Below are 72,089 nucleotides of genomic sequence, written 5' to 3' on the forward strand. Positions count from 1 at the left end.
ATAACAGAATCATGGACTGACCTCCTCCTCGGAAACACAGTCCCAAATATACTTGTCTAAGGAGATTTTAGCCTTCCACACCTTAAATGGAGGCAGGCGGGAAATACGTAACAACACAGCTCAAAATGCTGATACTGAAAGCAGCTCGGGAAGAACAGCTAAAAGAAAAAGAGCTATCCAGGCTATGTGGAAAGCTCTCTCTCAACCAACAACTAAAAGATACTAACAAGAAGAAATAATGTGGATTTGATAAGTGACATTATCATCTCAAGCACCCTATCTCTGATCACAACCTAAGTGATGTAAGAACAAGTCTGGATGCTAAACCGCCTCGTCAGAACACATGTAACAATCGAGGTGTTCACAGATACTTCAGTTTCAACAACAAACGGATACACTGGAAGGATGTGATCTGTTAGATGACTGCGACGCAATGGGGAACCTGTCGAGTACCAAAACACGAGGAGAAGTGTGCAGCTGACATGACCACTTTAGTACTCCAAACATGTAACACATACACCAGCGAGAAGAACACACCAAAGTCTAGGTTACAACGAGGAAGACGATCATTACAGGAGAATTGCAGACTAACTAAAGAAGCCTCAGCTCACCCAGCAAAGAAAGAACACCTATCATGTGAAGTGTCAGACACAGAACTTGAAAATGTCAAATGAAATAGGAAAAAGATGAAGAAAATGTCAATGATGAAATAAGAAATGAACAAACACGCTTAATCATATGCACAACGCAAACCCAGGACCACAACCCTCACTGACCCAATGAAAACAGAGTAATTTTACGGACGACTTAATGAGTGAGCTTCTGGAAAGGCAATATGTATCGGTATTCAGTAAACAACAAAAAACAAAACACAATATAGATATGCGACCCAAAAGACTTCTTCTTTAACAGTAATCCCCCAAGTATACACATACAGATATCACCAACACAAGATTTTGAAAGAACCATCGAGAGCATGATCATGCAATCAACCCTCAGCCCGGACTCATGGAACTCAGTCCTCATAAATGCAAAACTCCTCAAGCACGAGCACTGAACACCCTCTGGAGAAGAAGTCTAGATTCTGACACCATTCTCTTGTGTCTGAAACTGACTCACACCGACCCACTCCACAAAGATGGAGGCAAAGCAGTCCCAAAATACTATCGTCCCATAGCAATAACAACGCAAGGCATTACAATCTTCCAAACTGTCCTAAGAGACAAACAATGAATCTATGAAGTGAACCACATGAACCAGGACAGCACTGGTTTCAAAGCAGGAAGATCCTGCCTCTCTCATTTGCTTGACCATTATGATAGGATCATTGAAGATCTGGAAAACAAAAATGCTGACGTGTAGAATCTAACACAGATTTTGCGAAAACATTTGACCAGTGTGACCATAGTGTCGTAGAACATACAGTGCGAAACATGGGAATAATCGAAGGAAATGCGAGATGGATACAAGACTTTTCAACAAATAAACCACAAAACGTAGTTGTAAACCATGACATCTCCAGCGCCTTTACGGTTTAACGCTCAGTCCCCCGGGTAGCTATACTTACACCTCTCCTGTTCCTTATTCGCATATCTGACACTGACGCAAACACAAGCCACAGTTTCCTATCATCTTTTGCAGATGACACAAAGATAAGAATAAAAACCACATCAAAAGAAGACACCAGAAGGCTACAAAGAGATATAAACAAAATCTTTAGCTGGGTAACCGAGAATAACATGATTTTTAAAGACGAGTTTGAACTTCGGTTCTGGGAAAATGAAAACGAAAACGATAAAGAATATCGGAAAAACAATGCCGCTGTCATAAACCAAAAAGGTGAAAGACGGAAGATGGCAGGCTGGATTCAGTGTACCTTTAAAAACATAAGAAAAACCATTAAATATATTATTCAAAGCGGTAACTCTTTCACAAAATCAATATTGCTGCGTTCTCACATCACCCTACACGGCAGGAGACATTACGAAATTAGAAAGTGTCGAGAGATCTTTTACTTCCCTTAACAGTATAGTAATGGAAGTAAATTAACAAGAGCGGCTGAAATCTCTGTGGCTATCTGTACTCCCTGGAGCGCAGACGGTAGAGGTATATCCACATCTATACTTGGAAAATCCTGGAAGGTATGGTTCCCAAAGTCCATTCAGAAATAATATCTTACTGGCACGACAAGACATTCGAAGGTTTTGCAAAATACTACCTCTGAAGTCCAAAGGTGCGATATGCAAGAAAAGAGAAGTTTAAGAGTGCACTGGACAAGTACCTACAAAGTGTACCAGACCAGCCAGGCTGTGGGGGTTGTGTGGGTCTGGGGGCTGCGGCTTCCTCCAGCTTGGTCGACCAAGCGAAAAAATTGAAAATCTATTGTTTCCTGGAACACAGGTTAACCTGAGTTTGTAAGTTGAGACAGGTGAGGACGTCGAAGGTGACCTGTGCCCTAATCCCTTCACCTGCTTCTTAATTCATTTGCCAGCCCTTCCCAGTGGCGGCTGGTGTAGTATTATATTCTGGTTTTCTTTATCTGAACTCCGTCCTGACGATGTGATTATACGAAAGCGTTTGACACTTCGTACTTTCCATTTCCTTGCGGTCTTAACTGTACACACACACACAAACACACAAATATATATATATATATATATATATATATATATATATATATATATATATATATATATATATATATATTTTTTTTTTTTTTTTTTTTCTTTTTTCCTCCTTTTTTTCATACATATTCGCCATTTCCTGCGTTAGCGAGGTAGCATTAAGAACAGAGGACTGAGCCTAAGAGAGAAAATCCTCACTGGGCCCCTTTTCTATTCATTCTTTTGGAAAAGTAAAAAGTGGAGGGGAGGATTTCCAGCCCCCCGCTCCCTCACCTTTTAGTCGCCTTTTACGACACGCAGGTAATGCTTGGGAAGTATACTTTCTCCCCTGTCCCCAGGGATTATATGTATATATATCATGATAAAAATAACTCATTCGGCGAGAGCAAATACACCACCTTTAAGATGTTTTTACCAAACTGATTTATCAGAAAAAAATATTTCTCGTCCAAACGAGTCCGTCTTTCAACTGAAAGGTTTTTACTCACGGATTTGTTGCACTCGTCCGTAAAATTCCTTTCTTAATATCTATCGGAACGAGAATTTTTCGGGCTATCCTCCCTGCAGACGATGGCCTTCGAGAAAGTTATCAATGATAACGATTTTTTTTCTTTTATTTTCATAATTCTCTCTTAACAACCACAGTTATTTACGAGGAGTACAGACGAGATCGTGCGGTGAAGAGAATCCTGATAGGAAACGTCAGTAGGGTAGAGCGAATTGGTTCGAATATTGGGTTGCGGCAGTCGATCCACAGTCAATCTAGCTGTTCATCCTCCCTGTAGGATTAGTCAATGAAATGGGTACTTGGAGTAGGATAGCTATCTATCTATCTATCTATTAATTATCATTATTATTATTATAATTAATATTATTATTATTATCATTATTGTTATCATTATCATTATTATTATTATCATTATTATTATTACTATTATTATCATCATTATATATTATCGCTGTTTCCTGCGTCAGGAAGGTAGCGCTGGAAAACAGACGATGAATGGCCCATCCACTCATACACAAATATATATACATAAATGACCATGCATGCACATACATGTCAACATATACATACATATACATACACATAAGAATACATACATATGTACACATTCATACTTGCTTGCCTTCATCTACTCCGGTGGCTACCTTGTCACGCAGGAAATAGCTTCAGCGAGGTAGCGCCAGGAAAACAGACAAAAAAGGCCACATTCGTTCACACTCAGTCGCTAGTTGTCATGTGTAATGCACTGAAATCACATCTCCCTATCCACATCCAGGCCCCACAAACACCACATCGTTCCAATTTACTCTATTCCTTGCACGCCTATTACCCTCCTGTATGTTTAGGCCAAGATCGCTCGAAAGGTTTTACACTCCATCCTTCCACCTCCAATTTGGTCTCCAGCTTCTCCTTGTTCCCTTCACCTCTGACTAATATATCCTTTGTCAATCTTTCCTGACTCATTCCCTCCATATGTCCAAACCATTTCAACACACCCTCTTCCGCTCTCTCAACTACACTCTTTTTATTTCAACACATCTCTCATACCCTTTCATTACTTACTCGATCAAACCACCTCACACCACATACTGTTCTCAAACATTTCATTTCCAACAAATCCACCCTCCTCCGCACAACCCTATCTATAGCCCATGCCTTGCAACCATATAACATTGTTGGAACTACTATTCCTTCAAACATAACCATTTTTGCTCTCCGAGATAACGCTCTCTCCATCCACACATTCTTCAACGCTCCCAGAACCTTTGCCCCCTCCCCCACCCTGTGACTCGCATCTGCTGTTAAATCCTCTCCCAGATATCTGAAACACTTGATTGAGAGGATGAAGGCATGTACAGAGCATCAGACTGGGGAAGAGCAGTGTAGTGTCGGAAGTGGTAGAGGATGTGTGGATCAGGTGTTTACTTTGAAGAATGTATGTGAGAAATACAAAAACAAATGGATTTGTATGTAGCATTTATGGATCTGAAGAAGGCATATGACAGGATTGACAGATATGCTTTGTGGAAACTTAAGAGTATACGGTGTGGGAGGTAAGTTGCTAGAGGCAGTGAAAAGCTTTTACCAAGGATGTAAGGCATGCGAACGAGTAGGAAGAGAGGAGAGTGATTGGTTCTCAGTGAATGTCGGTTTGCGGCAGGGCTGTGTGATATCCCCTTGGTTGTTTAATTTGTTTATGGATGGGGTGGTTAGGCAGATGAATGTAAGAGTTTTGGAGGAAGGGCGAGTTTTTCAGTTTGTTGTGGATGAGAGGGGCTGGGAAGTGAGTCAGCTGTTGTTCGCAGATGACATAGCTTTAGTGGCTGATTCGGGTGAGAAACTGCAAGGGTTGGTGACTGAGTTTGGAAAAGTGTGTTTAAAGGAGAAGGAGCGTTCATGAGGTGGCTTTGATTAGGGCATTCAGTCCGAAAAAAGAACCATCTCCGTCGATCAAAAATATGCATCATGAAGAAAAGCTCAAACAAATGACCTAAAATTATCTTTACATAATTGCAAACTCTGGGAAGATCTAACAAATGTTCAAATCATTAAACAATTTCAACATGATATCTTTTTCCCCAGTAGGCGAGTATCCAACAACGATAAATGATGACATAAAATCAAAAGGAGGAAGATGTAAGAGCAACGTGGCATTTGCAAGTGGAGATGCTGTCATGGACAAGATTATCAATACCTTTAACTTACAGCCAAACAAATACTTCAATGATATCTGTTATCGGTAAATACGCGTTTGAACCGAAAGAATCAGATTAAGATTTTACCTACTTTTAATTGCACATCTGATGCTCCTACCATTACGGGTTAGTTCAACAGCAGTCTCTGCTGTGCATCACCCCCGCTTCTATATCACACACCCGCGATGCCACTGGTCTTTGCCCTGACGCTTATTGGCCTGCTCAAAGGCCATCTTCACTACATGCTTACTTCACTACACCTTTACGTTCCCTTCATCATTACAGGTTTTGGTCCGTGGTCACCCGCCAAGACTCACATGGCTGAACTGTTATCATAATTAGCTTCTGTGGCAGTATGATGATGAAGGGAATAGCGGCCGAAAACTGCAGTGTGTGTGTGCAAGATGATCCCAGGACCATATGGAGTCCTGAGGGTAACACTTATCGCACACAGACACGCAGGTAACGCTATCAAACACTAGCAGATTACCAGAGAAAATCTATCAGGTCTCTTGGCGAGAGGCAGACCTAGACATGGATAACACAAGTATGATAATGTTTACCTATTTTCAACGGCAAAAAGATTATATAACTCAGACACACGCTTAACCACAAGAGGGGGGGCGGGGGAAGTAACCTCACGTATGTCTCCATGTCAGGAGTGGCGAGACGCCGCCCAACCAGGGAATGTCCACACAGACGGGCCATCACTGCAGCACACCAGCAACACGAACACTGCCAATAATGCCACGGATGCAGGAAACGAACATACCGTCAGCGGCAGGATGTTACACGAACGGGGGGAAGAAAAAAATCCCATGCAACTGTATTGGAAGTAAACAAAATAAATCGCGAGTGCAGTTATCCAGTTAATGCTTCACCGGTACACGAGCCATCTGGCTACAGTGTCAGGGGGTATAAGAATGTCATGATCAAAACGCTGGTAGCCACTCACCACACTCTTGGAACAGTTCAGAGTTCTCAAGTATCTCGCAAATATGACCATTGTGTGTGGAAAATGGATTACAAAGCACATGGTCACTGTTATGTCTATATGTTTACTGTAGTTTGCAAGCAGCTGCTAACTCATATTTGTTAACATCGCGATAAAAGTAGTTAAAAGATCGTTGAATACCTTAAAAGGCTCTTAATGCTGTTGAGAATACAAGAACCTACTTAATAAAAAATAGAATGCACAATAAGAACAATTAATCACTATAGGTACGATAATTATCAGCAAGAATTCTCATTAGAATAATTATGTTCGATGGATGTCTTAGAATCTAATGATAACAGGCAATTCTAAAGACGACAAGAGTAGATAAAGCACAAAATAGTCATCATACTATAATATTTGAACTACTCGCATGGGATGATTATTCCAAGTCAGCCAAATCCCGATAGGATACTTCTCTCTCGTTAATGATACTGGATGTTGCTTTTCAAGGTCTTGTGAACCTTGTGGTTGCTCTGAAGGTTTCATTATGTGCGATTATATCTTTGATCACACTCATCCGGCAACCTGTGATCATGACAGCACTTAAACGTCGCCACAGTTCACATTTTAAGGTCAAAATTCATAAATTCAACGAAAAACTGAATACACCATCGTTAAATGTCTACTGCATCGGGAAAGCAACAGTCTGGCGTTTCTTTTTTTTCATACATATGGCCCAAGTAAGGTTTTAACTCCAAGTACGTCCCAGTTTCGTTTTATTTAGTCATTGTTTTTCCTGGAAATAACGATCTTTAAAAAATGGGAATAAATTAACTGAACAAAAAGTCACACAGCAAAAATTAACTTCATAGATCTTATACACAAGTTCAACTCCTCCAAGTATACAAGTTTCAAAACCGAAAGAAACACCTTTTCTTTCATAAACCACTGAACATAACACCTCAGCTGTACAACAGCGTTCAGTTTTGCTAACAGGCTCAAAATGTTGCTCAGACTTCAATTCATTGCTGGGATTTCTCACACTTGCAGCTTCAGTTAACATCCATCGTGCCTGAAATGCCTGCACTAATATGAAGGAAGGCTGAAGTACATCATAGGTTCCGGGAACGGTAGACGAATACTGGCGAAGGTACCCGGGCACGGTTGATGAATAACGGTGAAGGCAGCCAGTCGGGCACGGTAGATGAATGCTGGCGAAGGAAGCCGGGCACGGTAGGTCGAGTGCTGGTGAAGGCAGCCGGCGAAGGTAGTTGTGTGCTGTTGATGGCAGCCGGGCACGGTAGATGAATGCTGGTGAAGGCAGCCGGATCCAGATGAAGCCAATCCAGCTATAACATGGGACAGGAGCACGGTGTACATACGTATTCACAGATCAGGTGATAGGCACCGGTGCCTGAACCTATCAATTCAAAGAGTTCAAATTACGGTGGCTGATGGGTAGATGATGACATGCATTGGTCATGTACATCCTAATAGGACATGAGCATGACTTTCTACAATAAAGATTAAGTACCGAAGTTTGACCTATAATGAATAAAGTTACCCTACGTTTTAACCCACATGCTCACGGACATTCTCTAGTTCAAGCTAAACAATAGTCACAAGTGCGTGGGACAACTCCAGAAGCTGATAATTAGGGATAAGTAAAGAAAAAAACAGAATATTTACCTTTTCTAGTAAATCCTATGGAATAAATCTCCCGCCCTTTGTTGTCAGGTGAGCGCCAGAACAGAGCGAGCCACCACATTTATGGGTTGAACCCAGTGTTGACATTTGACGGAATTTCGTTCATTAGAACGGAAAAAGATATGAAAGTCGGTGATATATTCGGAATAACGTGACTTCCGTTCTCTCTACAGTCAGAGATTTTCCGGAATTCTTGATAAACATTTTTTTTTTCAAATCAAATCCACAATAAAAATGAAAGGAAATAACATAGCATATGTTTGATTTATTTCCTTGATTTTATGACATATTTGAGCAATAGTGTTTCATGAAGACACGTAATAAACATATGAATTATACTACGATACAAAACACAAATTTAGTCCGTTCTGTTCCATGTCTGAGCTCAGAATATCCGGACCACCTTCTCCCCGGTGCTTCTGTTTGCAGCAAGCTGTTATACACCGACCTTTGGTAAGTTCTCATTTGTAGTTTTGTTGTTATAACCAACATTTTGTACAGTCATGTCATCAGGATAATTGTATACGCTTTCTACGAATTGAGGACAAGGGATGATTATTGATTTATGATTTCTTTTCGAGTCGTAAGTTTGAAATCGATTTAACACTGTTTTTATGGTTCTCAATGTAGTTCTAAGGAAATTGATGAGCCATGCACGTCATACTGTACGTATAATATTCTTCCCAGGTCATATTTCATAAATACAAACACTCATGTAGATTGATCAATTAGTGCTTCGCCATAAGACATATTCAGTATGTGTAGAGTCAGTTACTGAGGTATATATATCTCGCACTATGATTTTTTTTTCTTAAAAATAACACACAATTACAGGTCAGCATGACTTCCAAGGCGAGCTTCTATGATACCTGGTGATAAAACAAGAATTTCAGCCCTGGTTCGCATTCTACAAGGCCTGCAGGGTGGGAATCTGTACCGAAATCACGTCCATTAAAGAGGCACAAGGTTTTCAAAGATGATCATCATCAATGAGGGCGAGGCTGATGAGTAGCCTTACCATGCTAGTCCACCACCACGACATCTCTCAGTGGTGTTACTCATGCAACAATACTGTTCCTATGCCTCATCGTCAAACACAAGTGCCTCCCTCACAGTTGCTGATCCTCTCGTAGTTCTTAATATACGGACATTCACAAACTCAGACTATATCAATGAAAAGAACCAAACGCACCGAGTCCAAAATAAAAGAAATATATGATTATAGATGAAACTGCAGATTCAGATATAATGCAATCGTGTACAATAATTGTTTGATATTTCAATCCGAAAGCCCAAACCATCCAGTACTGGAATGCTGAATCTCTTTGACGTTTATGACAGCAGCGATACTACAGGTTCAACTGGTGCAAACTGGTTATCCATGCTTTTCCAATGCTTACCCCGGCACAATATCCCCCCAGTGGAAAACTTAAAAGGTTTCGCAGCTGACGGAGCATCTGATATCATGGGTGAGCAGAGGTCTCTATGTAGCAGGTTGGAGGTTGGTATGTCTCGTGCTAAAAATTTTTAAGTGCTTTTTTGCCACTCAATTCATTTGCGTGCTTATGAAGCTGCCAAAGCTCTGCCAAGACACTGTCAAGACCTAAATCCTAATATATACTATATTTTCTTCCCTATGTGCTGATAAGGAAAAAAATGAATTTAAGGAGTTTCTGGAATTTGTGGTACGAAGCAGCACATATTTTTCCATGCTCGTCAAACTCGTTGGTTACGCCTCCAACAGGCTGTTGCAAGAGTAACTGAACAATGGCGGCCTCTGACACTGACACATATTGATTCTAAAGAAACAGAGGAGAAACTTGTTTCAGTCCAACACTTAAATGATAAGCTTAAAGATCCTTCTGTCCTCTGCTGCTATTACTTTTTAATCATATTTTGCCTAAATTTAAAGAAGTTAAATTACTTTTCCAGCGACAGACTCCAACAAGATCACCAATCGCATGACATCATCACAGATGTGAAGAGAACTTTATAAATTTATTTTCGTAGACCTGAGGTACTGGAGAAGACAACACTGGAGAAGAAAGCACTGGAGAAGAAAGCACTGGAGAAGATCGACCCTTATGACAATGTCATTTATCTAACAATGCATCATATACACTTTGGGTCATCTTTACATGCTTCATGCACAGGAAAGATATCAGTGAACATCGAGGGAATGATAATGGACATAGGGCTAAGGTGCAGGACACTTTTGAAATAATGCTTGGAAATGATAAACTGTGGAAGTCGGTTGCTCGCTTAAATCCATCGATGGTTCTGGACGCCAATGCAAGAGCTGAACTGCCATCACTGTATGAATTTGTGGAAGATGTGTCTAGCTTTCACCAAGGTGATGTCCAACAAATTGATGATGAATGTCATACATTATTTGAAGATTCAAAAAGTCCAAATAGTAATCTTTTATTTTTCAAGAAAATAATGTGGGTAGAGGATAAAGACAGAAATACGAAATTGAATATAAAAAAAAGATAACTCAGTTTTTATCTTTACCAACATCAACCGCTGACGCAGACAGATTAATTTCTCACCTAGATTTTATAACGACCAAAAGTCGTAATTCCTCGCAACTGCTGTCCATCAGTGCACCGACTGCCTTGCCTGACTGTGTGAGAGCTTAGGTAGGTAGCCAATATGTTAAGCCCACACTGGCGACGTTGGACTGCATCAATTTACTTAACATTTTTCAAAACTATTTTGTCTTTTGTTTTTGTATGTCTATAATTTTTCCTATATTCTCCAAATACATTCAACACTGGAGGATACGTTATCATTGTTTCCCTATTTACTAATGCTGTAATGCTAAGTGCTTAAGCTTCACTATGATTTCGTATAATATTGCAAGAGATTAATTGACCATAAGACATGATCATCTTAATCAACTAAAATAATCTTTTCATAAAGCAAGTATGAAATACAGTATCACATACAAAATTACAGCACATTTACTATATGTTTTTATCTTGTTCTCGTATATAACTGGTCGTCGTTAGGCGGAATACAATTAAACCAAAGTAACTCCTAAACTATCACTTCATTTTCTGTAATTCTCAATCACCAGAAGATAAGAAAACGGCATTTACAATTGTGACGTCACAACCCTTGCTTGAACCAGGGTATGTGAAGCAGTCCGGGAAAACCACAGAACGGTCTGTGGGACTTGCTTGTGGATAGCGGGATCTGGTTCGTCTGCTCTTAGTGCTTCCTTGCTAGCGCGGGGAAACTGCGAACAAGCATGAAAACAGTTACACTCAACATTTTGCCAACTCACACTTAAAACCTGGTGTCACATGCAAACAAATCGTCTCGAAACTCTACCTGTTCATGCAACACTCACAGTCACTGGGGTCACATACCGTGGCATAATAGCCCTTCACAAACATTCCTGGGGCTGTTCTGGCAGCTGTAAATAGAGTTAACAACCCTGGGCTGAGGAACAGAGTTCTGACGTTCTGTATGTCGGGACTTTATCAGTTTCTACTGTATCTCCTTCTCTGGCGTTAACTCCCGCCGCGAGGGGATGCCGACACTGATGCGTCAGCAGAGCAAAGGGCGTTGCCCTTAAGGTTGAGCTGTCCTGCTGCCAAGGACAACAATGATGCGTATCTGTTGACGTCGTCTTGCAGCAGTGGCCGAACTCCTGAGTTAGTTTAACAGCAGCAGCAGCAGCAGCAGCAGCAGGCTTGTACATAACAGCCTGTTGTGTCAGAGATGCGGTGCTCCTTCAGCTTTGTCACCCGCAAAGAGCTAGTGCGTCGGTGACGTTCACGGTGCAGTACCAGCTACGTCCCTCACTAGTGTAGTAGGAGGAGAAGCAGAGCTGCAGTTTGGACTGAAGCAGTCTTACAGAACCTCGCCTCCGTCACCCTGTTTGCTGCAGCGGTAGAGGAAGGGTCGAGATGTGCTATTGAGGCAAGTGCTTAGGAAGCAAGAACACAGTACCTCGTGGAGTAGCTCTGGATGTGACAAACTGGTGACTCAAATATGGCCATGGGTGTGGCGGTGTGACACGATGTCGCCCAGTACTTGAGGTTGTAGTCAAATGTTGGCGGGGTCATACTGCTGAGTCTCTCCGATACGAATGTCGATGGCTGCAGACAAATTTTAAGGATCTGTCGCCTGGAAAAGATGTGTATGGCAAGCTATTATTGTTGTACAGCTACAGATGTAGCACAGTCAGGTCAATGTGAATGTCGTAGCTTGGCCGGCTGATTGTGTGCAAGGCGGTGTGTCTTATGGTAGCAGATGTGAACGGTCGACCGTTGATAAAGAAATATCATTTCCCGTAGTGTTATCGTACTCCGCCTGCTTCATGTCGCATCGTGAGGGGAAAATATCCTTTGGCCAGGCTGCATCATCGTCAGAATACGGTCTCGCCAAACAATTTCTTGCTTCAAGTGAGTCCATCCTGACCCTGCTATTAAGTGTAGCGCAGCCTTGAAGATGCACGAGACCCTGGATAAGGAGTCCTGGGGTTATCACACAAGGACCGTCTTGTGGACGGTATGATAATACTGTTACAAGAAACTCTCGTAGAAACTGGAGCAGAGACACGCGGGAGCTTATTAGTCCAGCCTGACCCCGAGTCGGCAACACTAGTACTACGTGACCGGAGGGAAGGTGTGTGGAGCACCAACCTGCAGTCATGTTCCTAAGAGTAATGAATGAAACATTGTTTGTTGGGGTGAACTGAGGGGAACGAGGCCTGCAGTCTAGAACAAGGAGCGAAAGGAACGGTGGACAGGTGTACCTGGGGCACTCTTGATGAGCACTGGTGAAGGTGTGCCAGGTTGATAGCGGTGTTGTCTGCCTGACATCGTAGATAAGTGCTGGAGAAGGTGGAGCCAGCCGGGTGTTGGGGATATATCCTGACGCCCAGGTAGGACATCGATGAACCAGAACGACGCTAAGTCATGAACGCCGTTGGACGAGTGTGGCAGAGCACAGAGGCAACGCCAATGAAGCCAAACCAAACTCATAACAGTATGCGAGTGCTACTCAACCCTGCAAGGTAGTGCCGACAGAGGTAAACCATGGTATGGATGATGTAGGTTAACAGTGCTTGGTTAATTAATTGCGCCTTAAGCTCATCAACTGCCTGGGTCATGAATGCCGTTAACTTCGCTATAACAACCAATCGACAGAACCAGATCATCATCTTCAGGTGTTCAAATAATTACGAAGACCAAACACAGTCAGTGCATACATGGTACCCCAAAACGTTGCTGGGAAAACATGTCATATCTATTCAACAGTATTTGATGGATATCTCGACTTAAGCGAAAGGTGGCTGGTTAGTAGATGCCGACATGCACGAGTCACGTAGCACACTCTACAGACACACCAGCATTCCTCTCCACAATATATATTACGTACCACTGTATGGGTAACGAAATATGATTGCACAATGGTTTTGCAAACTGTTCACTCCCGTGCACTTGCACAATGGTTTTGCAAACCGTTCACTCCCGTGCACTAAGATGAACAATAGCTACAGATGCACGTTAAATCTGGAAAGCCGGCACTAAGGAAAGAATGAAAACATAATTTACGTAGACAGGCAAACACTAAGGTCAAAAACCTCTTCACTCAATATGTAACTTTACTACCGTAGCCACTTCGTTACTGGATCTAGCGACATATCTCAGAGAAGAAAACGTTGCCATCATCAAGATCCTGACGAAGTGTGTTCTGATGTGCAAGAACTTGAGTCCCAAATGATGATAAGTTTGACGAAATCTAGCAGTGGTCGCCTAAGATCTTCCGCGCGCCTTTTTGTATATTGTTTGGATGACTTTGAGTTGTCTTTTTTAATCTGTCTCTGTTCGTCATACTTGACATTCTTTTTCTTTGATATTCTCGTAGACTTTTGCGATGATGTTTTGTCTTTAGATGATATCAAAGCATAAACTAATTAATTGATGTTGGGAGAAACTACCTTTTGCGCATGCGGAGACGAAAGTTTTGTCTTTTGCGCATGCTCAGTCTGAAGAGACTCTAGCGCAGTTTCAGCGCTTCTGTCGTTATCTTTGATCAAGAACGGTAATTGGAATCTATTACGATAGTGAAGCACGCTGTGCGGTGCGCTACACATGTTCAACGTACGTTAGTGTGAGTAAGGCATTAGGGAAACTTCATATTCAGACATGCGTTGTTTGGCTGAGTCATACTTCAGCAAGAAATTTGCCAACGCTTCCACAGCACATACAGGTGGGAGGAGGCCTGCGAGGCCAAACGCAGCTCTGTAGCTGGGGATTTCGGTAAACTTGTTTGGTTTGACTTTACTCAATTCTTTTTGCTGCACTTCAAACAATTTTTCCCTTCATTTGTGGATTAATTGACAAACACAGAAGCCATGTTGTCATAGTTATGGCGATTCCTACATAGATATCCTCTGGTGTGCATGAAAATGAATAATAATTTTCACTTGAACAATGAAATCAGATTTTCAAACACTAACCCATCAGTTTTTGAAGGAACCAAAATGAATGCAACAACTTCCCTTCGAATGGAATAACTCACTGTTAAAGCCCCGAACTTAACCACGACTCTTTGAGACCAGATCAAAGGCCATATCCTCAATACCCACAACTTCGCCCTACCCTGGACACCACGAGGCTCTGATCAAAGGCTCTGGTTTAGTGAAGCTGTGTACGACGTGTCTCTTATAGGTCAAGCCCAGCGCACCTTCACTACGTATCAGGTTAGAAAAATGACCGATACAATAAAAGACAATAACAGAAACGGAGCGAAAACATTATGTTTTCTTCCTACGGAGGGAGACGTAACTAGCCGGCGATGATGCACTACCATATTTCCTACAAATGCAAGATACAGAATATGACTGACAGGTCATCAGGTGGTGTTACCAGGCGATGCCTTGTGCAGGTGCGTTACTTGCCTGACGCAGGACGTGTGTCATGGCTGAGAGGAACTGGCTCAAATGGAAGGTACACAACGTTCAAACACCCACCCTGGGGACACCATCGATATACACGTCCCATGATGATAAATCATCCTCGTGTTTCAATTCTTCGATATCTGATTTGAGGCAACCGAAATTCCACATACGTTGGCGCCAGAAACTCCATTATATCCCCAGCAAGTCAAGTGACACTTGTTAAGAAATCTGGCCATTTTTGATATCAAAACGCAAGAGATCATGCTTGGTACAGGTACCGTTGTGTTGTTTATGCATTCTCTCTCTCTCTCTCTCTCTCTCTCTCTCTCTCTCTCTCTCTCTCTCTCTCTCTCTCTCTCTCAAAAGGAAAAAACTACAACAATTCTGACATATTTTGTAATGACCAATGTTATTTACTGACAGCGTAAATTCACTGACGAGCGACTTAAATTACGTGCCATATCTAAGTGCGAGTATCGGGCTGGCATCACATCAGATAAAACTGAGAGGTCGAAGTGAAGTCTGATCAGTGATATACAGGAGACCCCACATCTCTATCCATGATGGTGGCTAAACACACCACGCCACTGTTGCCTTAGCCAATGAAACCTGTACTCGTCTTGCGTTTACTACCATGTCATTCAACCTCAGATATCAGGTGTATCTTAAAGGACCCTAAAGCCTAAACATGATCCACGTTCATTCACCTATTCACCTCCCACGTACAAGAACAAAAACGGATGTGTGATGTTCCCTTCGTCCACAGTCGACTGCTGCACAGCTGACAGCAGATGCCAGAGGGCTAGCGACCATCTGTCAGCTGGAGAAGCCTCTAAGGGAGCAGCAGCCAGGTCCATTATTCTCAGCCCAGTTACTCCTCCCCTACGGAGGCCAGGTCTCTTACCCAAAGGTTATGGTTCTAGAATGAAATTCTCTTCTGCGCCTTCAGTCGCAGAGCCTCTGACCGCCTCCCACCAGCACCGTCAGCTACTCATCACTGTAAGTCTTCCTGATCCTTCCCTCTTCTGGTCCTCTTCGCGATTCCCACTTTCCTTGACCTTTTTTCGATCATTTCCCACATTCTATCACTCTCCTTATCCCCCCCCCCCCATTCTTTGTTCCGTTTTCCATTACTAATTTCTTTCTCTCACTTCCTTTACACAAGCCCCTTTCCGTCCTCCTGCGACCTGTCTGGTACCTTCCTCCTGCGTCCCCTTTCTTCCCCTCTCTTGCTCCCCCTCTCTGCCTCTTCCTGTCCTCGCCTCCTGCTGCTTTCCCCAGCCGTCCTGCATCATTCCAGTCCCTCCGCGTCCTCCAGCCTCCGTCAGATTGCACACTGAGCTCACGATGCTTAACTGCTGTCAACAAAGTTGAATATTCCTTGTATGCAATTCAATCAAATCACGGCCTTCAGACGAACAAGCTTATCACAAAACTATTTCATATAAGACGCTTAAGAAGCAAAAACTGACTGTAGTTTCCCAACCTGCAATATGTAATGTATTATATCATATATATATATATATATATATATATATATATATATATATATATATATATATATATATATATATATATATATATATAAATATATATATATATGCACATGTACATACATACACATATCCACATACATACATATACATTCGCTACATAGACATATACATATATACACATGTTCATATTCATGCTTGCTTACCTTCATCCATTCCTGGCGCTACCCCACAAGACAAAAAAAAGGCCACGTTCGTTCAGTATAGCTCCCTGTCCACATCCAGGCCCCACAGACCTTTTTATGGTTTACGCCAAACGTTTCACATGCCCTGCTTCAGTCCACTGACAGCACGTCGACCCCAGTATACCACATCTTTCCAATTCACTCTATTTCTTGCACGCCATTCACCTTCCTGTATGCTCAGGCCCCGATCGCTCAAAATCTTTTCCATCCTCCCACCTCCAATCTGGTCTCCAGCTTTTCCTTGTTTCCTCCACCTCTGTCACATATATCCTCTTTATCAACCTTTCCTCACTCATTCTCTCCATGTGTCCAAATTATTTCAACATACACTCTTCTCTCTCAACCACATTCTCTATTTCCACATATCTCTCTTACCCTTTCATTACTTACTCGATCAAACCACCTCACATCACATATTGTTCTTAAACATTTCACTTCCAACACATCCACTCTCCTCCGCACAATCCTATCTATATACGAAAACAAAAGACACTTTCTGAAAGATGTAATGAAAATATCGACTCATAAAACGTGAGGACATATAGGCACTAAATATCGTTCCTTACGCCTAAAGTGAAAAATGAAATACTTCATAATCATCCTCGGCTAGTCCCTGCATTTTGTGATAGTGATGAACTTTATTCAGTACAACGTGATATGCAAGAAGGCAGATTTTAAACTTAGTTGTACGCGGAGCATCTTGTATATTGGGCGCCTTGATTCAAGTTCAATAATGGGCACATTTAGCCTTGATACCTTCTGTACGACAAGAAACATCCAATACATGATACACAAGATACAAAGCAATTCAATAGACCAATGGGTCTTCTCGAGGCTGTTTGTGAAACAGACAGATATCAAGAAACTCAAGAGATTAGCAAGGCAAGAATAAAGAAAAAGTATGGATTACTTAAAGAAAATTATCTTTGAGATTTGTAGGTTATCCGGGATTACTAGAAGCAAGGCTTTTTTTTTTTCCTCATTTGCCTTTTCGTAGCTCTACGTAGAATTCATCTATTGTTCTTTCTAAAAATGTATTTACTGAAATTTCATTCTATTTGGCATTTGTGAGGCAAGTCCATCAGTGTGTTAATGTCGGTTTGAAGCAGTAGACGTTCGATTTCTGCTATAGATGTTTCTCCTTGCTTTGCATTGCTGTCAAATTATGAAGTCATACAATGCAGCCCATTACAAGGGTCATTATCATGTATTACAAAGAGAACCGGTTCCAAGACTGATCCCTGTGGCACACCATTTTGTTACGTTTTACAACGGCCAGTCAATCCAGATTCTACTGCACCTGTCAGCAGACTTGGTCACAACGTTACTGGCTATCATACGGTATCACGTTAGTAAATGGCAAAGTAAATGTTTCCCTTCGACTCGCATCAGCGTTCATCTAAGATTGAGCAGTTATTGGCCAATACTTACTGTTGCTGGAAGCGACTTCGACCAATGGTAGTTTTACTTTAGAAGCCATTTTTTTTTTTTTTTCGTTTGGAAAGTAAATTCCAATTATGTTTAGGGATTAATGGTGACATCTGCTATAGGTCTGGCTCGTCGCGCTCAACATCATTCTCACCTGAAACATTCACAAGCTGAATCTCATACGAGGAAACACTCTCGGCGGCTTTTCGCTACTCCCTACAGACGGGGGTTCAGGAGTTGGAGCCAAGCACGTAGGGTCCTGCTGCACCATTCCCACGGCCGGCTAGGGAATTATAGGCTTTACATGATGTTAACATGAAGTGCCAGGTTACTGTGTGTGTGTGTGTGTGTGTGTGTGTGTGTGTGTGTTATATCAATCGTTTAGTGGGTGATGCATTTCTTTTTCCAGATCAGTCAGTGTCTCTGGTCTACCTCCTGTCCAAAGTCCCTACGTGTTTCAGGTGCCCTCACGAACATACTTCAGCCAAGGCAGGATAAGCTCACTTGAGGCGGCATAACTGCTGACCAAGACGCTGGTTGAAAATGTGAAATGCGATTAAAGAATGACAAGTGTTGCTCTGGGAGAGGAAAAATCTTGTAAGTCTTGAAAGAATAATAATAGTTTAAGTTTAGCGGCTCTAGAGCCTAGGGGATCTCGAGCCTAAGGCTTCAAAGGCCTAAGGCATCTAGATCCTGTAATTGTAGCATTCTGTTCATAGTTCGTACGCTGGTGCTTCTGTCGACCGCAAGGGGGTTAGGTTAATCATAATTCCAGTCTTTCATTCGCTCGAAGAGCATAGATTACTCAGCTGATCACAAGTCTTAGTTCATGAAAAACACAGTCAATTAGCTAATCATAAAACCAACACATCCGGCCCTCAGCGCGACCAAATTACTCATTCCGAAGTTCCAAAGTCATTCATTTTCAACCCCCCAGTTCCTAGGATTAATCTCTGTCGTATCTTGTCTTATCAGCTGTAGAAATTCTAAGGTTATCAACTACGTTATAAGTGAACAGGCATTCAGCCAGGCAGAAGGCGAAAGATTTTTGATCAGTCAGAAGTCGATACTGATTGGTCAGTCACACATTGAAGGTTATTAGACCAATCACATAACAGAGGTCCTAACACTGATTATTATTATTCGAATGCTTAATCACCCGAAGGAGACTGATCTCCCGGATACACTATACTCACGTACAGTCTCACCCTTGCGACGAACGCAAACGTAAAGGAGCCACGTCAATAATCGAACAACCACTCATCGTCTGGGTCACGCGCGTGGAAAAACTGTACCGCAAAGTAGTGTGGGTGTATGCTCGAAACCAGCTGACGACCCAGGCAAACTCACTGCTATTATATTCACTGATGACTGAACACAGTCATAGAAATAGTGGAATACGAGCACCATATCCGTGTGAACGTAAGGTAAAGATGTGCGATTTGATTCAATCTTCGAACCTGAGCTGAGGTCAGAATAACATGATAAAAATGTGAAATAATTCAGCAAGTTAGATGGTGAGAAACATCAGTCTGAGACATACGTTAGTACGACAGTACAGTTGACTAGTTCTCCCTTCATACTGGAGGGCAGGATGAGGAACGACACGAAATGAGAAATCTCACCAAGTCTGATGACAATCCTACGTGATCCAGTAAAACTATGTGCGCCCGACTCTGCCTCACTTTCGAATAGTTGAAAGTTAGAGTCATTGAAATAAATAACAAGACCAAGTGTCGTCAAATAAAATCAGCGTTCACGATGTGAAGATGAGGGGTAAGGTGGACGGTAAATATGGCTCCACCAACCTAACCTAAGCTGAACAACCTCATCTCATGTAATCAGATCCACGATTATTAACTGTAATGATGAGAAACTTATTTCGGTGAAATTCATAAGGATACACATTTTCAGACATGTGATCTAACTCTTTTTGAAAATGAGCTGAGCAGCGACAGAATGAGAACCTCTGTCTACTTTGATGGGAATCTAAAGGATCAAGCAATGTTATCATCTGAAGAGTAACTCTGCGGCTGAACGTATGGTCAGGTTTAATGATCAAATCCGAGACGAGGGGTCGATCAAACGAGCAGCTTCATGAAGCTGCCTCAAACTTCAGCGTGAGAGGTCAGCGGTGGTGATGGGAAACTAATATCAAAACAGACAGAGCGCATGAGAGTATAGCATATACGTGCCAGACACGTCGAGAAGTACGACACATAATCGTTTCCCCATGAAAACGCACGGGGGAATAAGTAATACCATCACCGGCACCGGAGCATTATGTGAACCCCGGATCTGAGATGACTAAGCCGCTCGCAAGTCCACAGATCACGAGCTGGGCGGCCCAGTGGGTAAATCATGCAGACCAACAAGACCTCAGCACTTGTAATCTAGTCTGGGACATGAACGCCGGCGGGGCATGTTGAAAGAGGATCTAGCTTGAGCTAAACCCAACAGTTGTTCTGCTGCAGAATAAAATCACACTAGGACTCCCAGTCTTGGCAAAACATGGATGCAGCAACCATATCAATGACTCAGTTCTGACCCTTCTATTTGGTGCCCGTTAGAGCTACGTGGTATCTCAAAGTTAGCGGTCGCTCGATGGAAGTAATCTCTGTGGCAGGTTAAAAGATAAACGTGGTTGGTCTTTATAGTGAGACAGACAATGGGGAGAGACAGTACCTACAGAAACAAGACTGTTGCATTCTTCTATAGACAAACAGCCACTTTAAGAAGAGAAACGTTAAGCTGAAGCAAAGCTGGACGCCCAAGTCGAAATTCTACATTTCAATTTATCACCAAAACAGACGAAATCAGGGAGGAGGAGATAGGTTTTGTTAGTCTCAGAGAAAATGGAATTGGCCTTAGGGAGAAAAAGGGAGCTTATTAGTCCGGGAAAGAAGGAGGATTTGTCATTTCAGGAGAATTGGAGACTTTTGTAATCCGGAAGATAAGAAGGATATGTTCATCCAGACCAGAAGACGGGGGTTTACCAACCTGGCAGAGAAGGGCGCTTGACATTTTGAGAGGGGGAAAAGGAGACGGAAAACTTAGGGGGTTGAGAGGGTATTCTGAGTCCGAAAGAAAAGTTGGGTCATCAGTCTGGAAAAGGGGAAGGAATTCCTCTGTGTGAGGAGATGAATTTGTGAATTAGTTCAGAAATACAGGAGACGGTGAGGGTGGAGGAGACGGGGTTTCTGTCGGTTCCTCGGAGACGGGAGATCTGTCAGTCCGTAAGTGAGGGAAGGGGGAATGAAAGGGGAAAGGTTTTGTTCGTATTGGGCAGAGAGATGGTTTGTTGGACCTGGGGTAAAAAATTGTACTTTCTGGGGGAGAAAAAATTTCCTTTGTCTGGGAGAGGTGAAAGTTTGTTTGTTTGGAACAGGAGAGTCAGTCAGTCAGTCAATCAAGGGAGAGAGAGAGAGAGAGAGAGAGAGAGAGAGAGAGAGAGAGAGAGAGAGAGAGAGAGAGAGAGAGAGAGAGAGTCAACATCCAGAAGAAAAAGTGTATCTTTCCAGTCTTGGAAAGTCGTGGTCTTGATGTTCGAGGAGATAACGGAAGCTTTCTTAGCTCTTTTAACGGAAGTATCAGGGAAGCCTCGCTGGTCATTCGTTCATGATTCTACGATACTCTTTCTTTTGCTCGAGGGTAAGTTTCGGCTCACTGGGGTATATAGTTATATACATATACAAATTTTATATCAACCAAAACAATTTTACCAGTGCGCGCCCGAGAGTCGAACCCGAACTGGCAACCGTCTGCTGTTCTCGGACGCCTGGGTTCGACTTCTCTGGTGCGCAATGGTAAACCGTTTATACATGTACACACGTACAGATAAATCATAAGTCTCCTAATTATCTTACATCTACAGTTTCAAACTACAGCTTTAAAAGAAAGTAAATCTTATCGTTCAGGAACTGGGTCATTGCGAATCATAACTTCCAGATGACTTTTAGAGCGAGCAAATAGAGGGTGTTTTGACCGTGTGAGAGGGTGTGCAGCCTAGCTTTTCGATGCCATCTATGGTTACACGACTGACATGAACTTTAATGATAAAGGTAAAGTACATGGTTGAACTGACAATGCAATGCAAGGAAAATGGAATATACAAAGCAGTGCAAGGTTCTGTAACATTATTTCAACTTAAGCATCACGAATAATGATATAGTATATGATGAGAACCTGAGTGCAATATATTACATTTTCTCTACTTTCATTTCTCTTCGTTCATCACCTGTAAATAATGCGTCTTGTCGGGGTATCTTTCATGCAACAGGACTGCTCAAGAGAGATCCAATACAAAGGTGGAATGACGTGTTTCGTTATATGGACGACCATAATCAGACATGTCTAAGCATCTTTTGCCTATACAGAAAGACGTTCTGCTGTGTTTCCAGCATATTAGATCGTAAGATATTCAGAACAGAGTTCAGAACCCCCAAGTAGCAGATATGGTATCAGATACGGCACTACAAGGATAGAGATGTTTGGGTTAGTGAACTTCGCACTGTATGTGCAACTATCATCTCATCACTGCAGGTAACAAGGAATATTATAGGAAACACCAGCGGTGTTTAAAGCCACTGAAAGGAAGCTCAAAATTCACGAGCCTTCAAGCCTTCTTGGAAGACGAGGGGAAACAAACGCTGCCAGCCTATTTGATGGAGCAGGTGCTGATGTTCAAACCGACTGAAAGCGATAGTAATATATCTCACAAAGTGACTACAACTGGGCACAAATCACCCACTAATAGCAAATAACGCAACGAACAACAACTATTTGGTCAATAGATATTTCAAGGAACAAATGACATACTTCAGAGCCAGAACAGAGAGCAGATATTCCCCGCAAATTTGCCGAGGCTACACAAACATCAGTTCCCATCAGCCTTTGTTGACACTGATACAGAAGTTGGTGACAGTTTGGAAGAGTGTGTGAAAGGAGGAAGTTGAGTAAATGTGAATAAAAGCAAGGTTATTAGGTTTAGCAGGGTTGATGGACAGGTTAGTTGGGGTGTGAAATTGAATGGAAAAAATATTGGAGGAAATGAAGTATTGTAGATATCTGGGAGTGGACATGGCGGCGAATGGAACCATGGAAGCGGAAGTTAGTCATAGGGTGGGTGAGGAGGCGAAGGTTCTGTAGCACGAAGGAATGTGTGGCAAAAGAGGTCATTGTTTGGAAGAGCAAAACTGAGTTTGTTTGAAGGCATAATAGTTCCAACAATGTTATATGGATGTGGCTATATATGAGGATGTGTGAAGGAGGGTGGGTGTGTAGGAAATGAAATGTCTGAGAACAATACGTGGTGCGAGGTGGTATGATCGAGTAAGCAATAAAATCGTAACAGAGACTTGTTTTAAAAAGATGTGGTTGAGAGAGCTGAAGAGGGTGTACTGAAATGGTGTGACATTGGTGAGGTGAACCAAGAGGATCTATGTGTCAGAAGTGGATGGGACAAGAAATGGTTGAAAAAATTGAGAAGGATAGAGTGAAAGATATCTTGAGTGATCGGTCGTGTATGGGATGAAGTGAACTGGATCGATGTGGCATATAGGGGTCGACATGCTGTCAATGGACTGGACCAGGGTTTGTGCAGCGGCCGGGGAAAACCATGGAAAAGTCTGTGGGGCTAGAGAACAGATGCGAGTGAATGCAGCATTTCTTCGTCTGTTCCTGGTGGTGCCTTGCTAAAACACACTTCACGAACAAAATTCATTAATAACGACAGAGAGAGAGAGAGAGAGAGAGAGAGAGAGAGAGAGAGAGAGAGAGAGAGAGAGAGAGAGAGAGAGAATGTTTACAATATTCACCGTTCATTTCGATCTTCTGAACACGAATGCACGACCCATGAGCAAGGCAGCATTGCCATCAGGTGGGACATCCTGAGCACTAGCCTGGCCCTTCAGTATCAACTCAAAGGGCGAGGTCATCATACCCAAGGGTCGTAACGTCGCGCTCAAGGGCTATACATCACATGGGACTGATCGCGTTGCAACAATATGTCAGGAAATATTACAATCCGTGGGTGAACAATACAAATATTTTAGGCTGAAAGAATATTTCCATTTGCATTTGGCTAAATCCACCTTCCAACTCCAGTGGTGATGAGGGGAGGTACATTAGCACAGCCCTAGTGGCCTTTCACCAGTTCGGTCCACGGAAGGTGTGCGGTGGCAACGCGCATTGCGTCCGTCCTGCAGAGGACAAGCCAATGGCCTTTAATGAGGTTCCCGGATATCTGCAGCCGTAACCCTCGTGTTACCACGACTGTCAAACTGAAATCATCTTGAAAAGTAGATCAATGACAATATACCCCAGCGCTTGTCACACGGCGCTTCTGATTTACTATCCTGCTGCCATCTATATCGATTGGGAATTTGGGATACTGTTATTGTCCTGCAGTACGGAACTTCGTCATTATCTCTCAGGTCTTCTGTTACTTTCCTTAGTTTCCCTTGAACGTTTCAAATGCCATGATTTAGCTCAGTGACAGCACGTCGCTCAATGTATACCACGTTGCATTGCTCCCCTCCAATACATCCCCTCCTCACTCATCCTCATTTGTCTAAGCCTTTTCGCTACACTCTCTTCAGCTCTCTCTCAAACATACTCTTATACTTACCACATATCAATCATACCCTACGATTTCTTACTAGATCAGCCCTCTTCACACTACACATTGTCCTGAAACATTTGATTTCGACCACATGCTCACCGTTCCTTACCTTTTTATCTTTAGCCCAAACTTCATGTCCACGCCACACCGTCAGGACTACTGTATCATCAAGTACACACATCTTTGCCCCCACAAACTGTGACTATCTCGTCCACACACTCCTCAGTGAGGTGACTGGTAACCTAACTCCCGGTAATTTGATTTCCAGTGTACTCACTCCCCGTGCATTTCACTCCCGGTAAATTCACTCACTGTATCAATTCATTAGTCAAAAAAATAGGTTTTGTTCTCCCTAATCGCTGCTGAATGCAGTCGCTCAACGACTGAATAGGCTATGGGAGACGACATTTCCGACGGCTGCACGAAACCTAATGAAAGTCCTACCAACCACAGCTGGCACTAATAACTGCCACATGCAGGATAATTCACAACCATTACATTCAATTGTAGCGATTATCTAACCAAATTAGTACTGTATTATGAATGAAGTAGTTATAAGATTTCGTTAAAAAAAGGTGGATTTGAATATCGTGAATATATAGAGATAGCGCTTGATATCAGTGACGTCGACTTGATATCAGTGACGTCAACTTGATATCAGTGACGTCGACTTGATATCAGTGACGTTGCTACAGGCGCAGACGCCTAGCCTGTTCAGTGTTTCAGCTACTGCTGCCAGGTGAGGTTGGTCAGGACTCGTTCCTACATATTTTCCACCATACCTCACTTCATTAACTGCTGCCAGGGAGGGAGGAAACCTGCAGATGATATGAATTACATATACGAATCACATATAGGAAATGCCTATGGAATCAAGGCTTACTGGAAATGTAAAATAAGATTTCCAAGGCTGATGAAGTCCACACATCTTAAGGCATGATGAGCCTTATGGCATTATCAAACGTGTTATGAAAAGGAATACATGGAACTCAAGAAGCAACAGACCACTTTGTCCTTCGAGGCTGTGGTAGTGGAAGATGTCAAACTTAAGAGATTAGTGTGGTCGGGGTGGACATGTATTCAGATGACCATGAAGCGAAATACTCATCAGATCTTTTCTTACAGTTGTCTATGGTACTGCTTCCAACTACTGTAATTAGTGAGTCAGTCCATACGTTAACAATGCTGTTGAAGAAGGAGAATTTCGCATCCTTCGAGGTAAAAACGTTTGCCCACGAGTTTGTATCCATGACCACGAAAGAGAGCAGATGAATCAGTCCTGAAGTAGCTTGTTATTCCAAAATTATCGAAGCCTTTGATCATTCTAAATACTCGTTTTACATCACCTCTTCACCTTGTCTTTCTTAGCTAAGTGAATCGAAGTCGTTCAGTCGGCTCTCACAGGATTTGCTTCTCAGTCCAGAATCATCCTGGTAGCTCAGCGATCTACCCTCTCCCTTCTGTCTATGTCGCTTTGCAAGGAGGGTGTCTAGACCTGAACACTTTCTCTACGGTGGGACGCAGCAGTCGACTGTTAAGAGTGTTTATGATTTCCCAAGACAAGTTTCAAAACCCTTATCTACGAAAACAAAAATTTTGTTCGTGACTTTTTACGGCTACGCACTGCTTATTTGACTCAGTGTCACCAGAGATTATCACACGAATCTTTTTTCTCATTTGCCTTTAGTAACCCCACATAATTCATAATGTATTTTCCCTCCTCGTTATTACTACTGGTATGTAAAACTTAGCACTGAGCGGCATCAAACTTCATTTACCACCTATGAACCCCCAACCGATCAATTTGTCAATGTCAGTTTGAAGCTGCACACGATTTCAGTTGCAGATCTGTCTCCCTGCATAATACCGTCTACGAATGTCGCTACCTTACAATGTCGCCCATTATCATCAATACACATGAAAGGGAGAACAGATCCCGAGACTGATCCCTGTGGCACACCACTTGTTACTTCTAACCACTCAGAGGTCTGAACATTGATCACTCCTCCTAGCGGATAGTTAACCAATTTCGTAGACACCGGAGTATAACCCCGATCTAGCACGTTATCTGTCTTCTTCTCATCTTGGTCACTGTACATACATTCTGACATCACAGCCAGAGCTTTCGAGGAGAAATTCTCGCTGTATTTTGTTTCTTCTTTGCTTGAAAACATTACTATAAGAATGAAGAGTTTCCACTTCCCACCTCCTTTCCCCTCCTTGTTAGTCGCCACTTATAGCACACAAGAGATCCATAGGCAGAGTTCTTACTCTCCTATTACCAGGGATAAATACGTAATAAAAACGTGTGTAAGTGCATGAAGGAGAGGTTGGAGGTGTTGGGGGCGATATAAGAAATTCAGTCATCCCCACACGTGAAGGGTAACATCTGTTGATGAATTTTCTCATCCACCAGATGGAAATCCTCAACCAGAGACTAAATCAGTTGGTAGCTCAGTGTATGTGCTGCATCCCAGACCCTGACCATGAACGCCACTGTCTGCATTGGCATTCGTGTTCTGCTACCACTCTTCATGATTCACTCAAACCCTTTCAGTATCTCCTCTTCGTAACCTTTCGTAATATTTTTGTAATCTCTCATTTCTTTTTTTTTTTTGTGTGTGTGTGTGTGTAAACTGTCAGCATTCATTACTGGCAAAAGAAGTACACGAGATATGAAGCCTGTCTTGCAGCGTCTGATTTTCATCACGCACGTCATAATCATAGCTCGACTAAATTCTTGCCAGAGTACAGGAGTATACTCCCGCCTGGCGAACACGGCTGCTGACGACCCACTCTCATCCGTGTACCTAACTGCCAGCGATCAACCTCGCTTGGGCGCACTCTTTTTCCAGGGAAATATTTTCCCCTCATACCTATTGGTAGACGTACTACCTGTATAACTATATAGAGCTGTCAGGAAGGTTTCAAAGCCAGTATATATGGGTCAGTAGTTGAGTTGTAACGACGGTAACCTTCATGCTAATTACAGTCTAGCAATATTTACTAATATGAGCGGACATTAACTTCGAAAATGAAATAAAAATGACGCGCGAATTTGTAACTTTAACGTTCGCAATATGATAATATGCTTCAATTTGTGTTTCAGAAGTTAATGGTACGATGCCAGAGATCAGGGGTAAAATATCGTATAAATCTAACTATTATAACACAGGATTTGAGAGCATGACCTTACAGATATCACCTTGGCATATTTAAACACACACACACACACACACACACACACACACACACACATATGTATACATATACATTGAAACGACAATATTAATTGTCATTCTTGAAACGTAGACGTCAATCATCTGGTATATAGGGTAGCAGAAAACGGCAAACAGATGGCAATGGCTTACATTCAAACTTAAATAGGGATACAGTAGAATATCATACATTAGGGTCATACTGAAAGTTATATGGCTCATCAACACATTGCTAGTGGACTCAAAATTAACAAGTATGCATTGAAAAAAAGATACGATTATATGTACTTTGAGAGAGAGAGAGAGAGAGAGAGAGAGAGAGAGAGAGAGAGAGAGAGAGAGAGAGAGAGAGAGAGAGAGAGAGAGAGCATAGATTAACTTATCTCCACTTGTGAACACACACACCTTTCCTACACCTATTTCCCCTATCACTCTTATTCCCTCTCTAAAACACCACACCTCACTACTAAACTCGACAATATTCATCATAGCACATCACCGCAAACAAACAACACTTACCAGTACACTACACTACGCAACACAAACAAAACAACTACCAGCACATCACACCAAACAATACAAACAAAACACATGCCAGTACACCACACAACACAACGTCTACCCGTACACCACAGTACACCACACCTGCCAGTACACTACAACACAGAACACAACACAACACAGCCCCTGCCAGTACACAATATGACATAACACAAACAAGACAGAGTCTGCCAGGAGGCTCCGCACACGAGTCAGCACGGGCCAGCCAGGGGACGCGCCAGCATGGGTTCGAATCCCGAGAGCAGCAGTCTGCTCATACCTAACCCAAGTGTTCATCCTCTCCTCATGGATAGTTGATAAAAGAGTACCTGGCATAGGTTGATGTGTGTGTGTGTGTGTGATTACTGTTCATGTGTCGCGGGGAGAGAGGTTTACACTCGGGTTCCCCGTCTCGTAAATGGGTATGTATGTATCATGTCTTCACTCCTGGGTGTACACATACACACACACACACACACACACACACAACACACACACACACACACATCCAGCTTCATGGGTAAGAAAATATTTAGCAAGCTATTCAGATCTTACATAAAACTGTAATTAGAATTTGCTTCTCAAGTTTGGTCATCGAACCAAAAGAAGTGCTGAGGGCTAAGACAGAGGGTCCAGAGGAGGACAACACAGGCGGTAACAAAATTAAGATAGCCGAGTTACGGGGAAAGGTTGGAGGCCTTGAATTTGCCTGCCATGCAAGAGAGAGGAGTAAGAGAGGATCTGATCACACTAAATTGTTTAACCAAGCTGTTTATGGGGACAGTGATCAGTTCTTCGAAAGAAGTAAAAATAAAAGAATCAAAAGCCAAAACATTGAATCAAACAAGAAATTTGTTTAAGGATGTAAAAGAATAGTACTTTTATAATAGTGTTAGATGAACGATATAGATTGTGAGGACACAGGACAGCTTACATAAGTTAAAAAGTTTCATGACAGCAGAAAAGCTTCAAGAGATGGAGTCAATCGCACGACTAAGAAACTCCCTCCCCGTGCAGTACACATGAGTCATCACCCACCCACCCACACACACACACACACACTCATCCGACAGAATGCCCCAATCCACCCGCTGGCTTGGGTTCTGCCGAGCTCCCGGCAACACTCCGGAGTTTGGACTGGGTTATTGGATTTTCTGCGTGTTTGGTCGCTGATGGAACTGTGACTCCCCCCCAGCCCCCTACCATCTCTCTCTCTCTCTCTCTCTCTCTCTCTCTCTCTCTCTCTCTCTCTCTCTCTCTCTCTCTCTATCTATCTCTCTCTTACTCTTCCCGGCCTCCCCTTGCTTAAAACTATCGGCATTTTCAAACGTCAAAACCGAACGTTATCAACATTCACATGGAGGTAACCTTATCTTGTTTTCGTTTTCATGGGGACAACACACTTCTTTACATATTACCATACTCATTGGACAAGAATTCAAAATACTAATTTGTATTCTATTCTCTTTACTTTAAGTGTTTCGCTCAAACTTTAGTTTCGTTGAAACTGATTCGAAAAGCTCATTAATGTGAGTTTCAATGCTCGGTCTGGTAGTGACCACTGAGGAGCTTCACGGTGGGCAAATGAGGGGAGTCGAAGCCCCGGACCTCTTACAGGGACGGGAAACAGCTCGACTGTCTGGGTCTAGAAACCAAGACGTATGGCAAAGAAAACAGAGAGCGTGGATTAGCAAAGAAAATAAATGCATTGTATTGGACGGGAAGGAACCTGTATGTATTGAATATGGGTGATGGGATGATCAGGGTCGAAAATCTGTGACTGAAAACAGAACACACGACACATGGGAAGTTTTCGCTACTGTTTCTTTCCTTACACCTCGAAGCTTTGGAACTCCCCACGCTTTCATGTCTTTCCCAATAACAATGACCTGGCACATGATAAGGACGGGTTCTTCACTTCCTCCAAAGTTCGTAAATACTTTCCCGTTTACGCTAATTTTTCCTTTTTCATTAACTTCTCTATATTTCAACTAGGGTCCGGTCTTGATGTGGAATCTTGTCCGTGACTGGAGCTTCCAACGCAAAAGGAAAAAAAAAATAGAAAAGATTTAGATTAAGAAAAATATTGAAGGCTGGACAGAAGGGATCTACAAATTTCGATAATCTGGAAAGAATAACGGGTACTAAGAGCGCGTATGTGGATATACCATATGATTAAGAACTGTAATGCAATAATGCGTGACGGAGGGAATCATAAGATGCAAGATGATGCACCTGGGAAAGAGGATCAGTCATCGGTCGTGTGGAACGTGAGGAATCTTGCTGAGGTGAGGCTGTGCGGCCTTCATATCGACGGGGGATGGAAAGATGAATGGGTAGTCTCCACTGGGAAACGGAGCAGGACATTATTGGATACGGGACGGGGGAATGGATCATCAGGAACGGCTCGTTTGGAATGAGACGGAAAATGCTTCGTCTGGTGTACGAGAACAAATGGTCGACTGGAATGAGAAGTGGAATGAGATGTCTGGCACATAGATGGGTATGGGATCTCAGGGGATGAGAAATGAGTTTTGAGGGAGGAAGGGGAATAGGTCATCACAGAAGGGAGAGGAAATGGGTAGTTAGGAGAGGAAAGGGAAACGGTCGCTTGAGATGGATGGGAAAATAAGCAGCCATGGGCAAGAAGAGAAATTGGTCGTCTGGGATAGGACGGGATACGATGTGTATGGAAGTGAGAGTCTGCGAGGGTAGTGTAGGGAGGGTAGAGGGTTCTGGGACAATGGAGTGCAGAACCAAGAACATTTCATCAACACTATTTCCTGGTATCAGTAAGACCCGAGTCTTAACAGTGAGATCACCTAGAGAGTAGGTCTTTTTATTTCCCTATGTCTAGTGCATTGGTCAACATCCAGGAGAGTAACAGACGTGGTGTTAACACTTAACTACCAACCGAAAGTAGTCCCTGTATAGGTCAAACCACCTGGCGATCTGATATACGTTTTTCATCAGTGGCCGACATGACTCGGGCAAATAACTTGCCTCAAACAATTACTTAAGTTATCTTTACGTGGAATTCTTTGAAACAGAATTGCTAAGGGATATCTTACCCTCAAAGGCAATTTGGTTTAGGTATGCAGATGATGTTCTGTGTCTTTGGACAACAAACGAAAATTTACAAGCATTTCCCCCCTCACTTAACAATTAAGTACCTTTTGTCAAATTTACTGTGGAAGGGGAAAATAATGGCATGTTACCAATTCTAGACTACATGAACCATAGGTTTGGAAACATGTTTAAGTTTAACATTTACAGAAAACCCACCAATATTTGTCCTTATATACATTATTGTTCAGCGCAACATGACAGAGTTAAACTATCATCATTCCAGTCCATGTTCCTTAGGGCATAAGTCACTTGCTGACCCTTGTGGTATTATAGTTGTGGCTTTCATTCATGAGGAGTAACGTGCTCTAATCACTTTTGCTATCAGAAACAATTAGATCTCTAAATCTATCTTTCCACCTTGCAAGGGATATCACCCGGCTTTCTAATTTCTAAAGTTATCATGCAACACTGCATTAACAGATGTTATTGCTGAACCCAAGGGAAAACAGTTCACACATTCCTCCCTTCTCTGTATCATCATGGCATCTCGCTTATTAGTCTATTAAATCAACATTACGTAATGTTTTACCTCTAGCCGCAAACTGCCTATCACGGAACTGTCATGGCAATTTCGAGTGTTCGAAGCATCTTGTCTTACTATGTTCTTCATGTCAGTTTCTCCCACCCTGTTTAAAAGGCACAGTAACTACACACTTGCATTCTCTCGGACCTTACCTCATTGCTAATCTGATCTGTGATACCTTATCACACAACCCCGACGCCCAATCCTTCACTGCCTATGGGAATATTCAATACGGCCCCGGTGATTAAGTCTCATCCAATGCTTTCATGATTATATCAGTTTCGCCCTAAATGTAAGCAACTTTGCATACAGTCTTTGTCCATTTGGAATACCGGCCACCTCTGGAGGTTTCACGTCCTTATGTGGTAACACTTCCTTCAAATCAAAGTCTATTCCTTGAAGTCATGGTCTGTTCCTTCACGTCATCGTCTATTCCTTCATATATCCTTTCCTTTATCTCCAAAACCTCTCCATCATCAGCCTATATTCTCAACAACTCGTCTCTAACACTCAAGTTGTCGCTGATGCAATGATGATACATTTTTGGACTATCATCTTATTCTAAAGTTGTTCGTCAATCTTGCATAAGCTAGTGCCCTAGAGGATCTTCTGCACCTTCTCCTTAAACTTCTGTGTGTGTGTGTGTGTGAGAGAGAGAGAGAGAGAGAGAGAGAGAGAGAGAGAGAGAGAGAGAGAGAGAGAGAGAGAGAGAGAGAGAGAGACGTAGATTTTAAGCCTACATGTAAACCAGGGCGAGAGGAGCCACAAGCAAACCACCTACTGGGCCAAGTTTCCCGCCTCCCTTCCTGGCCGCCTGGCGCATCCCTCCATCAGTGCGTCCTCCCTCACCGCCACACGACACATTAACTGCACACGCCACACAATAAAAATGTCAAGCATTCAGGAGTAGACTGTAGTGCGCTTTGAAGTCGGCGACTTGAAAAGTTTTGCGTATGAGGTTTTTGCCTCGGTCCCTTTTTAATATCGCATTATTAAATACTTTACATGTTTATGATAAAAGAAAAAAGGAAGTCAATGACCTTGCAGTATGCCAGTGCGAAATTCCGCGTCACTGTTGTCCTGCTTGGCGTCTAAACTGAGGACTCGACCCTACGATTAATATACGGAAGGTGTTGCACCAAATGACAATGGAAAGCAAGACGCATTGCAACCCGAGCTTGGCAGAACTCCTGCAGAACTGTGGATGACACACAAACACTGCCGGCGTGACCTTCACACGGCAGCAAATATAATCGTACAGGAATCTAAGCACAAACATCCCATTATATATGACCTTTAATGATATGCAATAAAAGGCATCTGACGTGACCTTTGAAATGAGATGTATGGTAATGGCCAGAGGAGTACGAAATATCCGAAGAGTCAAAGCAAAATGATGAAAGGAAGTTAAGAGATGTGTGTCTGTCCGAAGGTTCGGAACTGTGAACGAATGTGAGAACGTGAAGAAAAAAAATCGCTTTTTGTCTTAGTTTATAAGTTGTACGGACACGATCGAGAACAAGACGTGAACACCAACGAGGAAGAGAAATGACCTCCAGCGACCACTTCCACCAGCCGTGACCCGGCCAGCGGATGATGTAAACTACCGGGAGGATTCCTGGGAAGCCCTTCAGACATCGACGCTGCAGGTGGCGTGAGTGATGTATGAACGGAACCAGACTTATCAGTATAGAAAGAAATGACATTAATAACCCTGTATAGAAATGACAAAATGACAGACATTAATAACCCCGTACAGAGATTACAAATATAGATCAATACGAACTGTAAGCATTGGAAGTACAGTTTGTTTAAGAACTTCTCTGTCCAAGGGAGTTTATATTTCCCTGCTACGAGAAGTAGCGCAGACTTGAATAAAAAAAAAAGTCTTGGGTAACACAAACTTCCTCACAGAAAAAAGATTTTAGACTATATTACATATAATAAGAACAATAACATTATCTGAATCATGAAGAACTTGCAAATAACTGGACACAACAGTGTGTTCTTCATGTGCCCGAGGGAATGTTCACAAACCCTGACATATCCTCAGACGAGCCACCGTTAACATCCATTTTCCTTGTATCAGGATTCTTACGTTCTTCTTTATCCTATTACGTTGAATACCCTGTGTGCCTTAACCAGAAACCGTCAGGAACTGAAGAACAAAGGCCTCATTTGCACACATCTAGTTTCTACCAGTCTCGTAAAACGTATTGAAACCAGAGTCCGCCATCCACAGACAAGCTCCAATATGCCACGGTTTTGATGTGCCTTGATTCAGCCTACTGAGAGCACGACGATCCCCATATATCACATTTGCTCTGTTCTTTCTACCTGACGCGCGCCTCTCGTTATCCTAGAATATTAATATGCGCACATGTGTTTTCTTTCTTCCAAACACCGGACTAGTTATGACTGAATGGATACCGTGACACTAAATTAAGAACTAAGTTCGACCCTTCTGAAGCAGGGATAGGTCAAACCCTGTACCAAACAGGTATTAGGCTCCTGAAAATTCCAACTTGTCCGAAATACCTGAATGCGAGCATCAAAAACAAAAAAAAAAAAAATAGTAAAAAAGGTCATATTTTGGGAGCGTGTGTCAATTCTCCAGTCAATAAGGTAGGGGGCGAGGGGTATTTTCTCTCTCTACTTTTAGCTGCACACAAACTCGACTATGACGTGATCCATGTCAGTAAAGGCATCACCAGATCCCAATATAGATGAAAACGTATTAAAAAAAAAAGAAGGTTAGGAAAAAAAAATGTTGAGCACACCAATAACATGTCTACATCCACACCTGCCCCAACACATCCAATAATGGTAACATAATTTCCCTTCTAAACTAACGAAGAATATGAAGAGAAAATGAACTGAGGGTACTGCTTGGAATATGACCGCCAACTGTCATATTCCTTCATATTTTTTTGTGGATTCTGTTAACCTCTCTCTGGCTTTCGTAATGAGAAAAAAAATTAATCATAGTACTGTAATTATAGTACTGTAATTATAGTACTGTCATTATAGTACTGTCATTATAGTACTGTAATTATAGTACTGTCATTATAGTACTGTAATTATAGTACTGTCGTTATAGTACTGTAATTATAGTACTGTAATTAAAGATCAATCATGGTGTCTGGCTCTTCTTTAATCGTTAAGGGAAGGAAGTTTCCAATAATTAACTGGCGTGCTCCCGGGACCACGTCAATACCTATAGATAAAAATTTTTCTTTTAATTTTTCGTACAAGATGTTATGAAATTGAAACAATCAAAGACGAATGGACAATGCAGTGTGTTGGGGTGTATATAAACTAATAAATATATATACACACGCTCATATATATATATATATATATATATATATATATATATATATATATATATATATATATATATATATACATATATATATTTCTTGAATTACCGTATCTAAACCTCGACTCTACCAACGTCCCGATCTTTTATCACACACACACACACACACACACACACACACACACACACACACACACACACACACACACAGCGTACAATGGACAGACTTCCAGAAAAGGTACAGGAAAAAGATACAAATATAATTGTTAAATATAATTTGGTGTCTGATGCATTACCACGAGCGCTGGTGCTCAAGGCAGAGGGGTGGTGTGTGAGTGTATATCAGGCAAGTGTTGCCAGGATAACGGTATATCTGACTGACGATGGAGACCGTGTGAGGAATTTCAGGTTATATGTAAGATGTTCAGCTGAAATACCACCACCTCTTTCCTTTGTCTCGGGTTCTGGCTGAATGACCTCAGCGGTCGTCACGTCGACCAACACACAGACACACACACACACACACACCTACAACCATACAGACACACACACACACCTACAACCATACAGACACACACACACACCTACAACCATACAGACACACACACACACCTACAACCATACAGACAGAGGAATGTGAAAAGTTAGTGTTAATCTTTTCATGCGTCAAGATTCACCAGGCCTTAGCCCAAGACGGGATCTTGTCTTCAAACGGCGTATCCTCCTCCTCCTTCTCCTTCCTCCTCGTTCGCCTTATGTCTAGAGACAAGGGCACCTGGCGGGCACAGATCCGCTGATCTCATTTAAAAAGAACAAATTTACATGAAAAAAGAATTCTTTTTTTCACCTTTCATTTTCAAAAGACGTGCGTCCTGAGACAAAGGATCCGTGCTATGTGGGTACCTGGCAAGTCTCGCATCATCAGCTTTACACAATCTCTACTTAAAAGGAATGTAGAGGGAAGGATGGCGTGTAAGCTCTCGGTACTTTACTCCCTCCAGGTCACACGAATGTCGATTTTAGCATCATTCATGGCCTCTATATGCAGGTTTCTCATCAACACAAGGTCAGACTACTACTCGTTTCCTGAAGATATTCAATCCTATGGTAATGGAACATCAAGAAATGAGAGATTTTGAAATGAATCACAGACCTAATAATTGAGAACAGCTTTCCAGTAAGATTTTCAGGCTAACACACACGACATATAATCACAGATACGCACATATATGAACGCCTATTCCTATAATCACAAATACGCACAGACATGAACGCATAACCCTATAATCAAGGATGTTCACATACTTGAACGCATAACCCTATAATCAAGGATGCTCACATATATGAACGCATGATCAGAGATCGCACAAGAATGATATCCATTAACTGACAGTTCCCATATCCATGAAGCGGAGCACGGACATACAAACCCGTTTCTCTGTGAGATATACAGCGCACCACCGAGATCCACAACTTCCACTCTTAAAGAGCTGGCAAAAGGTAGGAGACTCCTCAGCAAGGCGATCCACAACACCTCACAAATAGCTTCCAGAGGATAAGGGTCTATTCCCTAGTATCAAGAGTCGACTTTAATGCCCTACTACTCCCTAACCCTCTTGGAGAACACTTGCTATCCTGCTGCCCTAAAAGGGGACGCAAGAATTCCTAATAACTGTCGACATTGATGCCTGAAGGCAAATGAGAGTATAACAGTCCACAATATGACGGAGTCAGTACAAACCAGGGCGTGTGTATATATATATATATATATATATATATATATATATATATATATATATATATATATATATATATATATATATGCTCCTCCACCGGCAGAATATCCCCGTAGTGTCAGGAAGGAGGTGGAAGGCGCGGTTAATAACATAACACTCGGCAATTAGCCAACTTGGCCTCGGTCTAACTCAGGAAATGGAACGTAATACATTCGCCGGGGAGAAAGGCCACTGAGCGGCTCGCTGCCGTTCCCTGTGGTGGCCAACCCCTTCCGACTTCAGACATGGCCGTACTGTTACCATCGTTAGCGATATTTACACACGAGTAGTGACGGTGAAGCTAATACAGACCAGCTCTGGTCCCATCAGCTGATCACAAAACATTGAATCTATCTATCTATCTACCTGTCTGTCTATCTATCCATCCATCTGTCTATTGATTCATAACCTCAGGACTCCATTTATGGGGTGTCTGCATCTTCGACGGTGCACTCCTCTCAGGAGCAGGGAAGGGATAGACCCCTTTGGAGCAAGAAGGCCCTCGAGGAGGCTGTATGGCGTTGTCTACTGACGATGATATATGCTTGTTAAAGGTGACTCCATGATCGCTGTGTAACTACTTGTAGACGGACACTACTATCTGTTGATTTTGTATCATTATATATTCATATTTCTAGTCGATATAATCACAGGACCCAGTATATCTGCCTCTTGCTCCTTCAAGCCGCGCTACAATTAGTAGCAGTGAGAATGTGGACTCCTTAGGAATGAGAAGTTTTTTGACGAGACTGTACACATTTTCGTTCATGGACAATGAAGGTGACTTTTCACCTGAGGTGTAACCACAAGAAGGTGAGGTCTAGTAAAAGATATACAAATTTCTGTGTGTATATATATATATATATATATATATATATATATATATATATATATATATATATATATATATATATATATATATAATTTGTTTATGGATGGGGTTGTTAGGGAGGTGAATGCAAGAGTTTTGGAAAGAGGGGCAAGTATGAAGTCTGTTGGGGATAAGAGAGCTTGGGAAGTGAGTCAGTTGTTGTTCGCTGATGATACAGCGCTGGTGGCTGATTCATGTGAGAAACTGCAGAAGCTGGTGACTGAGTTTGGTAAAGTGTGTGAAAGAAGAAAGTTAAGAGTAAATGTGAATAAGAGCAAGGTAATTAGGTAGAGTAGGGTTGAGGGTCAAGTCAATTGGGAGGTAAGTTTGAATGGAGAAAAACTGGAGGAAGTAAAGTGTTTTAGATATCTGGGAGTGGATCTGGCAGCGGATGGAACCATGGAAGCGGAAATGGATCATAGGGTGGGGGAGGGGGCGAAAATCCTGGGAGCCTTGAAGAATGTGTGGAAGTCGAGAACATTATCTCGGAAAGCAAAAATGGGTATGTTTGAAGGAATAGTGGTTCCAACAATGTTGTATGGTTGCGAGGCGTGGGCTATGGATAGAGTTGTGCGCAGGAGGATGGATGTGCTGGAAATGAGATGTTTGAGGACAATGTGTGGTGTGAGGTGGTTTGATCGAGTAAGTAACGTAAGGGTAAGAGAGATGTGTGGAAATAAAAAGAGCGTGGTTGAGAGAGCAGAAGAGGGTGTTTTGAAATGGTTTGGGCACATGGAGAGAATGAGCGAGGAAAGATTGACCAAGAGGATATATGTGTCGGAGGTGGAGGGAACGAGGAGAAGTGGGAGACCAAATTGGAGGTGGAAAGATGGAGTGAAAAAGATTTTGTGTGATCGAGGCCTGAACATGCAGGAGGGTGAAAGGAGGGCAAGGAATAGAGTGAATTGGATCGATGTGGTATACCGGGGTTGACGTGCTGTCAGTGGATTGAATCAGGGCATGTGAAGCGTCTGGGGTAAACCATGGAAAGCTGTGTAGGTATTGTATATTTGCGTGTGTGGACGTATGTATATACATGTGTATGGGGGTGGGTTGGGCCATTTCTTTCGTCTGTTTCCTTGCGCTACCTCGCAAACGCGGGAGACAGCGGCAAAAAAAAAAAAAAAAAAAAGAAAAAAAAAAATATATATATATATATATATATATATATATATATATATATATATATATATATATATATATATATATATATAAATATGATGTGTATGCGTGTGTGTATGTGTGTGTGTGTGTGTGTATCACAATTCCCCCTGGAAACTAATAAACTATATTATCCAAAAGGAACATGATCTGGTGTTGAACGAAAGGTTTTTCCATCACTGTACTTTGCAAAACAGTCTCAGGCGGCCCAGCTCTTGTGTACACGCGTTAGTTAGATCAGTCTCACTGTTAACACTGTCTCGAGGAGGCGTCCTCATTTCTCCCTTACATTTCCGTACATGGCGGTTCACGGAGCCTCTAACTGCTGGCAGGCATTATTACTGTCCTTGAGCTGTGCTAGGGCGCTCCTTGGATTCCCACGAGTGACTCGCCTCTCTTTGGTGTGGGACTATGATCAATCCTCCTGGTAAATGTTCTCCTTCACAGAGACAGAAATTTTCCCCCAGTGTAAAAATGCACGATACTTTGGAAATCAGTCTCTGACATCACGTAGTTTTGCCTCTCAAAAAACACAAAAGTAATGAGTTACGGACCAAAGTGTTGTATCTTTTCATTAAAATTCATCAAAAAATTGTTGCGCTTTATTTTTGGACTACACACCAGCCAAACATATGACTTTTGTACCACACATATAACAATACAGGAAAGTGTACCACGCCAAACATTAGTTTCCGGAGAGAAAGACAAGACTTACAACTTATCATAAGATATAAGACTACACATCACATACATACCTTAATCTTTGACAGGCCAACATCAATGTGTAAAACTGTAACTGATATTGAATAATCATTACAGCTCAAAAGCAATGAATCTTCACATAAATTTCAACCACAAAATGTCAAAGTCTCCCAAACTCCATTCTAGCCAATCTGCATTCCTCCAGTCTTCTCAGAGAATCGTACTAACCTCTTATGACGTACATACAACGAGTTTAACAATGTCTTCGACGTTGTAAAACAGTTACGCATTCCAGTTAGGAGAACTGTAGAAAGTCTTTCCTTAAAGCGACCCAGAACAATGATTTCGCACTTACCATTTCATCCCCGATGGTGATCGGCGCTCTGTCAAGCTCACTACAACTGCCACCGACCTTGTAAGGTTCCTACAACCTTCATCTGCTCAGGCACGGCCGGCATGACCCAGGAGCAAAACGTTGAGACCCTTGGCTAAGACGACCTGACCCTGAAGGTCTACGTCATGCCCAAGGGTCATGCCGTTGTGAGGATGGGTCGCAACATCGTCCCTGAGAAGTTCAAAGTTGTAGGGACCTTCCAGATGGGATGTTAATAACGTCTTAAAACTTGAAACTTGACTGACCTTGGACTTCGTAACCCTCGTGAACACCACCTCTCGTGTATTGGACAACTCACCTGGAATGAAAAGAGAAGGAAACTAATTAGAGACTTTGAAACTTTAAAACAATCATGGCGTAATCAATTAATAAGCATTAGTTTCTCTGAAGCGAACCTCATTACTGAACGAACCAGCAGGGGAGTCAGAAAGCTTCGCCGTTTCGAGCCAATACTTGAGCTAGTGCAGCACCTTACTGAGACATTGTTCAACCTGACTTACCATCCATACTGCTGCACGGAGGATTGATCCGAGACATTCCTTTCTTACTTTCATAATGATGATAAAGTAATAGGAATACGCTCGAAATATGTTTTCCTTCGTGGAATGAAAAGGTGAAGAAGTGATCGTTACGATATATTTAAGAAATTAAACCTCAAAAATCAATAGCTTAACCCCAAGAATAATATCAAAATGTACGGTGTGAATTATACATACATACAAAGGCAAAGGGGATAAGAGTAAGTGCTCAAATTACAGAGGTATAAGTTTGTTGAGTATTCCTGGTAAATTATATGGGAGGGTATTGATTGAGAGGGTGAAGGCATGTACAGAGCATCAGATTGGGGAAGAGCAGTGTGGTTTCAGAAGTGGTAGAGGATGTGTGGATCAGGTGTTTGCTTTGAAGAATGTATGTGAGAAATACTTAGAAAAGCAAATGGATTTGTATGTAGCATTTATGGATCTGGAGAAGGCATATGATAGAGTTGATGTGGAAGGTATTAAGAATATATGGTGTGGGAGGAAAGTTGTTAGAAGCAGTGAAAAGTTTTTATCGAGGATGTAAGGCATGTGTACGTGTAGGAAGAGAGGAAAGTGATTGGTTCTCAGTGAATGTAGGTTAGCGGCAGGGGTGTGTGATGTCTCCATGGTTGTTTAATTTGTTTATGGATGGGGTTGTTAGGGAGGTAAATGCAAGAGTTTTGGAAAGAGGGGCAAGTATGAAGTCTGTTGGGGATGAGAGAGCTTGGGAAGTGAGTCAGTTGTTGTTCGCTGATGATACAGCGCTGGTGGCTGATTCATGTGAGAAACTGCAGAAGCTGGTGACTGAGTTTGGTAAAGTGTGTGGAAGAAGAAAGTTAAGAGTAAATGTGAAAAAGAGCAAGGTTATTAGGTACAGTAGGGTTGAGGGTCAAGTCAATTGGGAGGTGAGTTTGAATGGAGAAAAACTGGAGGAAGTGAAGTGTTTTAGATATCTGGGAGTGGATCTGGCAGCGGATGGAACCATGGAAGCGGAAGTGGATCATAGGGTGGGGGAGGGGGCGAAAATTCTGGGGGCCTTGAAGAATGTGTGGAAGTCGAGAACATTATCTCGGAAAGCAAAAATGGGTATGTTTGAAGGAATAGTGGTTCCAACAATGTTGTATGGTTGCGAGGCGTGGGCTATGGATAGAGTTGTGCGCAGGAGGATGGATGTGCTGGAAATGAGATGTTTGAGGACAATGTGTGGTGTGAGGTGGTTTGATCGAGTGAGTAACGTAAGGGTAAGAGAGATGTGTGGAAATAAAAAGAGCGTGGTTGAGAGAGCAGAAGAGGGTGTTTTGAAGTGGTTTGGGCACATGGAGAGAATGAGTGAGGAAAGATTGACCAAGAGGATATATGTGTCGGAGGTGGAGGGAACGAGGAGAAGAGGGAGACCAAATTGGAGGTGGAAAGATGGAGTGAAAAAGATTTTGTGTGATCGGGGCCTGAACATGCAGGAGGGTGAAAAGAGGGCAAGGAATAGAGTGAATTGGAGCGATGTGGTATACCGGGGTTGACGTGCTTTCAGTGGATTGAATCAAGGCATGTGAAGCGTCTGGGGTAAACCATGGAAAGCTGTGTAGGTATGTATATTTGCGTGTGTGGACGTATGTATATACATGTGTATGGGGGTGGGTTGGGCCATTTCTTTCGTCTGTTTCCTTGCGCTACCTCGCAAACGCGGGAGACAGCGACAAAGTATAATAAATAAAAAAAAAGAAAAATATATATATATATATATATATATATATATATATATATATATATATATATATATATATATATATATATATATACGAATATAGTGCATACTTCCAAATAACCTGCCACGCAGAAGTCCCGGGTTCGATCTTGGCTGTTGGAGGTTTGTATGTTAAAAATACATATATATAGCACTTACCTACTGAGAGTACTTAGGACGATAGTTTGCCAAGATGCAGGAAGATATAAGTACAAATAGCGAGTTATGTGCGCTACGTGATGTCAAGTGTCATATAAAAGGAGAGATTGTAATGTTTGTGGACGTGTGGGTGAGGCGGAAGATCAAAATAAAAAGAGCAACATGGCCACTCGAGTGCCACTGAAGTGCTGGCTCGCCCAGGCGGGGTAGTACCTTTGATATTCCTCCCTGGTCGGTGGCTGCCTACAAAAGAGAGAGAGAGAGAGAGAGAGAGAGAGAGAGAGAGAGAGAGAGAGAGAGAGAGAGAGAGAGAGAGAGAGAGAGAGAGAATGCAAGACTGAAATCAAACAGATTTTACAACTAGCTGATCGAAACTATGGTATAGAATCACAAACATCTGCACCCAGTAATCATGAAGTCATTTCATCATAAATGTTACGTATGGTAAAACCGGCACATATTAGCAAGATCCATCCCCCCGGTACACCGCAGGGAGGCATCAAAACCTCACCATACTGTTCCGCCATCAATCAACGCTGTGACCAAAACACGATTGTAAAATGGTGTGAAATTTAGCGGACATTAATGACGCAAAACGGCTCTGGTGACGACAGGAGAAAAGCTGGCCTGGGAGGAAGGTGGGTGGGTGGGTAATCATAGAGCAGTACAATCACAGTCTTTACGCCTCGTGAACGTGAGTGAACAATGGTAAAGAAGGTTCAGTTGCTCCACAGTCCTCACGGTCCCAAAGTACAGGAATCATATACATGTATAAATTCATATATTATATATATATATATATATATATATATATATTTTTTTTTTTTTTTTTTCTAAACTATTCGCCATTTCCCGCGTTAGCGAGGTAGCGTTAAGAACAGAGGAATGGGCCTTTGAGGGAATATCCTTACCTGGCCCCGTTCTCTGTTCCTTTTGGAAAATTAAAAAAAAATAATGAGAAGGGAGGATTTCCAGCCCCCCGCTCCCTCCCCTTTTAGTCGCCTTCTACGACACGCAGGGAATACGTGGGAAGTATTCTTAATCCCCCTATCCCCAGGGATAATATATATATATATATATATATATATATATATATATATATATATATATATATATATATATATATATATATATATATATATATTTTCTTTTTTATATTCATACTATTCGCCATTTCCCGCGTTAGCAAGGTAGCGTTAAGAACAGAGGACTGGACCTTTGAGGGAATATCCTCACCTGGCCCCCTTCTCTGTTCCTTCTTTTGGAAAAAAAAAAAAAAGTGAGTGGGAAAGGCTCTAAGAATGTAAGAAGCAGTTCAAGAGAGACAGGTTTTGTCTTATCGATGGTCCAGTTGCTACGCTGACCGACTGCTGTTCTTAGTAACATGGGTTCGACTCTCGGGGGCACAATGGTAAAACTGAAGCCTCGTGTTGAAAAATGTTCAAGCGATTGGGAATACCTAGTTTTAAAAAGTGGGACATACATAAGTATATGCGGGTGAATAGGAAAGGCGATAAGAGGTAATGACTATTATATACCAATTGACGGGTGTGCAAAAGAGAAACTCATGGATGTAAATGAGAGGGTCAGCTGGAGGGGTGTCCGAGCAATACCTGGTGGAGGTAAGGGTGAGAAGATGGTGGTGAAAGTTAGTGAGACTGGAAATGAGACTTGAGCAAAGAAATACCAGAAGAGACTGCGTGCAGAATGTTAACAGAAGAGAGTAAACGACGCGAGGGTAGTGGGTGCAGAATGGGAGATATTAAGGAAAGCAGTGCTGGCAAGTGCAAGAGCAGTGTGCGGCGCGCAGAAGGTGGGTGATGATCAGGCGAGAAAGGTAGGATGGAGTAGATCTTTTAGTGAAAGAGAGAGAGGCGTTTGGGCGGTATCTATAGGGGAGAGCAAATGATTAGATGTACAAGGGAAAGCAATAGGATGTCAAAAATAAGATGCTGGGGTTCAAAAACAGGGCGAGAGAGAGATGGGGTGAGTGATTATTAGTAAATTTCAGGGAGAAAAAGTTGTTTCGGAGGGAGGTTAACAGTGTGATAAACAAGAGAACGAATGGGAACATCAGTGAAAAGGGCAAATGGGGAAGTGGTAACAGGTACCGATAAGGAGGTGTGACTATCTTGGAGTGTTGAGCATGTTTGACGAGGTATGCGAAGTAAGAGTCACGGCAAGTGGTGCGGTGAAGAGAGAAGAGGTGGCCAAAAACCTTGATCAAGATGAAATGTGATAAGGCGGCTGGAGTGGATGGTATTGCACTTGGATTCCTTAAGAAAGGGGGTGACGATGTTGCTGACCGGTTAGCTAGGAGTTTCGATCTATCTATGGATCTCAGTGAGGGGCCTGAAGATGTGTGAATGCATGAACTGTGGCGCTGTATAAAGACAAAAGGGACAAAGGTGAGTGTTCGAACTACAGAGGCATAAGTTTGTTGAGTGTACCTGTTAAGTTGTATGGGAGGGTACTGATTGAGAGGGTGAAGGCATGAACATCAGACTGGCAAAGAACAATGTGGTTTCAGGAGTGACTGAGGATGTGTGGCTCTGGTGCTACCTTCGTAGAACGTGTTAAAAATATTTAGAGAAAACAGAAGGATTCGTATGTGGCATTTATAGATCAGGAGACGGCAAATGTTAGTTTTTAAAGTTGCCTTGTGGAAGGCCTTTTGCAATATGGTGTGGAAGGAGAGATACTAGAAGCAGCGAGTAGTTTCTACCAAAAGCGTAAGGCGTGTTGACTAGTAGGAAGACAATAGAGCTAGTGATTTCAGGTGAAGGTTGGTCTGCGGCTAGAGTGCGTGATGTTACCATGTTCTTTAATTTGGCGAGTGAGGTAAATGCGCGAGTCTTGGAGAGAAGGGCAAGTATGCAGACTATATGGGGTGAGGAGGCCTGGAAGGTGAGTCAGTTGTTTGCTGATGACACAACACTAATGGTAGATACGAGTGAGAAACTACAGAATTTGGCGACCGAGTTTGTAAGAGTTTATGAAAGAAGGAAGTTTAAAGCAAAAATGAATAACAACAAGGTTATTAGATTTAGCAGGACAAAGGGACGGGTCAATTAGGGTGCAAGTCTGGATGGAAGTAGATATGGCAACAAATGGAACCATGGCAGCGGAGGAGAGTGACAAGGTTGGTAGGTGGGGGTGGTGCGGTGGTGTGTGTGAGGGTGTGTGTGTGTGTGAGGGGGGGGGAAGGTTTTGGGAGCACTGAGGAATGTGTGGAAAGATGTTCTGGGAGCACTGAGGAATGTTTAGAAAGAGGTTCTGGGAGCACTGAAGGGTGTGTGAAAAGAAAAGTCATTTGGGAGGGCGAATAAAGGTATGTTTGAAGGTCAGTACTCCCTAGATGCTGTATGTATGAGAGGCATTGGCTATAGATGAAGATGTGTGGAGGAGAGTGGATGTGATGGAAATGAAATGTATAAGGACAGTATGTGGTGTAAGATGTTTTTGGTCGAGTAAGTGATGAAAGGGTATTACAGAGGGTTGATAGCGAGAAGTGGTGGAGAGAGCTGAAGAGGGTGCGCTAAAATGGTTTGAAATTATGGAGAGAGTGAGTGAAGAGAGGCTGACCAAGAGGATAGAAATATGCGTCAGAAGTCGAGGGGAAACTGGAGATGGAAGGTCGTGGTGAAAAATATCTTTTGAAGGTTGAGGCTTGAACAAGCAGAAGAATGAAAAGCGTGAATTTGAACGATGTTGTATACAGGGGGCGACATGCTGTCAATGGGCCGAAGCAAGGGACGTAAAGCAGCCGAGGGAAAGATCAGATGGGACTGTGGGACATCGGGATTCTTAGACTAATATTCACACGGATGAAAATAACTGAAAATTTGGTATATATCGTAAACCCACAAATGTTTTCATATATCTAATCACTACTCATCACAAAGTAAAATGTTCTGTTTTTTTCATCAACGTTTCTCGGAGGATTTTGCATATGTAGCCTAGAATTCATCAATGTTGAACTCTGCAAAACTTATGACACTGGTTATAAATAACAGTATAACAAACATATCCTTGACTCAGCTTGAAATCCTGCTAGAACGTCCTTTCACAATGTTCAACCTAAAGAACCAATCGAGAGCAAAAACTTGTTAGTATTACCCTATTGTGAGAACCTACTTAAAGTTCACGTTTTGTTAATTTTTCTTAATATTAATGTAGTCTTCAGCAATGATAATATGGTTGGGGAAACTCTTATCAGAAATTCTGTAACTTTTCAAAAGGATTATGTGTGCAATATCCCCTGTGAAGTGTGTCATTAGTTTGGTCAAACTGGTAAGATTCTTATCAAGGTTAAACAACATAGATAATAGTGTTAGGTGTGGTCAAGAGTTTAATGTACTGTCTGTCCACTTCAGGGACTTTGGTCATTAAACTGACATGAACATTCTTACGGTTATCACATACAATACTCATATATAGAAGTTATATATGTAGCGACGTTAATACGAATTACAATGTTGGTTTATATATATCCTATTACTTTACAAATGAAAAGATAAATACATCTCCCAGAACGCAGGACAACCTGAGTTTGTAACATGAGAGAGGTGAGGTCGTCGAGGGTGACCTGTGACCTAATGCCTTCACCTGTTTCTTAATTCATCTGCCGGTCCCGCCCACTGGCGGTTGGTGTATAATACTGTGGTCCTCTTTATTTGTATTCAGTTCTGGTGGTGTTGTACGAAATCACTTCATACTTCGCATTTTCTGTTCCTTGTGGTTTTACCTGCATAATACACACACACGCATATATATATATATATATATATATATATATATATATATATATATATATATATATATATATATATATAATGCTCTCCAACATCAAGGATTTGAGCCCCCTACCATGTGTGTGGGAGCTGAGAACGCGAACAAATAGCCACACTGCCCATAACAAAGAAATGACAATTCAATTACTAGTAATCGAACACTACTCGCCTCACACCCACGAGCAACGGGGTCTCGATCGGTCATTTCCCGTCAAGTAATGTGAGCCTGACGGGCAATGACTGATTGTGACCCCGTTGCTCGCGGACGTGAGGCGAAGGGGATTCGATTACTAGTAATCAAACAGCCATCTATCTATTATCAGCGTAGCCAACTCCTACACAAATGGTATGGGGTTTCGAATCCTTTCTGCTGAAGGGCATTATGTGTTCTATGAAAGTTGCCGCCCACTGCACTACATTTGTGTATAATAATATATAAACGTGGTTTTCATCCATATTGTAATGGGGTAACTAAATACTTTGGCAGAGTATCAGAATCTTTGATATATAAGGATATCACACAAAATCCCGATCAATTGTTTCACTGCTTTTCATGTGGTCATCTAAATTGCATCTCGTCACAAAGGTAAGTGGAAAAGTAACAAAGAAAATAGTTCAAGGTAATGTTACGTTGTTCGCTACGTCGCGCTCTCTTACCCCTGACTGTAGGTTCTTGTCGTCGAAATAGTAATACATCAAAGTCAATGTCACACAGTCCGATGTCGTTATACAAGATCGATTACAAACACTTAACTTTAATAGAAATAATGAAGAGATTGTGTTCACGATTCCAGTTTAGCTCTTCCTAGTTTTAACGATGGTCATTAATGTGACAGCTCCCCCAGTGTCAACCACGGATGACACTCATCTGCAACTTTACCACACCAACGCTGCTTTCCTATGTATGTCGAGTCTGTAGCTGTAAGAACGACAGACTGTAGTTGACTGAAATCATGGGCACAGATACAGGTCTGCACTCTGGACTCACTGAAACTACGAGAAGAGGATGGATGGAAAAGTATTAAAGATTGTGAGTGGAAGTTTAGAAGCAATGTATAGCTGGGCTATTATTCACTCACCCAATATGTTGGAAATCGCGGTTTTTCTTAATATCAGTTGCCCGTGTGTTTCTGTATGATAAGTGTTGTCCACGTTCGCATTTTCTATTTGTGCAGCGTAGTCGTCATTGTAAATTATGTACGTATCTAAACATGTAGTCATGAATCTATAAATACATTCTGTCAGCAGTTTACCCTTTACTCAGTCTAAATCCCTCGACCAATCCAGTAAAGAATAAGGAAATAAAGATAATACAATACTTCCCAGTTAGGTAGTCATCATAAAGTGTGTCCCCGTGTGCCGTTGGCTAGCGCACGACCTACGGTGTACATGGTCATATTCATACAACACAAAAAAAAAGTAAAACAACCACAGAAAACGAAATTTCACTGGTGTCCCAATTACCGAGCCCTTTGTGCTCTGAGCGTTAATCTATAACTACTCCAAGGAACCTTTCTGAGAAAGAATCCTAGTGTGACACTGGAACTTCTTCAAAGGACAGGCTCTAGTACTGCCGCTGGCTTACCTCGCCTACTTGGTGTGGGAGACCAAGCGTTAGGTTCCGGTCGGTACTGCTTTTGACGCACTACGACTGCGCAGCTCAGGGAACTCCGAATCAACAGGTTTCGACAGAGGATCCGACACATCCCCTGTTGGTGGTTCACCAAAGTCACTGAGCGTAGGAAACAACGCATTTTTCACTAACGGTTCCGTATCAATAAACTTTATGTTCTTTCACCATCTTTCACCTTTAATGACACTGTAGCTCTTACATCACACTCGAGTGATCCTGCAGTATGAATCTGTCCACACTTACAACACTTAGGGTATTTTTTCCTCCCCTCATATTTTCTCAGCTCACTCCTTACCGTGATGTTTCATACCACAGTACTTACGAGTCGTGCCATACTGGCATCATCAAGCCTGATGCCCGAAACGATAGCAACTGAACCAAGAGACGGAAGCTCAAACCAAACTTCAGTACCTTCCTGCAGCCATTTACAAGTACCCAGATTCTGTCCGGGATCACTATTTTCATAAGTGCCACAACACTTACCTTTTCTCATCCGTTCACGAGATGGCGTTCTGCCTATATCACGTTATCACTATGTACCAGATGCAAATCTGGATCCAGAGCCTTGTCAGAGCGTATTACGTAGACTTTCGTGTATTTCTCTATTTCTTCAGGGTCGACTAATACCATACCATTGAAAACCAACGATTATTAGTTGCTCCACAGATTTCTGACCCTCCACTGTTATGAACGGTCGATTCGCATCCTCCTTCGAGAAGGGTCGAAACACGCGGTGCTTCACTGCCAATAATGAAGCCCACATTTGGTTCTGGACCTGTGTCTTCAAATGTCTATTCTGAAAGTACAGTCGTTTCCTCCTAGGGTTCACCTCCTCCTGCACACCAGCTGTCGCCTCCACTCTGATCTTCCCGTCTCTTCCCTGGAGCCTTCTCTCAATCGCCTCCGCTTAACAGCACGAGTTTCCCACATCTGAGAAGAATCTGAAGTACTAAGCTATGGGTCCTCCATAAGCATGTCTCTCTCTTTTTTACCGTCGGACTCGAGCGTTCCGTTCCGTCAGGTGGTCGAACCAGATTCGAACAAGGTTCCAGGTCCGTATCATACATTCAGAGCGCAGCTATAAGCGCGTTCACCTCTTGGGTGATATTATTTCCAGCAATAATCATTTTATCAGAGGGAAGAGGTACAGCTGTTTATACTATTTCTTGTTTGTCTAATTCTAATGAAGGCTGCAGAGATTTTGAAGACCTCTCACGGTGTTTTTGACCGAGCAAATATTCAGGTACTATCATATGAACTGGCAAACCTGGGTGTGTCTGGCAGGATGTCTGGCTGGATCACGCTTTATCTCCCAGAAATATACCTAGGTCAAATATCAGGGTGAAATTTTCTGTCACAAGCTTTTTGAATTAAGGACAAGGAAAATTTCCTTTAGTAAAACAAAAACAAGCAATAAACACATTTCGTAACTGTAATGAAACAGCTGTAGACACATCATCCCCACTGGAGTTTTGATAGTCAAAGAAAACTGATTGTATGTTGCTCATTTGGTAACGTAACACTTTCCACCTCAGCGGTAATACCAAGAGAGATGGTGGGGTCGTTGATGAAGCCATCTTTGAGAAACGTGGACACTTGCAGACAACCATAAAGTTTGGTTGTGTCAATCCGTTACAAGTTTAAAGTTTGTAATTACACCAAGTCTGCAGTTTTCATTAGTCATCACTGTAATGCTAAGTGTACGTGGAACCCACTGTGGTAAGCGTATGGTCATGTCCGGGCACGGCTTACTAGTGTCAGTGGCATATCACCTATCACTGTTATCACTCGGACGACTATATCACTTAAATGCAAACTACCGTGCCATCTTTACATGTAACACCCAATATTCTCTGACGATCAAAAGTCATATAGCGGTAATCTCTCGAAATTTGTGCTATCACTATTTTTGTTTGTATACTGTGTATCACTCCCATCCCGACATCACATTATTTTCTTTTTTTCTTTAAACTATTCGCCATTTCCCGCATTAGCGAGGTAGCGTTAAGAACAGAGGACTGGGCCTTTGAGGAATATCCTCACCTGGCCCCCTTCTCTGTTCCTTCTTTTGGAAAATTGAAAAAATAATGAGAGGGGAGGATTTCCAGCCCCCCGCTCCCTCCCCTTTTAGTAGCCTTCTACAACACGCAGGGAATACGTGGGAAGTATTCTTTCTCCCCTATCCCCAGGGATACACATCACATTACATCACATTATTACTTCCATTTATTTGAGGTGCGGTGTTACTTTCAACCGAAAGTGTATCCATCAGCAGAAGCATTGGATGCGAAAGCATCTAGTACTTCCACCCTACAAAGGAGTACATAAGATACTTCTACAAGCAGTCTACAAACCCTCTCTCCTCGGCCCACTTACGTGCCGCACCACCACAGTACCCACCATCCACCTAAACCTAAGTTCATCAGTCCCACCACAACACCCACTAACCAACTCTGCCTCTTCAAACATCTTCCCCGTCAACTTTTTCACCCATAACTAGATCCCAACCTCCCTTACCACTGACTTACCATTCCATTCTTCTAACCAAATATCTTCTCACTGCCCCTTCCATCCATTTCCTTACACCCTCCCAACCCATTATTCAACTCCTTTGACCAACCACGATATCCTCCTCCCTTTCAAGTCACTCCACCCGAGTCCTTACTCATCATCCCCTCTGCCTGAAACTCACCATCCTTTCCTCAACCTCATCCTCCTCACCGATCTCCTCATCCTTCTCCAGCCCACCATACCCAGTGTCCCACTCGCCTCCTCCTTACTCATTGCCACGTTAAACTCACCATTCCTCGTCCTACCTACCAGCTATTCTCCTTTCCACCAGTTTCCTTAACCAACCACCATCTCTCCTCACCTCCTGCCTTTCCACACACTCCTCACCCTTCAAACACCATTCCGCCCTTCCTCTTCCTCATCCCGGCCCAGTTCTCACACTAACCCACCCATCTCCAGCACCCACCACCTCGTTTATCTATTCATTTCTCCTCAGTTCTCACGTTCCAAATCCTCAACCCCCATTCCATTCGCACTTCCACTGAAAATTCACGCCCACTATTCCTCCCATCTCCTCGTCCAATACTCCACCCAACTCACCCACTACCAACAACCTGCTCAACCCCCTCCTCCACCTGCACACCTCTAATCTGCCATCCGGCCAACCACTTCATCTCCCACATTCCCACTCACGTATGTCCGCATCGCATTACCGAACTCCAGTCTAACTCATTCATTACCTCAAATACCTCAGCCTCCTGCCTGTCCACCTCCAGATCAACTACCCTGCCCACCTCCTTACTCTCTCGCACACGACTACACTGAGTAAGGAGCTTAGAGTAGGGGCGGGAACACCTGACACTCAGGCTTGAGAAAACACATACCACAAGTCATCTTGATGACTTGCTTTCTCCATATTTACTTCCCTCACCCTGCATAGACTCTGTATATTCACTTATCCCAGAGCTCACCTCCTCAATGCTCACCTCTCGCGTAACTTCCTCCTCCATAAAAAAGCCCATCTTCTGTGTACCATTCTCAAAAGAGAGTTCACTTTTACTCACCTTCTCAAAGTCCAGTTTCTTTTGCTGATCCCCATGCTCTTCTACAAGCCTGCCAGACTAACCTCTTTCCTCCCCTATCTCGCCCACCTCTCCTACCTTTCCTGAAAGCCCACCAGCTCATCCTCTCAAAAGGCCACTTTCTTAACCTCCTTCAGATCCCAACTTTTATACCTTCAGCCTCTTCTGGCTCATTCCTACAACCACATCATCAACCACATGTCCACCCTCACCAGTTACCTCCAAGCCAGACACAATAACGCTAGTTACAATACATTTTCCACGTCTATCCTGTGTACATAATCATTCACTTCGAATTACCTATTTCTAAAGTATGGAAAGAGTTCTACGCACGTGAGGTCTCATCTCTTATACTTTGTATGCAATCGAACTGCCTTTTCAATCCTCGTAAACTACCGGTCTTCACAGTCTCCTTGTTCAGTGTGTGCGCCTATATGGTTAAGATTGACTTTTACTAAATGTTTGTTGGAGGAATAAAGTTCTACACTCGTATTTCCCTGTCTTATAACGAAGACATAACATTCCATAGCATTACGTATCTACACGCCAGGTACCTAATTATGGACCAGCAACAAAAAGAAGTGTGAACGCGGTCCCGCTAGAGGAGCTGGTCACAACACTGATCACTGTACCAAGAAAGCTCATGTGTGCTGTGATTACGATCTATGTGTTGAGGGAAAATAGAGCTTCACACTCGCGTTGCTGTTCCGTCTCAAACGTGTTTACATGTGCGCTCACATTAAAAGTTCTCTACGTATACCCCAGCTAGAACAGCGCCGTTTGGCAGCGACGTTCGGAACTTCACTGGTCGCTGCTTGTTCACACTACCCTAGAAGGAAAATCTGAACCAGAGTTCATTCAATTTTGATTCAGTTACGCACCTAACTCATTCCCATCTACCTATAGTTTTCCCACACCATGGAGATTTGACATCAATAATCGTCATTTCATCTTACCTAACACAGCAACAGATGTATTTTCAATCGTTTCACTCGTGTTTCGAACCAACCGTCTACTGGTCCACGAAATTTACATCGTATCTTAACCTCCCCTGACCACAGTCGACATCCTACATGACTAAGAGTAAATGCTGCATACCTGCCTCATACAATATGTGATTACATTTTGATTAGTTGTGCTGATGTATTATCATGCAAGACATTCATGAATCTGTATCAGCATGTAATGCTTTCTGTATTCAACAAACGATATATCCTAGATTTACGTAGGAATGGCGACATCTGGACCAGACGTACCGAAGTGGCAACCAGGCTGGGGAGGAGGGTGATCGGTATGTGCAAATGTGGTAAAAACCCCGGTGGAAATATGTGATGCTGTCGGGTTGACGAGGAAGACTTAAAAAAAATGGAAGGACTGTAGGCCAGCCGAGGGAACAGTGGCCAGCAGACCAAGATGCGACCGACCACGTAGCACATCACGCGAACAGGATGTGCACATCATCAAAGCAGCCAGGGTCCGTCCCACGAGTTTTGCTGTTCAGTTGACTCAAGACCTTCATCTGCCCTGCCACGACACGTCGCCCTGACCAGCCAACCGCCCTGCCACGACACGTCGCCCTGGCCTGCCACCCGCCCTGCCACGACACGTCTCCCTGGCCTGCCAACCGCCCTGCCACGACACGTCGCCCTGGCCTGCCACCCGCCCTGCCACGACACGACAGCGGCGCCTGCACGAGAACAATGTGCACTGATTCGTTCCGGCCAAGAGGGACCTGCTGACGGAGGCGTACAAAGATGGTCGCCTGGGATTCAAGTTACAATACAATGCTGCTAACCTTGACTTCCGAAAGGAAAAAAGTGATTTTCACAGACGGAAACACATTCTCAAAAGTTAGGAGGAGGAGGAGCAAGGCAGTGCTGGTGACCAAGCAACGAGCAGTTAGTGGAAGGGGCAGGTAGGCATGATGGAGTCGGGGGGGTGGAATGTGGGGTTGCTGGCCAGGAGAGCTGGTAATAATTGACGGCCGCCTAACGGGAACAGAACGTTAGAATATTAGAGGAAGTCCAGCCACTTTCCACTGTTACGTATCATGGCCAACCCTGTGTCTGGAACGGCCATTTTGGTTCCAGATAGATGCCATACTCACACCACCGTTGTTGTGGAGGACCAGTTTCATGCACACGTTGATGCTGAGGCGCATGCATGACTGGCTGACCAAAGGATGTGATGCGAGTTCCTTCGCAGATCTTTATGTCATTATGAGTAAGAATTGGAAAGCGAATGTCGGTAGCCGACAAGAACATATAGTGCGGGAGGTGTGGTAGAAAACCCGTTGGAGCGCCGCTCAGAAGTCTGCATGAACCTGGTCGAACACATCTATGTCATTAATACTGGTGGGGTCAGTCATCCTATCAGTACACTCTAAACACAGTAACCAACAGGACTGTTTCAATTTTCTTAATATTCTATAAATGTCAATGTAATCATATCCTGGAGATATAATTACATTAATGTAATGACGTAATCAAATGACATTACAATTATGGACCTCCGCGATGCAGCAGTCTGCGTTACTAACTGTGACGCATTTATGGGCAGTCTGAGGTCGATCCAACATATGTTGGAAGCCTCGTAGCGGTAATCGGTCCACAGTTAATCAAACTGTTCATCCTTCCCTCGGGGCTGGTTGATGAATTGGGTACCTAACTTAGAATGGTTATATATATATATATATATATATATATATATATATATATATATATATATATATATATATATATATATTCAGATGGCCGTGCCTTCCCAGCTATACTTTCCTGTTTTATGAAAAAACAAAATAGCTTATATTAACAAAACCAATAATGATAAAACTACGTGTGGTATACACATATCAGAAAGCTAAGAAGAAGCTATACGTTTTCAGCAAGACTCCTGTAACAGATATCATGAAGATGGTGAAGATGTAAATGTATGGGGTATTCATATAACCGTAACACTAATGTTCAACAACAAATATTATCCAGTAATGGACATGGAAGACGTCCAGAGACTGCCGCCATACAGACGATGGATCTGCAACCAGCAACGTACCATAGTAATCGTAAATATATTTCCAGAGTACATATACTACACACTTTCCTCTTATTATAGGCTATCATCCTCCCTCACTCACTCACTCACTCACACTCCTTTTCTCACGCCACCACCGAAAAACATCAACACTTGCACTTTGCAGACACTACGCTAGACGTATCCGCGTTGATGATGATGATATACGGAAAAGTAATGAAGAAACGAGTAGTGTGTGGCGTGGCTGGGAGTTGCCTGCTGGTGGTTAAAAGTGGCGGAGGTGAAGACAGCACATCACTCGGCCCAGACAGCATGTTGTGACGACACTACATCTGTCACGAAGGCTAAATTGCTATGGGGAAATTAGAGAGATGGCAAGAACGTGTTTAAATAACAAGTGACCGGGAAACATTTTGAACCACAGCAAAGCTCACCAAACTTGCAGTTACGGGGAAAGAATAATTAAGGAGGAATTCCGATGTCCAAGGGACATCAACCACACACACACACACACACACACACACACACACAAACACACACATATATGATTTCGAGTACAAGGAGAATGTCCCCATACTGGAGGGTTATAGCATTCTAGATTATCTAGAGCAACAGCGGTACTAGAAAAGGCTGAGATACACATATCAAATCTTTCCGGCATTAGAGAATCGTAGATAGAACAAAATGAGACATGTTCGCAACAGAAAAAATCTTCGTGAACTAAGGTTTAAAGTTGCGTTCCTGGGGTAGTGATGAGGCATCAACCTATGAAGTTCCTTGCCGCCAGCCTGTGCTGTTGGGTATGTGTGTGGAGGAATTCATGACCATGTGTGTACCACGTCTTTCCTCCTTTGTGTCTAAACACACACACACACATACATACACCTCAGCCTAAGCCAGGTGTGTGTGTGTGTGTGTGTGTGTGTGTGATTAAAAGACACGTGCACAGGTGTTACAGAGCTGAAATTATGAACATTTTCAAACTAGTACTAATAATCATCAAAAATGTCTTTCCGAGTATTTCTTTTCTCGTTTGTCTCTGTGGCAAGAAGATCGGCCAGATGAATCCTGCCAGCCACAGAGGTAAATCCTAAAGCGATAAAACATGTGATAAAATGGATGTCTTCAGGACCTCAAGATTCACCTGCATCATGCAGACTCGTTTGTCTTGTTATAAGCGATGGTCCATACTAAACATCCTCACACAAGAGATCCGGGACACTACTCTCCACAACCATGAAAAAAATTGTTTGGCCAATATCACAGCGGCGCGCCAAGCCAGACCCCACTCACAAAGGCTTTACGTCCAAAAACCTAAAGCTCTTTGTAGTTACCAAAGGGCACCTCTATCTGTAATCTTCTTCAGCCTCTCTTCCTACATAACTTCCAGTTACCATTTGCAGACCACAGTGTGAAAGTCCTTTCATACGCAGGCAACCTTACCATCACATAGTACAACACTGACACTATACAAGCGACAACAATAGTAGGAACACTACTACATTATACATTTATAACTGGTTCACATACACAGAATTCCTGCATCTCTACGCAAGTCCTCAGTCACCCTGGTAGCCCCAGACAAGACATGACTCCAACCTGCACCCTACTGTCATACTCAACAAACTCGACAGTTCTGGGCGCATCTTACGACACACACACACACACACACGACATTCACTCCCCACACCACAAGCATCAACGAAAATGCATGAGACTAAACGCCAGCAGAATACTCACTGACAACAAGATTTGGGAAAAAGATAGAATAAAATCCTTGGCAGCCTTTGTAAACGATTCACACGCTTCAACCGCCTGGTCAAAAGTAATATCAACAAAGCTGCCAACCACACAAAACAGAACACTCAGAACAATCACTGGCTGCCTAGCAACCTAACTGAAACAAAAATTCTCCTAACATGACACCATTTCTTTGTGCTCGGCACTCGACCTTTGTAGCGGCACTAAACCAGATTCACTCCACTACTTCACCACTTAACCAACTTTCAAGCAGAAATAGAATACCGACTGCTAAATCAAACTTCAACTACCAATATTCACAGCTCTGACCATCCCTTACAAACTCAACCCTGACAAAATATATATGAATAAATAAATGAATCAGTAAATAACGATTTGGATTTAGGCAGCCAATTGGCTGAACATACACAATTGAGGTCTTAAAATATTACCGAACTTGAAGGTCATTAAAGGTACATGTCAACTAATCATACAAGAGTTTAGGATTAAGGTGAGCTGGAAATTTCCACACTTTGGATTGATGTACGGGTGATGTACGTACATCTAGATTTACAAGGATGTTTACGGGGTAAATGGTATGGTTTATACATTATAAACTTGTTTGAACACAAATGAACACTAATTATAGTAATAAAGAAACCGACATACCACACACCCTCACTAACAGACAACTGAACTGTTTACTTGCATAGCATTGTACGTGTTCATAGACAGTCTTTCCTAAGTTCACGATGGTAGGTAGAGGACTGTTCTTGTATATATATATACTTCATAATATGTTCCGACAAGAACTAGACAACACTCTTCCAACTCAATCTTAAACATAAACCCGTCAGACATACACTTGAGTGAAACTACACTCCTCAGGCATATACCAGTCATCTTTTTCGACTGCGTTTTGGACACCATCCCTCTCTATAACATTATAAGCACCCCTTCTGCATATCACTGGAGCCTTCATGCCCAAGAGTAACTTTCATACTAGAAACACCGAGCATATGTTCCTCAACTGTCCTGCACTCACCTTACACAGACGCACATACATCACGAAACTGCATGGCCCACAGTGCATGGAGTGATGTGATGGCAGATGTGGCTGGTTTCCTGGGAGCTGCAGGAGCCCCATATTAAACAGAAGGGACTCTTGGAGCAGCAAGGTATGGTGCATATATATATATATATATATATATATATATATATATTTGAGCCCTTGAGCGGAGTCGTAGTATGAAGCAACGTGTATGACTTAACAGGAACTTTACTTCATTATGACAACGTTTTTGGTATATGAACAAAATGCTATTGTATATGAGGAGTCTAACGAAGGGAACATATTCATGTAGAGGAAAGTGAAAGCGTACCTTTTATTCTGACAATGTGGAAATATTTACATTTTCGTTTAGGTGGCGAAAATCCAGCTTGCATATTGCTAAAGAAAGTGGATCGAGTGCCTAAATTCATCGAAAGTGTTCTTTGACAGTGGATGATAATTTAATCTAGGCTTCTGCCTCCATACCCATTCACTCTCCAAATTACTCAACAATCCTGAGCTGAAGATGGTCAAGTCTAAAATCACAAAGCCAGGGGTATACATTAGTCATTTATTTTCATCAGGGGTATACATTAGTCATTTATTTTCATCAAACACACACTTGCTGGATTTTGGCAACGTAAAATGAAAATGTAAACAATCTCAAATTCACAGGACGAAAGGTACGCTTCCACTGTTAACATATAAGTACACTCGGCACAGGATGTGATGTCACAGTTTTCAGTATGATTCGTCCAGACGGCGGTATCTGGCAACTACATCTTAATGGTGGTGTAGTGGAAGCCGAGCGAGTACGACGGAGTCAGTGCCCAGTGGGCTGGACGTCAGTGCAGAACTTATGTAATATATAAAAGAGCATCTGACCCGATGATGTTACCGCCTAACCTTTTTCCTGGCATTCCACCATATTTTCCCAAGAAAAGGTTTCCAGATGAATGATTATAAAAGTAAGAGAGCTATAACCCAATTCCTTGCTTTAAAGACGATAATGCGCGCGCGAATAGAAAAAAAAGCACCACTAGAAGTTGTTCTACTGTTCGAATAATATGAAAGGTGTTTGTTTCTCTAAAATAATCAAAAGCCTTCAAAAATGTTACCAATTGCTCATCTGACATTTGTGACATCATTACTTAGGTCAATTGTAACTTTTTATCACTTTACTAAATGCAGTTTTTTCTTTTATATATATATATATATATATATATATATATATATATATATATATATATATATATATATATATATATATATATATATAATGTGTGTGTGCGTGTGTTGTGTACTTATTTTTGCTATACTTTTTCCCATGCACGCCTTTCACCCTCCTGTATCTTCAGGCCCCGACCATTCAAAATCTTTTAAGCTCCGTCCTCCCATCTCCAGTTTGGTCTCTCCCTTCCCTCCCTTCCTCCTCTAACACATATTCGCTCACATTAAATCTCTTATGATTTACCGAGCTACTTTATAGTGATGTAACCTTCCATTATCTTTTATCCGACAGACTATGAAGTAATCGTTAAGTGCGCAGATCCAGTGGGTGGTTTTTTAATGTCTTTCCGAGCACAGGTGATATTGTCCTGATGGGATCCAGGCACGTATCAGATAAGGGATCCAGGAGCGCCGATGGACTCGCCCTGGTATCAACACTATGACGGTACGGCACCGTTCACAACCCCTCCCTCGTGAGGGTGATGGATCGGCCTGGGCAGCCCTCATGCCCCCTTCATGTCAACTCTCTGCTCTGGCCACCAGGGCAGCCCATTGTTCCATCCCTTTCATATGCTAATTATGATCAAGTTAATTGGTGCAGACGGGACCAGAGTTCACGGGGATGCTCAGATGCCGGGGACATCATACCTCTTCATTATGCAAACCCAGTCATAAGGTCACTCGAGGCCTGGCTGATGAAGGACTGCTATCATCATATGCGAATTTGCAGACACCGTCCTTTGTTAAGTTACAGCCTTCAAGATCGTTCCTACAAGACTGGTGCAGTCGATGGGCATCTTTTTCATTACATATTTTCCCACCGAGTTTCGTTCCTCGTCTACCATCTCAAGCAACCTCGAAGGATTCAATGGTCCGACACCATTATATCTCTATCGTAATTCCCTAAGTGTTTTGTATATGACAGAAAACATCATGCCATCATAATCTGTCTGATATAAATTAATGATGGGTCATTTCCATTTGTTATCATGACTTCATGAATCCTACAAAGGGTTCCACTTGAAAGGGGGGCAATGTTTATGCTGATATTATGACATATCTGTATGAGATGTAATCCACGCTTGTATCATGAATGTACCACAGTACTGTTCGATGATCTGAATATATAATTATGACGAAATATAATGGGAGAATTCCATTCGCCTGATCGAGACATTTGAGGATGTTCATAGATAGAATCACCGAAGCGAATGCCTCAAGACGAGACACTTGAACCTGCAATAAAATCCAGTCCGCGACTCCTCTATAAATTCAAAGTTGCTTCAAGAAAACAGTGAAAAATATCAGAACAGATTCTCGACTCGCTCTGTTGGATGTCGTGTTCTACTTACGATATCCCAGTGAAGAATATCAACTCGATAAAATGAAAAAGATGCCAAACTGATAACCAAATATCAATATCGAACTATTCTTAAAGATATTTAACCTAGGTCTTACACAGCTCTTAACTTAGACGATGGGAGTAACTGCCTCCAACACTTAAATTTTCTAGAATGCGTTGTCTTGTATGACTTAAACCGATATTCTCAAATTGTATGACGTCATACGAAATAAAACTTTGAGAAAACGAGCAACGCCAGATGGGCCATCCTCGAGTTGCGAAGCTTATAAATGCTATGGATACATACATACACAAGCTTGCACACACACACACACATATATATATATATATATATATATATATATATATATATATATATATATATATATATGCCATGAAACTCCCTTCTCATTGCCCGTCTCGAAGGGTGAGCTACACTCAGTAAGAGGAACCAGTTGGAAGTGCCGTTGGATCTTTCAAGAAACGGGAGTGAATGCGTTGTTGACTGATCAGTTAGAAATATCCAAATATATGTATGGGTCATAGTGAGGTGCCTGACAGTATGCATGTTTAGTGCCACTGCTACAAAGCAAGGGTTACAAAAGCCTTTCGACAAAAGGTGTGTCATTATTTGCATAATCTTCCTGGGTTATAGCGCCAACAATACCCTCACTTGTAATAATTCTACACCTGATATACAACAGTAAAAGATACCGAGCGACATCTGTTCATCAAAGCATCCCAGCAACGCAATAACAGAAGCCTTCAACACACAGCCAGAGTAAAAGTCTCAAATTCCCTATCGATCCCAGTAAGACAAACGCGATTCCCCTCGTCATTGTTCCTCCTGCTCAATAACCTTCTCTCCCGCCCTCCTCCTCCTCCTACACACTTACTCTTCTTATGAGCAAGATACGGCTCTCCCTCCTCTCTTTTTCACAGTCAAACATACGTTCTCACACGCACACACACGCACTCATACAAACAAGTGGCATAGGCTAGGGTGTGTGTGTGTGTGTGTGTGTGTAAGCATTCATATATAGGAGCAAAAGATATGGTTCATGTGTACAAGGTTTGGAAACCGAGTAACACGTGTAAAAACTCTGCTTGTATCACGGAAATGGTAGTCACACACACACATACACACACACACACACACACACACACCACTTTTTCGCATGCCTCATGTCGTCCTCCTTCCCACGGGCCAGGCACACGCCACCTGCTCAAAGTATTTTGTTTCCCTTGACAGTAAAACCTCCACATACCATAGATTGAGGATCATATCAATATATGAGGACTTTAGATGACCAGAAGGGCCATTTCAGTTACGCACACAATATATGTTATATTCATTTCTATTCTGCGAGTAGTGAACACTACCTGGGCAAAAATATATATGTATCATAATCATCAGTTAACTGACAAATCAAGAGACAGACGTAGATGTTAGTACCAACATCGGAGGACGAAGGTAAGGCAGTGAGATCACAGACTACGGTGGATGGCAAGCGTTGTACACTGTGTTAGAGAGAGAGAGAGAGAGAGAGAGAGAGAGAGAGAGAGAGAGAGAGAGAGAGGTTTTTTCGGACCCGCAAACAATTTTCTCAAGTTGAAAAGAAGACAATATTGTCGTGTTTTCATGGCTCTCCAAATCTATCTGAAAAGTCAATCAAACCGTTATAACAATATATATATATAAATAATAAATATAATAATAATAATGATAATAATAATAATAATGATAATAATAATAATAATAATGATAATAATAATAATGATAATAATAATAATAATGATAATAATAATAATAATGATAATAATAATAATAATGATAATAATAATAATAATGATAATAATAATGATAATAATAATGATAATAATAATAATGATAATAATAATAATAATGATAATAATAATAATAATAATGATAATAATAATAATAATGATAATAATAATAATAATGATAATAATAATAATGATAATAATAATAATAATGATAATAATAATAATGATAATAATAATAATGATAATAATAATAATAATGATAATAATAATAATAATAATGATAATAATAATAATAATAATGATAATAATAATAATAATGATAATAATAATAATAATGATAATAATAATAATAATGATAATAATAATAATGATAATAATAATAATAATGATAATAATAATAATAATGATAATAATAATAATGATAATAATAATAATGATAATAATAATAATAATGATAATAATAATAATGATAATAATAATAATAATAATGATAATAATAATAATAATGATAATAATAATAATGATAATAATAATAATAATGATAATAATAATAATGATAATAATAATAATGATAATAATAATAATGATAATAATAATAATAATGATAATAATAATAATAATGATAATAATAATAATAATGATAATAATAATAATAATGATAATAATAATAATAATGATAATAATAATAATAATGATAATAATAATAATAATGATAATAATAATAATAATGATAATAATAATAATAATGATAATAATAATAATGATAATAATAATAATAATGATAATAATAATAATGATAATAATAATAATAATAATGATAATAATAATAATGATAATAATAATAATAATAATGATAATAATAATAATAATAATGATAATAATAATAATAATGATAATAATAATAATAATGATAATAATAATAATAATGATAATAATAATAATAATGATAATAATAATAATAATGATAATAATAATAATAATGATAATAATAATAATGATAATAATAATAATAATAATGATAATAATAATAATAATGATAATAATAATAATAATAATAATGATAATAATAATAATAATGATAATAATAATAATAATGATAATAATAATAATAATGATAATAATAATAATAATAATGATAATAATAATGATAATAATAATAATGATAATAATAATAATAATGATAATAATAATAATAATGATAATAATAATAATAATGATAATAATAATAATAATAATGATAATAATAATAATAATGATAATAATAATAATGATAATAATAATAATAATGATAATAATAATAATAATGATAATAATAATAATGATAATAATAATAATAATGATAATAATAATAATGATAATAATAATAATAATGATAATAATAATAATAATGATAATAATAATAATAATGATAATAATAATAATAATGATAATAATAATAATGATAATAATAATAATAATGATAATAATAATAATAATAATGATAATAATAATAATAATGATAATAATAATAATAATGATAATAATAATAATAATGATAATAATAATAATGATAATAATAATAATAATGATAATAATAATAATGATAATAATAATAATAATGATAATAATAATAATAATAATGATAATAATAATAATAATGATAATAATAATAATAATAATGATAATAATAATAATAATGATAATAATAATAATAATGATAATAATAATAATAATAATAATGATAATAATAATAATAATAATGATAATAATAATAATAATGATAATAATAATAATAATGATAATAATAATAATAATGATAATAATAATAATAATGATAATAATAATAATAATGATAATAATAATAATAATGATAATAATAATAATAATGATAATAATAATAATAATGATAATAATAATAATAATGATAATAATAATAATAATGATAATAATAATAATAATGATAATAATGATAGTAATGCTGATAATAATAATAATGATAATAATAATAATAATAATAATGATAATAATAATAATATTAATTATAATAATAATAATGATAATAATAATGATAATGATATAACAATAATAACTAACGTTATATTGGGAACGGTTGCCAAAGGCTAAAGAGGAAAAAATACAAAACCAAATAAACTGGGATTATGAAAAGGAGAGAGAGAGAGAGAGAGAGAGAGAGAGAGAGAGAGAGAGGAGAGAGAGAGAGAGAGAGAGAGAGAGAGAGAGAGAGCAGATAGTATATATGCAGTAGTCATATGATGTCAACCAGTTTGCGGGAAACATTCGGTAAAGTCCCTCTTAAAAGGTTACTAGCAAGTGTTAAGTCCCCTGGCATTGATAGCGTTGTACTTCAATAGTTAGGAATTTGGTTCACTGGCCGTAAGTGAAGAGTAATGATTAATGGCGACGGCTTAAAATCGATAAAAGCAACAAGTGGTGTGCCACAAGGATCAGTACTGGGTCCACTTCTTTCTCATATACATCAATGATATTGATAAAAGTGGGCTGCGTTGCAGATTTTGAAAATCCGCAGATGATATCAACCTGAACTAGAACTTCTGCATTTTCAAACTAATGCAGACAGTCTGATGAACTGGGATCACAGGTGGTAAGTGAATTCTAAAATCTATAATTGCAAAGTTCTACATACCTGTAGTAACAACGCAAAGGTAAGCTACACTTTTATGTGGAACTAAAAAAGGTATATGATGAAAAAGACTTGGGTGTAAATCTCTGGCGACCTAAAGCGAGGTAAGCATCACACAAAAGCAGTAGAGACAGCAAACAAAGTTTTTGGATTCACTGATCAGGATTTCGATTCTACGTAGTGGGAAATCATCCTTAATCTCTAAAATTCATTGGTACGTCCCGTCTTGAATACTGTGCTCAGTTTTGGTCACCCTGCTTGAAATGCAGACTGACAGAGAGTAGAGAGGGTACAACGACGAGCTACCAAGGTGATTTCTGGCCTGAGGAATAAATCCAATGAGAACCGACCAAACGACTTGAATCTATTCTACCTACGAAAGAGAAAGTTAAGAGGTGATGTAAGAAAAGGTATTCAAAACTATCAAAGGATTTGATGATCTTGATCCAAGAAGCTACTTGAAGCTTGATTCATCCGTTGCACTCGTAGTTATGGATGCAAACTCGTGGACCCAAGTATACCTCGAAATTGGCGAAGTACTTTTCTTGAACGAAATTTGTAACAAATGGGATGATTCACCAATTAGAGTGGTTGAATGTAGTACTCCAGATATATTTGAAAAACTTTATCATTTCGATTTAAGTCAACGACTAACATTGTTTGTGCCTCCTTAGTCACATGAACAGTTTGTAGGTTTTTCTCTTTGTATTATGTGTATGCCATTCTAAACTTACCATAACTAATCTGTGAGTTACTGGTATCTTCAGCTATCACACACAACCTCGACAGGACCCAGTTGTCTGTTGCTGATAGAATTCTTTTCTTATTCCTTTGAAGGATGAGTAAGATTTTGAGTGTTATGGGCCTTGGTATAAGAGTGGAAGACATGCATGGGATAGATCGAATTGGAGCCAAGTGGTATACAGGGGGGCAAAATGCTGTCAATTGACTAAACTAGGGCATATGAAGCAGCTGGGGGGAGGGGGGGACCACAGGAAGTTCTATGGAGCCTAGTTGTAGATAAGGGGCTGTGGTTTCGTGTTTGCACAGAAGTGCTAGAGAAAGAATGTGAGCGAAACAGGCTTCTTTTTACATTTCTGGTCCTGTCTCTCTCTCTCGCTAAGACGGGAAATGGCGAATAAGTATAATCAAAAAGTTCACAAAATAAAAAACTGTCCTTACATTTTTGTGTCAGCCAAATTACACATTAGACGAATAATATTGACAAATACTTTATTGTCTTGTGTCACATTCGTAGCCCTGCTTTCCTTGTACTTTTTCCACAACGTGCGTTTTGAAACAGTGTACAACAGAGTATACCGTCTTCCAATTGTTATGATGAATTTTCATAATCATTTCGAGAGTAATTACCACACACAGCCGCTACCATAATCATTAGGAAATGCTTCTTACATACACGCTTACCAACCCAACAGAGATAAGAGTCGTTGTGCTACTGTGAAATCCATCCGACCCATCCCTAAAGATAATCTCTTAGTTTGGTGTATATATATATATATATATATATATATATATATATATCATCCCTGGGGATAGGGGAGAAAGAATACTTACCACGTATTCCCTGCGTGTCGTAGAGGGCGACTAAAAGGGAAGGGAGCGGGGGGGCTGGATATCCTCCCCTCCTTCCGAAAGAAGGAACAGAGAAGGGGGCCAGGTGAGGATATTACCTCAAAGGTCCAGTCCTCTGTTCTTAACGCTACCTCGCTAACGCGGGAAATGGCGAATAGTATGAAGGATATATATATATATATATATATATATATATATATATATATATATATATATATCACTGCCAAAGACTTTTCTTGAAAGGGTCCTAATATCACTATAGGATCCCTTTTCTGGGAGCTCCTCCATCTCTGAGGCTACGCTACCCCCAGCGGCAGGGTAGTGATGGACTCCTTTGATGTTCTTCGACGAGACTACAATCCCTTTTGTCAACAAACTATGATACAGTTCGTCCAAGGCTACACTTCACTCGCTGTGTATTCCACAGGCAGGCGGAGTATGGTGACACCTCTCTCTCTCTCTCTCTCTACATATATATATATATATATATATATATATATATATATATATATATTATATATATACATATATATCCCTGGGGATAGGGGAGAAAGAATACTTCCCACGTATTCCCTGCGTGTCGTAGAAGGCGACTAAAAGAGGAGGGAGCGGGGGGGCTGGAAATCTTCCCCTCTCGCTTTTTTTTTTTTTAAATTTTCCAAAAGAGGGAACAGAGAAGGGGGCCAGGTGAGGATATTCCCTCAAAGGCCCAGTCCTCTGTTCTCAACGCTACCTCGCTAATGTGGGAAATGGCGAATAGTATAAAAGAAAGAAAGATATACATATATATATATATATATATAAATGTGGAAACACCACTAAGTAAAGGAAACACCAGCATCCTGAGCTGTTTCGTGTATTACCACATATCCAGAAGACTAGTTACAGAGGAAGAAAATATGTGCAATGAAAGTTATGAATACAAAACTGGAGACAATATGGAATGGGGTCAAGTGAGCTTATAGAGATCACTTAACCCCATTCTGTTATCTAAGATGATAACTGATAAATGTCAGCTCTCTGCCCCACTAATGCTTACATTATCTATAACCATATGGCGTAAATGAAATAATTGCTAACTTCAAGAAGTCACTTCTACAACTATATCAGTGACCAATGTATCAAATACCTTCAAATGAATATGCAGATTCCAGGCATTAATTTGTAAATGGGACAGAGCCTTATTTCCATGATGTCAGGAACGTAAAAAGAATATTAATTGTTTCAGGTCCATTCTCTAATGTAATGTCTGTTATGTGCGGCCTCAGTTGCCCACACAAGGCTTTTCATTAGTCCTCCCTCACGACTTTTTATACCTCCTTTCCCCGAGGCATGACTCGTCGTCACAGAGGGGAAGTCTGTGGAAATATTTTGTTCATCTGTGAGTGGAAAAGTAATGGAGTGGGAGTAGCCAACTACTGCTGCTGCTGCTGCTGTTTTCACGTCCGACTAAGGGTGGCACAGTGTATTGATCGGCGATCTCTCTTGGGATTCCTGAGTGGCCCTCACAGCTGTTCAGCCTGGCAGGTCGATGCCTCGTCCAGCCGTTCGTCTCCGATGGTTGAACTGTTTTTTCTCCTGACTGTCGCTTCGTGTTCTGCAACTCCAGAACAACAGTTTAGTTGGTAGCTATCAAACAGCTATGATAAGGGCATTTCTTCTCAAGCCTGCAGATATCAAACCACAATACATGATATTTCTGTAAGAAAATACTAATATTATGCAGGTGGTAATTTTCTTCTTTCAGTAATTCAATTAGGTATCTGTGCCGTCAATATTGACAACTTATAAGACATCCACAAGCAAAAACGATTTTCCGGCCAAAACTTCTACATTCATTCTGGCATTTCAGATAGACGCCTGACACCGCTATTGTTCTCTGCACTTTGGCCATAGTCCCGAGACGGCCGGAACTATGGATGTGGAAGAATGACGTCGTCATAATCCCATCAGGTCATTCCTATTATTGTTTAAGGGCAGCTCGTCCAACCAGGCTATCCTTAAAGACGAGTAGTTCCTCAGTGTCACAGTCTTCTGCCCGATATCCAGGAACGTAGCCAAGTAAGTGGCAAAACGTCATTCCACAGTCAGGAACGTAGCCCAGTGGTAAAACGTCATTCCACAGTCAGGAACGTAGCCAAGTGGTAAAACGTCATTCCACAGTCAGGAACGTAGCCAAGTGGTAAAACGTCATTCCACAGTCAGGAACGTAGCCAAGTGGTAAAACGTCATTCCACAGTCAGGAACGAAGCCAAGTGGTAAAACGTCATTCCACAGTCAGGAACCAGAGGTTGGAGCTAGCTGGTAAAACATCACGGTGCCGTTGGGTTTCAAATAACCAAGGATAATCATTTGTTTCGCTACATATTAACAGTATTTCCATACAGTGGAAATATACACATCTCTCACTTTTTCACCCCTAATGTATTTAAGTTCCACAGATCATCCCTTGCTTTGCTTTGCTTGAAGCAATCGAAAACCAATCTCAGGTGTGATCTTGGAAACATACAAGGAATGTAAACACTTTAGCAACACGTTTTCTCTTGTTTTCCCCCAAGGTGGGCACGAGAGAAGTACACAAACATTCAGACTCCCCGGGGACAAAGGTACTGTGCCATAAGCTATTCCTTCAGCAGATATTTACATCGACCTGAGGGATGCTGAAATTCAAGGCAACCTTAACGTACAAGTGATTTAGCAGTAACCTCAAACCACCATAAGAAACAATTGGACGGTATTAAACTCTTTGACCGTCTTCTGTCTAACTCCCATACCGTCCAGTGGTATCTGGTTACATAATAACCGTACATAAGTAGACGTATAGGCACACGACCACGGGTGTGTGATCTAAGTAATGATGCACGAGTACGAGAGGCAATTCCTTTTTTGGTTTCTGGCTGTCACTATGGTATTTACTATGATGATGAAATGAAAATTTAATGTACTGGGGGATGAGGGCTTTTTGACGAGAGAGAGAGAGAGAGAGAGAGAGAGAGAGAGAGAGAGAGAGAGAGAGAGAGAGAGAGAGAGAGAGATTATAAACATACAAGTAAAGTGAAATGGAGGTCATATGTTTAGTGTGGGCCTTCACTTACGTTACTGTAGTTTTGTACAGGAGAGTTAAATTACAGCAGAGACAAGTTACAGTGGTTACTTACAGCAGAGATTTGATGAAATAGTTACCTACAGCAGAGAGTTACGTTACGGTAGTTACTTTACAGTACAGAGATAATTTACGGTACTTACTTAAAGTGGAGAGTTAAGTTAGAGTAATAACCTACAGCTGAGAGTTAAGTTACATTAGTTAAATACAGTAGAGAGTTAACTTCCACATGAATCCGATGACTGTATGGTAACGGTTGACAAAACAACAATTATGCTGGTAGCAAATGACCACAGCAGACGCAGCCAAAAGTGTGTTTGGGACAGTGCAAAGTGTTTACACCCACCCACACACAGACACACCAAATACCACAATGATCAAACGAATTCACCACCACCTTACAAAACAGATGACTGTCTTGTCTCGTATATTTCCTCACAAGCCATCTCATGCAACAACCTTGAAACATGGAATAGCGTAACCCTCTAGCCTTCAGCAGAACTCCTTGAAGTACTCACTAAGCCATCACGGGCCACGATTTCTCTGTGATGGACTTCCGTGGTGGAGCGGTTAGCTTTCTTGACCGTGACGCATTTAGGGGTCGCCTAGGTTCGAGAGCATAGGTTCGAATCCTGGTTGCGGCAGTCGGTCCACAGTCAACCCAGATGTTCACCCACCCCTAGGGGTCGGTCGATCAAATGGGTACCTGGATGTAGCTAGCATGTATAGCGTTAATGGGATGACCATGATTAGGACCTCAGTTGCCCACACCGTCTTACACAAGAAAAATACGTTGCAAACACTCAGTGTCTTAAAACCAACGCGTCTTATGATTTACCTTGATCTCTCGAAAGAGTAGAGACCAGGAGGGATTTGGTTACACAAAAGTAACGTCGAGGAATGTGTTTCAGTGGCAATTCAGGATGACGAAAAGAAAGAGGAATCAAAATTACGAAGAACGTATTTCGCACATCAATAGGATTTTCACACTTTAAAGCGACGTGGAAAAATTCATCTATATACACGAGCTGTTTGTAACTACGGCCACCTGTATCAGACTAAGGATATCGAACAGAAATGCGTTTCCTGCTGCCACCTGTACTGCAGACATGAACTGGTAGCGAGAGAGCGCTACAGTTGCTCCAGACCAAACGCACTCGACCTGGGGCACAGAATCCTATAACCATCAACTGAATGCAAGCTTCAACTTGGCACCCATACCCAACCGTCGTGCAAAAGTAAACTCAGACATGGACACAGAGCTAAGCCCATATGTTCATCCAAGGCGTTCCCATAGGGAAAACGCGAGGGCTAAACAGGAATTTAATTACAGTTTCCACGAGGAGGGAGGGCCAAAGCAGCCCTGGTTGAAGGCATAATGAATGATTGAGACAAATGTTACTAATGACAACTAGTTGCTTCGGTCCCCAGACAGGACTGGGAAGCCTTGGTGTCATTGTCTCAGAGTCCTACTGTTGCTGTGGAAGCGGACACGAGAGGATATGCACGACCGGAAAATAGCTGGGTAAAATGCAGCACAAAATGTATGTCTTCAATTAAGAACAGCGTCTTCTACCTATGTGGGAACGTTACCTGAGACGTCACTTTCAGATAAATGCCCTTATCAAGGCCATCTCATTAACGCTCTCTTTACACACACACAAGTTATATATATATATATATATATATATATATATATATATATATATATATATATATATATATATATGTATATATGATTTTTTCCCCTCTCATTAAAGTTAGTCGCCGTCTTCCGCGTTAGCGGGGTAGCGCAAGGAAGCAGACAAAAGAATG

This window comes from Panulirus ornatus, chromosome 1 (assembly GCF_036320965.1).
Source record: "Panulirus ornatus isolate Po-2019 chromosome 1, ASM3632096v1, whole genome shotgun sequence".
NCBI lineage: Eukaryota > Metazoa > Arthropoda > Malacostraca > Decapoda > Palinuridae > Panulirus > Panulirus ornatus.